We start from the raw sequence: 72,089 nt of genomic DNA on the forward strand, positions 1-72,089 counted from the left end.
CACAGATAATCGTCCGGCTGCCCTGTTTAGGGTGACTCGCTCCCTTCTTAACCAGGAGGTGAGGGAGGATCCCTTGCAGGGACGGGCCGAGGAGTTCAGTCATCATCTGACGGACAAAATCGCTCAGATCTGGGCCGGTTTGGACTTTGACTGGTCAGAGTCCGACGTGGAGGAATCGGACGGTCTTGAGCATGTTATCTTGACTGAGTTTGATCCTGTTTCCCCTGATGATGTGGACAGGATCATGGGGAGGCTGAGCTCCACCACCTGTTTGTTGGATCCGTGCCCCTCCTGGCTGGTTTATGCGGCTCAGGAGGGGACACGAGGCTGGCTCCAGGCAGTAATAACTGCTTCTTTGAAGGAAGGTGTCTTCCATGCCACCTTGAAGGAGGCGGTGGTGAGACCCCTCCTCAAAAAGCCTGCCCTGGACCCGGCTGTTTTAAATAACTATCGTCCAGTCTCCAACCTTCGCTTTCTGGCGAAGGTTGTTGAGAGCGTGGTGGCGCATCAGCTTCCTCTATTCCTGGAGGAAACTGATTATCTGGACCCGTACCAATTGGGTTTCAGGCCTGGGCACAGCACGGAGACGGCATTGGTCGCACTGGTGAATGATCTCTGGCGGGCTCGGGACAGGGGTTGCTCCTCTGTCCTAGTCCTATTAGATCTCTCAGCGGCTTTTGATACCATCGACCATGGTATCCTACTGCAGCGTTTCAGGGGGCTAGGAGTGGGAGGCACCATTTTACGGTGGTTCTTTTCCTATCTCCTGGGCCGCTCGCAGTCAGTGTTGATGGGAGGGCAGAGATCCACCCCGAGGCCTCTCATTTGTGGAGGTCCTCGGGGGTTGGTTCTCTCGCCCCTCCTGTTCAACATCTATATGAAGGTGCTGGGTGAGATCATTCGTGGTACACTGATGATACCCAACTTTTTTTTCTCCACCCTGAGATGCCATCGCCATGATGTCCCATTGCCTGGAGACTGTCCAGGTCTGGATGGGGAGAAACAGGCTTCGTCTCAATCCTGCCAAGACTGAATGGCTGTGCATATCGGCATCTCGGGCTAACCAAACTATTCCACCTTTAACAATGGGGGGGTGAGGTGTTACCCCCCATTGATAGGGCTCGCAACTTAGGCATCCTCCTGGACTCACGGCTCAATTTTGAAGATCATATAGGAGCCGTGACCAGGGGGGGTTTTTTCCCAGGTTCACCTGGTGTGCCAGTTGCGACCCTACCTGGACCGAGATGCCCTACGCACAGTCCCTCATGCACTCGTGACCCCTCGGATAGACTACTGCAACGCTCTCTAAATGGGGCTGCCGTTGAATACCACTCGAAGGCTCCAACTGGTGCAGAATGTGGCCGCGTGAGTTGTGATGGGGGTTTCCCAATACTCCCATGTAACACCTCTACTCTGCAAGCTTCATTGGCTTCCCATTGTCCTCCGGGTGAGATTCAAGGTGCTGGTGATGACCTATAAAGCCCTGAATGGCTTGGGTCCGGGATATTTGAGGGAACACCTGCTGCCAGCATCAAGTTCCCTTCATCCAGTGTGCTCACACAGGGAGGGTCTTCTCAGGGTGCCGCCGGTAAAAGATTGCCGCCGGATAACTCCCAGGGGGAGGGCCTTCTCTGACGGTGCGCCTGCCCTTTGGAACCAGCTGCCCATGGAGCTCAGGACTGCCTCTGACCTGCGTTCATTCCGCTGCGACCTGAAGACTTGGCTCTTTGAGCTCTCCGGCCCAGGCTGAGAATTTTTAACTGGGGTTTTTATTTTCAGGGATAATTTAATCTTTTTAATTGTTTTTTAACTTTTGTATTTTGTATTGGTGTGATTTTAAAATACCCTGTAAACTGCCCTGAGTCCTTCGGGAAAGGGCGGTATATAAATCTAATTAAATAATAAAATAAAATAAAATAATAAAATAAAATAAAATAAAAAAATTAAATTAAATAAAAAAATTAAATTAAATTAAATTAAATTAAATTAAATTAAATTAAATTAAATTAAATTAAATTAAATTAATTAAATTAAATTAAATTAAATTCCTTCTTCCAAAGCTACTTTTTAACTGGTTATTGAATTTATAAATAATATAAAGCACCATCTACTAATATCATCACAAATAGAAGTATTTTATTTTTAAAATGCAGGAATTATAAGAACTTGAGGTAGAAATATAAATAAACCTTTATTGTCAAAGTACAACATGTGTACATTGAGATTAGCTGAGCCTCCCCCTGTGCTCTATATAAAACATAAATTCAAATTCGAAAAGTCTACTTAAATTACAAAACTTTCTGTAATGATATCCTATCCCTTAAACATATTTTAGTAAATAAAAGGTGGTCCATAATGGATTGATGTGCAAATCAAACAATTTTGGGGACCACTCAGGGGTTGTCATCTAGTCACCATCTGCAAATGAATGGTGGGTCAGAACGTTCAAACAGAATATTGGAACAAATACTTAAGATGCTTTATAAATTACCAGCAAGACAACTGGACTGATCTGCTCCCCTTTGCAGAAGTTGTGTATAATAACATCATTCACTCCAGCACAGGGTATACTACGGTTAGTTGTTACACTACCAACTAATAAACCCACCATCCCATCTCTGAAGGTGGATCACACAACTCCAGACTACCTGGCTGGTTGTGAGAAAAACCTTAAATAAGGCTAGAGAAGCATACAAGATTCAGGCAGATAAAAAACAAATAGAACCCAAACCCTTCCAAGTGGGGAGAAAGTGTACTTGTCCACTAAATATTTAAAATCTCTACAACCATCAAAGTAGTTGGGACCAAAATTTGTGGGTCCTTTTCCCATTAAAAGGATAATTAATCTGGTAACGGTAGAATTGGAACTCCCCAAAACACTAAGTCAAATTCACCCTGTATTTCATTGTAGCCTACTGAAATGAGAATTAAGCTTGCCCTTAATGCCAGCTGTAGCCGCTTCTCTTCTGATTATGGTAGAAGAAGAGACATTTTGAAGTCAAAGAAACCCTAGACTCTAGAAAATATCATGGGTCTACACAATACCTAATAGCTTGGAAAGACCTACCTTCTTCCCAAAATGAGTGGGTCCATAAGTGACATGTCAGGGCCCCGAGGTTACTTAATAAATTTCACATTAAATACCCTGACGAACTGGACTAACCCATATGTGTTTCTCTCCCTTTTTTTATTCCCTCTACAGGTGAATCTCTCATTTTTAAGGGGGGGTGTATGGCATGTCAGAACCCAGTTGTTGGGAGAGGTGGTTTCTTTATTCTCTGTTTTTGTGGGTTCTGCCATACTCCTGGTGGGAAGGGGGAAGCTATGAGTGCTACAATGTATCCTCTCCACTTTGCTATATCTGCTTGCTCTTTGATCTATTTTCCTTGATGCCAGCCTGGGTTGAGAATGGAATGTGCCATCTGCCTTATCTCTAGCTGCAGAAGAAAAGGCACAAAGACCTAACAGCCTAACAGCCTTGGGAATTGCATCTTATCAACCCGATTCCCACAGGGGATTCACACCTGGACATTGGCTCGTTTGAACTGACCATATGGACTATTGGGGTGGGGTTGCTAGTTACTCTTTTAACCTATTGATACACGTGGGAACCTCTTAGATCCTGCCTTCTATGCCTGCTGTCAACTTCTCCTAATAAAAGTTTCTTTTGTAATGAAGCCATTCCAGGAGTTCTGCTTTCTTGGGAAGAGGGTTTTGAGGCAGGTCCTTTACAAAATTATTCAGAATTCTTCTCCCCAGGTTTGCAATAGAATAATAAAACATTATATAAAGTAGGCAAGTGGATAATAGAAAAAAAATACTCTAAATGTTCTTAACCATTAGTCTCAAATTACTTTTAGCCACTGTGAGTTAATTCTCACATTTGATAAATGACAATGAACAAAAAGGAAACAAATGCAGACTGCTCACAAAAGAGGAAAACTTCCAAGTTTCTGCATAGAAAAAGTAAAATAAACAGTTCTTTGCCCCTTTAAATTACCTACAGATAGATGTTCTTGTCTGGAAATAAGGTACTTAATAGAATTCTTATGTTGCAACTTTAATTTTCAATCTAATAAATACTGTTAATTTGATCTGCTAGGTTCTTGTTCATGAATTCAACTATTTCGATTTTAAACTACAAGAAAGGAATCCTGGCAACCATCAAATGACTCTTTTTTTAACCAACTATTCTATTTTGTCTATTTGTATCAGATTCAACAATAATTATTTTTTGTCCATGGGTCTATGATTTGGAACACTTGAAAATAAGAAGAATCAGTAAGTTGTAATTATTTTGTAACAAAACTCCCTCCCCCCTATCTCGCTGAGATTTCACTTTCAGTTCAATGTCATTTCTCACAATTTGATCAATAAGCAGAGGAAATGCAGGAAATTATTAGTATTTGCCTAATAACTTTATATTTGATTTAGATATTTGTTACAGGAAGCTAGCCATTCCATAAACTAGAAAAAAATGGTAAATCAAGGCATTCAGGTATTTTTCTTATGAAAAGAACAAATGGCTTTGTAAGTATTTCATATTTCTTTACAAATATAAAATCCAGTTAACCCCCCCTAAATTATACAAAGAAACATTTTTTCTGCTAATTGAATTTATTTTATCAAAATATACTATTCTCTGAACACGCTGTTATTGTTAGAGATAAGAAAGCAATTTTCCTACCATCCAGATTGCTAAACTAATACATACTGTATTTGGCTCTAATGTATATGATAAATTTTACTGGTAAGGGAAGTGGGTTTTTTTAAAATTATTGCTAAAGTAGTGATAAAAACCCTAATATGACAGTGCAGTAATCAGAGATGGGGCAATTTGAAGTGGAATTATACATTACAATTATTTTATCATAACTTCTTATTCCAGAAATAATTATCTTAATCATCAGTAATTTTTGTATGAATGTGTGAGAGACACGTTTGCAAAAGGAGATGGAGAATAGACAAATATATAGGTTACCTCATTATATATTGTTAGTAAACAGAGCAGAACTCTTTATCCACAATAAATAATTCAGCATTTAATGGGTTTGGTGCATAATTCTGTTTATGGGGTTTATTTAGAGAGGGTATGTATCTCTATCTTAAGGCAGTGAACATACTTAATACACCTTCCTCCTTCTATTTAATTAACTCTAAAATCTTATTGTAAAAGTTTATCTGAATCCTTATTCTGTTTATAACCTTCTAGGATAAAAATCTTATTTAGATATTTGCTATTTTTTCAGATTCTTTAAATCCTTAAGCTTATGATTTTTTTCTTTTGTTCAGAATTGAAGGCAAACTCATCTTTATTATAAAATTTATAATAAAGCCATTCTTGCTCATGTAAAATAATTCAGTGAGATAATGTAATAGTTGACGAGCTGATAGTTTAAAAAGCATAATAAATGCACAAAAGATTCCACATAGTCAAGGCTATGTTGGCTTAGATTGGAAATTGCCACATATTTTAGCACTGTTACAAAAGGAAAGCTAAAAGTAGCTGCTTTATTACATGACAGTTCTGCATGTCTGACACAAGCTGCTGCATATGTCTTTGTAATTTATATGCTGTTGTGCAGAAATGACAAGAACAGAGTTAGTCCCTTATTCAGCAATTGAGAATATAGGACACTTTACCTGTATAAGTGCAGAGAATTCATTCTCCTAATATATCTAATTTTAGACTAATTGGTACAAGATTTTTGTGCTAAGATTATTCTTTCTTTAATTGCATTTTTAATAATAAAAATTAATGGCATAATTTAACCCACAAGGAAAAGATAAAAATGTCATGTTTTGCCTGAATGGATGCCATGTAAAACATTTTGTTCAGATATGGAGTTTTCCAAAACATGTTTTTCCCCACTCATATTCTTGATTATTGTTTTCAGGGGAGGAAACACGTCCCCTTCCCCATATAAAATAAATTATTTTTTTATCACAGAAAATGACATAATAAATCTGTACTTTCAGAAACCAGATTTGGGGTGTGTGTGCTAGGAGAGAACAATAATCAATTTTGGGGAGTAAAAAAAATGATTGGAAGTGCCTTTTCTCCAAGTTTGTTTTGGAAATAACTGATACTGTGAAATAGTATACCATCTTAGAAGAAACTTTAGATAAAATGAAAAACTGAAAAGTAGATGCCAGCTCTGTAAAAGAGACCAGACTAAGAAACCAATGCCATATCAGTCTAAAACTACTTTTATTAAAACAGCTATAGTAACAAAATCTTGCAAGTCTGAATGCACCTATTTCCTCTTTCAATATATCTTCATGTAAATTAAATATGTTTCTTGGGCTGGGACTCTTGTCTGATAGTTGCATTGGCAACATATCTTCCCACTGTCCTTCAAGGCGTTCTCCATGCCCTCTACAGTACACAACAAAGCAAGAGTTTATAAGATTAAAAGTCATACAAATGAATTTGGAGAAATAATAACTGAAACTCCAAGAGTTTCAAAGGCCAGTGCTAAATTCTACCAAATGTGTGTGCACACACATCGTACCCCATGCATCTACATGAAAAGGTAGCTGAAACAGTTTTCAAAACTGCAGTACAAGCCTTCTTCTGAGCATAGTTGCTTGAACAATTTCGAAAGAGATGCTTTGTGGCATTTCCATGTTTTGTGAAAATCCTCTTTTAAATGCCTTGCACAGTCCTAATCTATTAGAATTCTACTTTATATTAATTAAGTTATTATCAAAGGGGAACAACTTGAATACTGATACATTTCAGGCCTATAAATAACATAAATATCTTAGGCAAGAATCCCAAACTGGAGTTTGTATCAACTGAGCATTATAAAATAAATATGGTAAGAGGGTGTTTCTGAAGGTTCTGAAATGATAATTTAAAAAAAGGATTGTGTTAGTCTTTCCTTAAATTATTTCTTTATAATCTTTATAAATGTGTTTTTGATGCCTGTGTGCATAATTATATACTACTTTAAACCATGCGAAGTTTTTGTTGTTTTGTTTCTGTTAATGCAAGTTTTAATAGTGTTTCAAGTAGTATAGGTAATTTACATGTTGGGGCTTCAGGAGAAGGATATCTTATTTCCCTGACTTATTATTTGTTTATTTTACTACGTGCTATAGAGCTTATATTTACATGCAGTGGAGCCTTGGAATAGTATTTATTGTTGTTTTGTATCAAAATATATAAATTTAAAAGGGGATTTTGCTTGAATCACTTAAAACCTTTGATGATCAAATAAGCCTATTTTTTGTCATAGAAGTGATGGAATGGAATAGAATTTTTGAATAAAACTTGCTTTTATCCGGTTAACTGATGCATAACTGTAACTGTGTCTGCAAAGAAAATGCTTAATTTGAATCTATTAAATCCAATATTTAGTGAGTGGTACTGAACCAATATTCTAAAAAGTAAGGGACACACTTGATCTTCTACCTCATTCCTAGTTCTAAATTTAATTCAATGCTACTGATGTTGCCAAGGTAAGTTATTTCTTAAATTGACCATGAATAAATTTTGTTGTTAGCTGCGAAGTCGTGTCCAACCCATCACGACCCTATGGACAACGTTCCTCCAGGCCTTCCTGTCGTCTACCATCTGCTGGAGTCCATTTAAGCTCACGCCTACTGCTTCAGCGACTTCATCCAGCCACCTCATTCTCTGTTGTCCTCTTCTTCTCTTGCCCTCAATCTTTCCCAGCATTAGGGTCTTTTCCAGTGAGTCCTTCCTTCTCATTAGGTAGCCAAAGTATTTGAGTTTTAGCTTCAGGATCTGGCCTTCTAAAGAGCAGTCAGGGTTAATCTCCTCTAAGACTGACCGGTTTGATTGCCTTGCAGTCCAAGGGACTCGCAGGAGTCTTCTCCAGCACCACAGTTCAAAGGCCTCAATACTTTGGCCCTTAGCCTTTTTTATGGTCCAACTTTCACTGCCATACATTGCAACTGGGAAGACCATAGCCTTGACTATATGCACTTTTGTTGACAGGGTGACGTCTCTGCTTTTTAGTATGCTGTCTAGATTTGCCATGGCTTTCCTCTCGAGGAGCAAGCATCTTTTAATTTCTTGGCTACAATCCCTATCTGCAGTGATCTTGGAGCCCAGGAAAATAAAATCTGTCACTACCTCCATTTCTTCCCCATCTATTTGCCAGGAATTGAGAGGGCCAGATGCCATGATCTTGGTTTTTTAATATTAAGTTTCAACCCAGGTTTTGCACTCTCCTTCACCCACAACAAGAGGCTCTTTAGTTCCTCTTCACTTTCTGCCATTATAATGGTATCATCTGCATATCTTAGATTGTTGATATTTCTTCCGGCAATCTTAATTCCAACTTTTGATTCATCTAGGCCTGACTTTCTCATGATGTGCTCTGCATATAAGTTAAATAGGCAGGGCGACAGTATACAGCCTTGCCGGACTCCTTTCCCAATTTTGAACCAATCAGTGGTTCCGTGTCCAGTTCTCACTGTTGCTTCTTGGCCCACATATAGGTTTCTCAAGAGACAAATAAGATGGTCTGGTATGCCCATCTCTTTAAGAACTTGCCACAGTTTGTAATGATCCACACAATCAAAGGCTTTAGCATAGTCAATGAAGCAGAAGTAGATGTTTTTCTGGAACTCTCTAGCTTTCTCCATGATCCAGTGTATGTTAGCAATTTGATCTCTAGTTCCTCTGCCTCTTTGAAATCCTGCCTGTACTTTTGGTAGTTCTCGATCCACATACTGCTGTAGTCTAGCTTGTAGGATTTTAAGCATAACTTTACTAGCATGAGAAATGAGTGCAATGGTGCGATAGTTTGAACATTCTTTGGCACTGCCTTTCTTTGGAATTGGAATGTAAACTGATCTTTTCCAATCCTGTGGCCACTGTTGAGTTTTCCAAATTTGCTGGCAAATTGAGTGTAGCACTTTTACTACATCGTCTTTTAAGATTTTGAATAGCTCATCTGGAATACTGTCACCTCCACTAGCTTTGTTGTTGCTCAGCTTTTCTAAGGCCCACTTCATTTCACCTTCTAGGATGTCTAGCTCGAGGTCAGTGACCACCTCATTGTGATTATCAGGGACGTTAATTTTAGAGTAAGGTAAATCAGTGTATTATAGAAATATGAGAACGATAACTAAATCTACATGTTTTCTTTGAAATACTTTAAGGCTTTGAATATCTTTTGATTGAAAAGTTCAATTACTTTGATTGGTGAGAATTGGGCATTTGGAAAATATAATGAAAAGCTTATATGCTACTCATGAATCCTTTTGGGTCGTATTGCAACAAGTACTTTTAGGTACTTGGGACTGGTGAATTAGGTTGATTTAATTGGTTGGAAAGATTTTTTTTTATGTTAAGCAGTTTCAATTAATGCATAATACTGAAAGATTTTTTCGGACTATATTTAGGCTAATCCATACAATTCTTCTCATCACTATCTACGTTTGTAGATTACTGTTTCATAGTGTGGTAGAATCATGCAAGATACTGTCCCATGTAATCTTCAGTATTTTGTTTTTGTGTAATCATTTAAAATATAACAATGACCAATTAATATAAAACTCAAGCATACCTATTGAACTAAATGTGAATTCAGCAGTACTGATTTCTCTGCACTTTGTGAAACTACTTAACACAATGCATTCTGTATACACCATTAGGAATTTAGTCAAAGGAATTTACTTCCTTTGTCATTCTGCCAATTCTTTGTCTAAGAGCTTGCTAGACTCAGGTCACTTTCTTCTGCCTTTGTTCCTTTGCACAAACATCCATTTGTGTGTGTGTGTGTGTGTGTCTGTGTGTGTATAAATTAAAATGTAACCTATTAAGTTTGTATGTAAACTGATATGTACCCACTTAAAGCTAATAGAGAAATAAATACTAATGAGTAGTCACAATTCCTGATTTTTCTGCGGGGCTTAATTTAAACAACAGAGGCAAAATAATTATAGTACACAAAGCATTTAAATTGTTTTCCTAACAATTGCTTTGTGTATATGCATAAGTTGAAGACAGGCCGCTTTTTAATCAAAGATAGGTAATATAAAACTATTTTACTCTAAATAAAATTTCAGTTGATATTATATAATTTTCAAAGATTTGATTTTTGGAAACTAATAATATAAAGAACAATTTCAGTCTTTCCATCTATAGGGACAGTTGTAGGCTTTTGTTCTGTTCTGTTTTGTTTTGCTCAGTTCTGTGTTCCTTTACTGTCTATGAAACCTGCAACTTCTTGCTTGTAGTGTTCTTACCTATTTCTTATAACAATTATTGTAGTGTATTGAGACTCTTGGCCTATTATTGGAGAAAATATATGTGAAAGCTCCCACTGCAAAGAAATTGCATTTGTACTTATGAAATCCAGATGTTGGTGACATGTGCAACATGCCTTTAACAGAAGGTTGAATTTAACATCTTCCTATAATAAAAATTATGCATGCCATACATAGGGTTGCTTTCCTTTCTTTTTTTGTTTAACCTTTTCAGCTGCAGTCTCAAAGTATTCTCTTTCCTCTTTTAAATTCCTTTTTCATATGGCTGTTTATATATCCTCTGTGCAGACGATTAAACATCCTTCTTATAGAAGGAACTAATGGGAATACATACAAACATTTAACCATGAAAATCAATCATATTTGTTGAGAAAAATAATCAGATTATGTAATGCTTATGAACAAAAAGGCATGTGGAAATTAATCAAATTTAACAGTTGTTCCTCTGCCATATAATCATTGACTTGAACATGTATTGGATAACTTTGTTACACATAAAAGTACTTTGATTGGAATTAAATGTCATATAATTGCATTATAATTCACTTTTCTCTTCACCTTTTCTCTCACTTTTATGATGGAAGATATTTCTTCTTCCTGTTTTTAAATAAACTTTGGAACCTATGTACATCTTAACAGACTCTCTGTATTAAAAACATTGGGTGTTAAAAAACCTGCATTTTTGCATTAAGTATTAAGAGCAAAATACAATTTGTTCATAATAACAAGATGGAATTAGATCCTTTGTCACTGAGACTGTTGTGGAACAATCATTCTGAGACTGTTACATGCTAAAAAGTGATGTTGACATCAATCCTAATTAATCAAAATTGCATGTGCTTCCCCAAATCTCCTGGGCACAGAATAACTGGCTTAAACTTAACTTTGAAATGATATATCTGAAAAGTAAACTCAAAACTTTACAGTTTCTTTCCATCTTCCAACCATTCTTTAAAAAAAACAACTAGGATTCATTTACATTTTAGTAAATATAATCCAGGAAATAGGAAAAAGGTGCAAAATGATAGTGAATTTGAAATGCTCATAGATAAACCATTTAATTAACTTATGCTTATTTTAGTGGAAAAACTTGTTTTGTATACAAAGTTCTAGATTCATCCTCCAGTATCAGGAAGCTCGAATAAAATTTTCCTACTTGAAAATTTGGACAAAATAATGCACAATGTGCCAAACATGATTTTGAACTTGGTCATCAAACTCTGGACTGATTTATTTTATAATCTATTTGCTTGGGGATTTTTGGCTGTTGATGCCATCTTTTCCAGCACCAAAGTTCAAAATCATGAGTACTCTTTCTATCCTGCTTCCTCAAAGTCCAACTTTCACATTCATAGAGTGCCACAAAGAAAATAATTGTTTGCAAGATTCTGTTCTTGGTTTACATGGAGCCAGTGGTGGGATTCAAATATGTGAAGAACCGGTTCTCTGTGTGGATGCTACTTTCAGAAGCCCATTCTGGGCCTGGGCAACAAAAAATTAGCTACCAGTTCTGCCGAAGTGATGTGAACCAGCTGAATCCCACCACTGCATGGACCCCTCAGTATGTGAATATCTTTCATTAGGCTTTCATTATCTTTCTACAAAGTGCCAGTTAGCAGCATATTTCTTAACAGCTGATTCCCTTATTGTTGATACTCAATTCTGAAAGGTAGAAATCATTCATCATTACAATGTCTTTTTTGCCATTTATAAGACTAGTTGCTATCATTAGTTTGATCATTATATTTAACTTTAATAACTCCCTTTTCCCCCCCACTATATTCCTTGACTTCCATTACTTGAATTTGCAGATCATTTGCACATTCATCTGTCATATTAATGTCATCAGCATAGCATAGATTGTTGACAGTTTCCCCCTCCAATTTTAAAACCACAACCTTTTCTACCCCAGCTTCCCTAAGTATATATTTAATATATTTGTTTTAAAAAATAGAGGGAATATACAGCCTTTTCTCACTCCTTGACTAATGCACGCCAATCTGTTTTACTGTGTTCAGTCTACAGTAGACATACGGTAGTTTTTTTCCCAGGAAGACAATTTCCTAAAGACATTCCATAGTTTGATATGGTTAATATAATGAAAGGCCTTTCTATAGTTAAGTGAACACATATTGATCTTTGGAAATTCACTCCTCAGTTATCCAGTGGTATATAAGCAATAATGTTTCTTGTTTTTTCGACGTTTCTGTAACTAGATTATTATTGAATCTATGTTGAATGACCATTATTCTGCTAGCATGTAAAACTGAAGATACTACATGAAAGTCTGTGTATTCCATTGCTTCTATTTTCTTTTTCTTTTTTTAGTAATGGTATATAGATTGATCTCTTCAAATTAATAATTTATGAAATCAGTGTATCCAGTCCCTTAATCATTTTAGGGTTTCTTTATCAAGTAAATAAATCGCAATTCTCATGTATTCTTCTCTTCTCATTCTCTTCTTTAAACTTTCTTTGTAAAATCTTTAAGAAGTCATCTCTGCAAGTAACATAATCGTGCAAATGAATTTAATTCCTGTAATATTTTAGCTAAATATTTTGTACTAATTTCTTTAAATATCAAATATGTCATTGCTTGAAATATAAGTTATATATGCTGGAGCTTGAAATTTCTCTTTAAATAAATTTAGGATAGAAAAAAGAGCTTAGAGTTCTTTTAACATTACCTCTGCAGAATTAGAAAAAAAGGAAATGCTTCAGTATCTATCCTGTGCCTGGTGGTTTCCAAAGCAACAAGGAACAATTTATGTATTAAACATTAGTTTATTCCCCAGTTTTGATGTTAGTTGTTGTTTCATAAGCTCTTCTTGATTACTGGAAATACTTTATATTAGATAACATAGATAAACAGAACTCTCTTTGTTTTGGTAATCCAGATTTATATTCTATAGACTAGACCAGGGGTAGGCAACCTTGGTTCTTTTATGACTCGTGGACTTCAACTCCCACTTATGGCACAAAGGGGAGGATTGTGGGAAGTCAGCTTCCCAGAGAAGGAAATATTAAAAGGGCAGAATATATTTCCTTAAAGGATTTTAAAAGCAGAAACCAACCCTGCCCCCAAGTCTCTCTGTCCCAAGCACAAACCAACTCTATAGAAATGCAGATGTGATAATCTTGTCAGGAAACTGGGAGTAGGAAGAAAGATCTCTAGAGTCAATATCAGCCACAGCCCCAGGGAAGCTGGGGACATAATAGGACATACCCACAACCATCAAGAATCCTAGAGGGGCACACCTAGGCTAAGGACAGAATATGTGACAAAGGAAATACGAAGCTTGAAACAGGAAATAACTCCAGACAATAGAGTCCAGGGGGTATAAAAACCCACTACCCACATGTGCTCAGCCCTTCTTTTTCTGCTGGATCCATCTTTCTGTCTGGCTTTCCTCTGCAATAAACTACAACCTTCTTCCCAAAGCAGTTGCCATGTTTATTCCCCGCTTGGAGGAGGAATTCTGGGAGTTGAAGTCCACAAGTCATAAAAGAGCCAAGATTGCCTACCCCTGGACTAGACTGTCAATTTGGTAGAGCAAGAGACTGAAAATATTACTACAGGCAAAGGAAAAAAAATCTTACAGACCACAGAAAAAAGAAATACATCAAGAAAGACCACATAGGAAGACATTTATCACCCTGCAGCAATTATCGTTCCTGCTGTGGATTTCTGTGAATGGGAAGCAATTATCTGTATTTCTCTAAATCTGAAATAATGATTAAAGCTAAGGGAGATACAGTGATGGGGTAGAACTGTTATCATCTCTCTAAAATTCTTGATTATATAATGTAAGGCAAGAATTCTTAAGAAATGGTGTGAAAATCTCCCTTATAAAATCAAAGGTTTCAGAGGAGTGCTTGAAAAGACTACCATTTAAATAATTTGAATTTAAAAAGTGGTAAAATATGTTTGGCCATATGTGTTTTTTTCCATTCATAAATATTGTATGTATATTTAGGCATATATGTATAGTTATTTTAAAAACACACAGTACGAGTAGTGAATAAATTATGAATAGGATTAAATTAGGTATGAGCAGTTACTAAGTAACTAAATCTAGACTTAGCTTCCTCATGGTGCACCCCGGGCAATATGTCTTTGTCACGGTTAAATAATCTACACATTCCAGCTGCTGGACCTCACAAAGATCTACCAGCATGAAGAAGCAGTATGAATACTGAAAAATAATAGGTGGTGAATACTGTGATTTATGGAAGAAATCATAATTGGGTTTAAAGAGAGTCCATGTATATATTGGAGATATATTTATGTGTGTGTGCATATCTATATCTATATCTTTGTACACATACACACATACACACACACAAACATACACCTACACCTACACATATAGTCTTCTGTATTCCTTGTTTTGAACTATAACTCTCCAAAATACTGTACAATACTGTATGTAACTGATTTCAGAATTAACCTGAAGTGGAACTTAAAACAAGCTATCTGTTTGTTTGTCATATTTATATAATGTCAGAATTGTATATAGGTTCTCTCAGCAGCTAGCTATCAGGATGTCAGTTTACGAGTCTCAAGTGTTTCAAACCAACAGTTTGTATTTCCAAACTGTTTTCAGCTGTTGGCTGGTAACATTCTCTATTTCTAGAAACAGCAGAAAAAGACGGTTCTTAGGCTAATATAACAAATTACAGACTTAAGCAGAAACAAAACAGTTTATATGAACAGATAAGCAGATAAACATTACTTTGAGAAGAAAGGTTTTGAAAATAAGAAACCATATGACATTCCAATTTTCTGATCTGCTTTGAACCAACCTTACTTATACATATTCCTTGTAAGCATTCAATTCCTGTATAGAGTTTATCAGATCAAATGGAATCATGGGTAATCCTCTGTTTTAATTACCTCAAGATTGTATTTACATTGTTGATAACATGAACTGATCACCAAAGAAAAATGGTAAATATTCAATATTTTTCAGTCAGTATCTTCTTTCAGTTTCAACTTGTGAGGTTTCAGATGTATGATGTCCATTTTGAAATATTCTACTATCCTTTTAATAGAAATTAAGCAAGCATCCTCTAGAATATTTTCACCTAAAAATAGTCAATCACTTTCAAATTTTCCTCTCTTCATTTTCTTTAATGCTGAATGATTATTTTTTTAAAAAAATGGTTTTCAGTTTTAGTTTTAATTAGAAATTAATTAGAAAAGGATACAAACTTGATTTTGTTTACTTATAAATAAATAAATGTACTATTCATTTTCCCATTTTACTATGTCCATTTTTTATATCAACAATTTCTAAGGGATGGATAAAAATAATAAAATAGAAATAGTTGATTTTTTTTTTAAAAAAGGTCAACTGAAAAGTAAAAAAAAGAATAAATCAGCAAAATACGGGGATGTGATTTTGCAATTACATAAGATTTTTCAGGGAAAGAAGGCAAGTAATGAATAATTAATCTGACAAGTAATCAAGCAATGTGCACAAATCTTATGGTTTTATAATACTCTTTTTAACATTAAATAAAAATTATTTCTTTTCTGTGGATAATGAAGTATCTTTGAGGATTGACACCAGAGTATTCACATATGAAAAACTATGGCAGACTCATTCCAAACTACATTTAGTTCAAGCTGTATAACAATGTTCTGATATAGGTTACTGTGGTTCTATTTCCTATTTCACTTTTGCCTTGATGGTTAGCTAAATTATTAAAAAGGCCAACTGGCACTATTTAGAGAGATAATACCATAAATGGTCAGGATTATTAATGTATTTTATTCTTTTGCTATTAGTTCTATCATCTTTTTTATTGAAAAGTTTTACAGTACATTTTATTTTTACCACAACAAAACAAAACCCCTCCCAACCCCCTCCCCTCTTCCCAACCCTCCCCAACACCTCCCTCCCTCCCCCTCCCCCCTCCCCGACTTCGCAGAGCTAAATACAAGGTATAAAAATACAAACAATCCTAGTCTACCATATGCAAACAACAATAAACTATTAAATCTATCACACTTTAACTCTTATAAAATAACTACAAGCCATATAAATATCACATCAGTACTTATTCAAATGCTAAGTGAAACTTTTTAGTCCCATATTTATTCTGAATATAATCAATCCATTTTTTCCACTCCACAATATATCTCTGTTGCGAATGGTCTTTCAAATACGCTGAGATCTTTGCCATTTCTGCCAGGTTGGAAACTTTTAAAGTCTATTCTTCTATAGTCGGCAGTTCTTCCTTCTTCCAATATTGCCCTACTAAAAGTCTTGCTGCCGTAATTAAGTTCAACATCAACTTAGTGTCCACAACAGTAGTATCAGTAATAATGCCCAGTAAAAACAATTGCGGACAAAACTTTATCCTTTTCTTAAATATCTTCTGCATATTCCACCAAATTTTAATCCAAAATGCTTTAACCTTTTTACAGGTCCACCATATATGAAAATACGTTGCATCTTCACCACCACACCTCCAACATTTAGGCTGGCAGTTCGGATACATACTTGCTAATTTTTTAGGATCTAAATGCCACCTATAAAACATTTTATAAAAGTTCTCTCTTAAATTTTGAGCTTGCGTAAATTTTACATTTCTCACCCAAATCTTTTCCCAAGTATCCATTGTAATGACTTCTTGAAAATTCTGAGCCCACTTTATCATACAGTCTTTAACAAGTTCTGTCTCTGAATCAATTTCTATCAGTGCATGATATATCCGTTTGATATGTGCTTGACCTTGAACTCTAATTTGCTTTACCAAATTTTCATCATCTTATTTTGGTCATCTAGTAAATAATTCGTACCCAGTTGGGTCACTGGTTCAAAGATATTTTCTTACCTTCACAGAGAAATAGAATGACCATGTCTGGGTAATAAAGCAATGAAAGCGGGGCCACCTTCCGACTTCTTGTTAACTTCCTCTTGAATTTGTATGTGAAAAGCTGGCAAGGAATATCACAACATTATTCCTGCCATCCTTCCTGCCTACCCTGCTTCTCTCCCTTCCATGAAATTCTGCCAGATTCCCCATTTATTTTGCTTGCAGAGAGAAAGTCAGTGAGGAGAGACCTCCCTGCCAAAACATTCAGTACAAGTTTTTTGTTTTGTTTTTTTACTTTATGGTGTCTCTGTTTGTGTGTGTGTGTGTGTGCGTGCGCGCGCATGTGTATGTGTATTTATATGTATATTTTGCATGTATATGTATAGTTTGCATCACATTACACTCTTATTGCCACAAGGTAATCTTTAATAGTGGAGGTTTCATTTAGTGGTTAAGGGCCTGGGCTAGAAACTCAGAGACTATTTATTCTAGTCTTAGGCACAAAGCCAGCTGGGTGATTTTGGACCACTCACTCTTTCTCACTCCTAGAAATGATGCAATAGTAAGCCACTCCTAAAGTCTTGCTAAGAACACTTCGGGGACTAGTCTAGACAGTCCCAAAAATCAACACTGAATTGAAAGGACCAAATAATAACATTAAAAGAATCTTTAACAAATGTTCTTGGTCGTGTTCAGTCAGATTTGTTCTTTGTTTTTCTCTAGACTCCCTAAGAATCTCTTTTGCTATTTCTCTTGGAAGCAAGAGGAAACCTTATATCTGGTCCAAGGTCATTTTCCACCACTCATTCAAATGCTGACTAAGCCTATGTCAAACTATGTACCAGAATTTCAGGGACAAAACCTAGCATCCTCTAAAACCTATTAAGTTCTATTAGATAGCAGAGGGGCACTTATCACATACGTTCTACACCCAAAGGCAGGGGGAAGCTATGAAGAACTGGAAAGAGTGATGTGAACACATTCAACCTCCAGCTCATGTACACATCACCTCCAACATACGAATCACATTGCCACGTTTATGAGACAGAAAGCCAGATTGTAACATGCAGTAAATGTTTTCATCATTTTATTTTGAGTCACCAAGTGGTTTATGAAATAAAATTGTTTTATAACAAAACAGTAACAGTGTTATTGCAAAACTATTTTATTTCATAAACTGCTTGATGAATTCAATTTTTAAAAACATGTTCAGAGATATTTTAATTATTAATTATAATTAATGCCCAGAATTTAAAATGATATGTAGTACATCAAATTTTTAGTGTTTTTTTAAAAAAAATAACTTGTTAATTTTCTGTGTGGAAAGTTATTTCCTGTAGATTTTGTTTATCTGTCATTGTTTATTAGATATAAATTTATATGTGTAGAAAAATGTAACATATAGAAGAATTTAACCCATAACAATGGACATGTACTTTGCTGACCTTGTAAAAGTCTTATAGTGAAAATATAATTTTCTGTTGTATGATATATTTAGTAAAGAAAAAAAAATGGATCCAAAATCCATTTACAAATGTTCTACCTTCAATTTTATAATCCCTTTTGAAAAAAAGCAAAAGCTTTTTTTTCAAGCTGCTTTGCATATTAGCTCGAAAAGCATATAATCTTCAAATCTAAAGTATGCTAGCAGCTTTAATATCAGCTTATTTTAAGCCTTGCAATAATTCCTTACAATATTTTATTCACATTATATAAAATTGTAAAGGCTTTCATAACGATAATGGTTTAACTGCTAAACAAAGGGGTGAGTAAGTTAAGGCAGAGACAGCAACAGCTATTTGCCAGTGGATCTCAACAGAATAGTTTAGGGGGAATTCTCAACAAATTTTCTCTCTGGGTGAACAGTGTACTTGCCTCGCCTGAGATACTCAGTAGGAAAAAAAAAGCCTCCAATTAATGGGACCTTCAGAAATGACAGTAAAGATGAAAAGATGTAATCCTGTAGTCATAACCTGAATGCTCATGGTTGCTGCTGTTATTTTTTCTTCCCCACCTGTGACAGTCTGACATATATTAGCAGGAAGTGCAAGAATACAGGGATATTTAAGGAAATCAGAGCAGCAAGTGGACCTACTTGATTAGATGTGAGAGAAGGAATGAATTTTTACCAAATCAAAAAAGAAAGAAAGAAAGAAAGAAAGAAAGAAAGAAAGAAAGAAAGAAAGAAAGAAAGAAAGAAAGAAAGAAAGAAAGAAAGAAAGCATTATAACAAGAGTTCACAAAAGAAACAAATCTCCATAAGGAAAAATAAATCAAACAAAAGAACCAATCTAATGTAAAAAAAGTGACTACAGGAGAAGCAAGAGACATGGAAGTTAATTTGCACTTCTGAAGCAACACAAAAGAAACAATCCCTTCAAGAAAAGAAAAGAAAAATATGAAGCAGAAGAAGGTACAGGACAATGCATCCAGGCGCTACAGAGCAGATGTAGTTACACCTTGCAAGAAGACTAAGAGAAGATGTATGGTGACTGGTTACTCACTTTTATATAGAACCAATGTGTGGAGCTGGGCACATTACTTGTGAAGTCTGATGTGATGATGATGATGAATAAGAAGAAGTTGGAAAGGACCTTGGAGGTCATCTAGTCCAACCCCCTGCTCAGGCAGGAAACCCTATACCATTTCAGACAAATGGCAGTCCAGTCTCTTCTTAAAAACTTCCAGTGTTGGAAGTTTTGGAGGCAGGTTGTTCCACTGGTTAATTGTTCTAACTGTCAGGAAGTTTCTCCTTAGTTCTAGGTTGCTTCTCTCCTTGATTAATTTCCATCCATTGCTTCTTGTCCTGCCTTCAGGTGCTTTGGAGAATAGCTTGACTCCTTCTTCCTTGTGGCAGCCCCTGAGATATTGAAACACTGTTATCATGTCACCCCTCGTCCTTCTCTTCATTAGACTAAACATACCCAGTTCCAGCAAATGTTTCTTATATGTTTTAGCCTCCAGGCCTCTAATCATCTTAGTTGCTCTTCTCTGCACTCTTTCTAGAGTGTTAACATCTTTTTTACATCATGGTGACCAAAACTGGATGCAGTATTCCAAGTGTGGCCTTACCAAGGCATTGTAAAGTGGTATTAATACTTCACATGATCTTGATTCTATCCCTCTGTTAATGCAACCTAGCACTGTGTTGGCTTTTTTGGCAGCTGCAGCACTGCTGGCTCATATTTAAGTGATAGTCCACTAGGACTCTGAGATCCATCTCACAGTTACTAATATCGAACAATATTTACCAGAGCTACAAATAAGGCTACAGAAAAAGATGACTTATCAATTCCTTTTAATCTATGAGGAGACAAAGAACAACTACCACCATATTACTATGGATTGAAGATATAGAAAGAAGGTTTAAGAACTGGAAGTTATGATTATCTTTTCCTTCCCATGATTAGAGTTTGGGAATTAAATAGTCTAAATTTCAACCAGGTGTGATGATTCTTGTTATTAAAATATAATAACAGAAACATAAAATCTGTTCAAAAAGAACAAAAGCAATAGAAGTAGAAAATGGGGTACATTGTCTGAAAAATGCAACCATACTTGTTTGGAAATCCAGATGAATGGACTAGATGGTACTGTAAAATGTTTCTGAATAGAAATAAAGAAGTAGCAAAATAAAAGCAAAAAATGTCATTGCGGTCTATTTATCCAACTAAGAACATAATACAGATAACATCTTTCAAAGTCAGTCTATGAAGTAAAGGAATAATTGTAAATAATTCCAATGAAGACATTTATTTATTTATTTAAAAAAATATGGCCACCTACTCATTCAATCATCTCTAGGTGGCTTACAAGCAATAAAAACACAGTGTAGAAATACACACACAGAGAGAGAGAGACCTACACACATAAATACACACACATACATACTGTGATGACATAAAATAGATATATAGGTAGCTCAAAATTGTACTCAAGGTGTTTTTTGATCTCTCTATCAGTGAGAAGATACCAAAAAGCTTTCTCCATGTTTTGCATCTTCAACATTTGTATTTTAGTAACTTGGAACAAGAGATGGAAAAAGCGCTTTCCAAATTTGCAAATGACATAATGTTAGGTGGAATAGCTATAATCCAGGTGATTGGAATAAAAATCCAAATGAACTTGATAAGTTAGAGAAATAGTCTGAGACTAATAATGCAATTTAAAAGAGCAAATGCAAGGCATGCCTGTTAGAAAATCAAAATCAAATGCACAAATTTGAAAAAGTAAGATTTAGTGAAAAAAGTTTTGATAAAGTAGTTGGTTGGACTCTGAGCGTGAGTTAGTTACATTGCAAACACAATCTTAAATTGCTTCAACATAATATAGTTTCCAAATTATGGGAGGTAAAGCATCCTCTTTATTACAGTAGACAATGGTAAAATTTCATTTTGAATGTTGAGGTATTTCAGAGCATCTATCCTGCTTCTCTCAAAAGAATCCTCAGACAAGCAGGAGGTACAAAACACAGGCATGGGTCTAAACCATAATACCAGACAGACAGAAATAGGAGCAAGGTTGGACTAATCAATTATATCAAAATGAAAATAATGGATGTTACTGGACTCCTTTTTTTTATTTTTCTGGTCCTGACTCCAAGCTTTATTGCTAGTGAATCAAACAAATACTCTGTCTTCCCTGTGGCATATTCAACTAAACACCAAAACACCAATGTACCTAAATTACTCTGGCATGATGTCATGGTCTCCCATCGGGTGTCCTCAATACAGGAAGATTCCTTACCTTGAAAGACAATGCCCCGTGACATTGGTCACACAAAACAACAGAACATGTGGTTCTCCAGTGCCTGTACTACAGAGATATTTATACTCACCTCATCTAGCCATTACTGTATAAATATCCAGGAGACACAGGATAATTTTACACCACCCTCCTGCTTTTAGATGCCAACCCTACTACAACATACAGCATTGTCAGGTTCTGTGCAGCAGCACTGAAACTTCATTGAGAAAGGACCTAGGCCATAAATGAGATGTAATGAGCAACTAGTTTAACATATTGTAATGATGCTTTTGTAACGATAGGTGGGGATGAACTTAAGAGAGAATGAAAAGAGCCACAGTCATGGGACTGGTAAAAGGCAGGATAGGGCAAATGTGCCAGAAGGGAGATTCCCTAGTTTCTTGGACTGTAAGGTGATGGGGGGGGGGAATGTACTTTAATGTAATTTTACAATAAAGTATATTTAGTTCATCTGGGCAAGTTTCCTGTCTGAATCATCTCATCTATGACAGTTCTTTAATTTGATAGGTATAGTCTTCCAGATAGTCACCTTACCCCAATTTAATGCATCTACCCTTCTTTTAGATTCTTGTTTTTTATATACTTTCTGGTTTTATTTCCTAGATTTTTATATATTCTAACTTTATATATCTATATCCATGTGTAGGCCTCTCTCTCTCTCTCTCTCTCTCTCTCTCTCTCTGTGTGTATGTGTGTGTGTGTTTATTTTACTTTGATGTATCCCTCTGTGCCCTTAATGACTGTACCCTACACCTTATGCTAGTATATGACTGTAATAAAGATTTGATTTTATTCTGGTCTTGAGATGAAGGTACAAAAACCTTTATGGAATGTTTGTTGAAGACTGTGATATACTAGAATGGGATATTTGAAAACCCTTTTCAAAGACTATCCCCAAATATCTAGATCAGTGGTGGCAAACCTATGGCATGTGTGCCAGAGGTGGCACTCAGAGCCCTCTCTGTGGGCACATGCGCCATTGTCCCAGCCCCACCTCCCCCCATGGCCCCTTCCTCACCAGCAGCCCCTCGAGAGAATCACCCCCTGGCCCGGCCCACACAGAACATCACAGCCAGTGACATGGCAGCCGGGCAGCAGGGACAAGACTCTGCCCTCATGCCCTGTCATGTGCAGATGATACTGCTGGGTGTGGCCGCCATGGTGCTGCAGGGCCGCCTGGGCGACCTGCTGTGATGGGCTGTGGAGCCAGTGGGTGACCCTGTGGGCAGGCGGGAAGCGGGCAGGGTGGGGGTAGAATGGGGTGGGGGCGGAGCAGGGGTGGAGCAGTTTTTGGGCACTCAGTTTCCAAAAGGTTCACCATCACTGATCTAGATCATGTCCCTGTGACCTTGAATTATTTCTGGATTATTTTTGTATATATTCTGGCATGGCAAACTGTTCTTATTGTTTTATGCCTTTAATCAATTTTTATTTGACCACCAGAACTTTAGTCTTAAATGTTATACTGCTGAATCAAGCAATAAACCAGTTAAAAGTATATTTTAAAAACTACATTGAAAGAGAGATGGAAATAATTGTTATTTTCCTGAAGAAATACTCTTGTAAAAAGAAAAGTGTGGAGAGATACAATGGCATTCTTTAAGTGCCTGAAATGATGCCAAAGAGAAGCAGGACAAGACTTGTTCTTCATTATTCAAAAATAAGGGTCATAAATAATGTATTTAAATTACAAGAAGGCAGATTCTGACTGAATGTTAGACTAAACCTTTATTAAACATAACATTCAGTCAATCAAGAATAAAAGCATGGACAGCTACTGCAAAAAACAAAGCAAAAAAGCCAAAAAACCTAACATTGTTATATTTAATGTAAAGCTGAGGCACTTGACAAAGTTTGAGCACAAGTGGTTTTTAAAGAGACATTGCTTTGAAAAGTTCCAAAGTGAAACCATTAATAATTAATAATTGATTAAATAATATTTGATACTAATGACGTGTGAGTTGGAAAGAAAGTTTCCAATTCCATCTCCTTGAGTACAGATTCCCTACAGAGCTGTGTCCCAAGTCTGCGGCTGTTCACCTTGATGACCCACAACTGCTGTGCCAAATCTGCTATGAATCATATTGTGAAGTATGCAGTCTTATCCAGGATGACAATGAAGATGCTTATAGGGCAGAGGTGAAGGCTCTGGTGGACTGGTGCAATAAAAGTATCCTGTTTCTAAATGCTGATAAAACAAAGGAGATCATTGTAGATTTTAGAAAGAGCCAGCATAGTCATACTCCATTCAGTATCAAGGATGCAGCTGTAGAGGTGGTCAACAGTATTAAGTACCTGGGAGCACACACAACTAACAGTCTGAATTGGTCTCTCCACACCTCATCCTTAGTGGAATGTGCAAACCAGCGTCTGCATTTCCTGCATCAGATGATAACAGCACATCTTTCTCCTTCTGCCCTGGCCACTTTTTACAGAGGCACGATTGAGAGCATTTTAACAAGCTGCACCACTGTCTGCTTTGGTGGCAGTAGTGCCTCAGATAGAAAGTCCATACAGAGAATGGTAAGTGTTGTGTAGCGGGTTCTTTGGCGCAGGAATGAAGACAAGGCAAGTGAGTTCAGGAAAACTCATGGTTTATTGCTTGCAAGATCTGAACTGAGAATTGTGCTGTTACTAGCCGCAATATGTAGTCTAGCCCCTAGGCGGCAGCCAATAGGTTTGAAGCAAGCATTGCCGCCTAGGGACAGCCAGTAGCAGCACTGGAGACTTGTAATATGGGTTGCTGGAGCAGCTAACGGCTCTCAATGGTATTACCATTGAGCCCAATACATAGCAGTAAGGACAGCCGAGAAGTTAATAGGAAGCTCACTTCCTGGTATTCAGGATGCTGCTTATAAGCGCTATGAGCTTAAAGCTCAAAGCATTGTTAGAGACTCCACACACCCTCTTTACGGTCTGTTTCTGTTGCTCCCCTCTAGGAGGAGGTTTTGAAGTATTTCTAGCAGGACTACCCAGTTCTGTAATAGCTTTGTTCCCAATGCCATCCGTCTGGTAAACTGGCAAGATTTGTTTTTCTCGCCATGCACATGTACACATAACCCAAACTAGACTGTTGTTTTTATATGTCATATAATATATGCGGGTATATACATAATTCTGTATTTATTTATTTATTTTTGTCATATTTATATAGTGTATATCAGAGGTGGTGACTCTTTGAGAACAGTATGCATTTTAATGTACGCTGATTAGTGTACATTCAAAGTGACAATAAAGTTATTATTCTATTCTATTCTATATAATGCATATGACTTAGTCAAATCTTAATTTGTATTTAGTGGTTATGCTTAACATTTCATAGGCTAAAAGGGAGGCCTTAAATAGTTAATAGTGTTAAGTCTAATACAGAGATTTTTAGCATAATGGCAGATGACTATAGGAAATCTTAAAATGACTACAGGAGAAATAAGAGGGCCAGTGAAAATAGCAATTTTAAGAGGAATAAAGAGAAAGTCGTCTTTGCAGAACTTAGTTCATGGGGAGAGAAAAAACCTGAGAAAAAGAAAATGCAAACCAGTTGCTTCATTCCTGGATCAATTAAAAAAGCAAAAAGAAAAGTTTTGTGTTTTTGTCTGCAGCCTTGAAGGTGGCTTAGCCAAAAACAAAAGAGATAAAAGAGGAATTCATTATAAAGGAATTGCTGCTTTCTATTTCCTGACAGACTGGACGGGTGATCAACATTTTTATTCTTCCCTTAGGGAATTTAGCAAATAAAGAGAAAACAAAGCAAAGTTCTTACTTCAGAATGTTGAACTATCGTTAATGTTGTCAGACATAAAGCAAATGAAAGAAAAATCTATTTTTCCCTTCTTTGCTAACGGGAGAAAGAAATAATGCTTTAATAAAACAACAGCAGGACATCATAACGTTTGATCACAGGAGTTCCGATATTTCAAGATTAGTCCCCTCCCCACCATGTTAATGTCTGCAATTTTACAGGCCTGAACTGAGGAAAGGCAGAAACTGTCAGTGGGGTTGCTTGCTGCAGCTTCAAATACATCACCGGGGAACATCTTGCCTAGTTTCAAAAATGAGGAAGCTTTTCCTATGTCATTTCCAAGCAGGAATGCAAGTTTCTTATTTCAGCCATAGGCTATCTTTAACAACATGTGTGAGAACACCTAATAATTCCCACTTATTTAGGATGGGGATTTTACTTGATGCTCCATCCGTCATGTCAAAGCTACTCCACCCTCTTCTATATTCACTTGCGTGGCCAATATTATCATGGTGAGATTAACCACAATAGAGAAAGCCAGTGGTTTATTAGATTTCAGGCAAGTAGTATCTCTCAGCCAAAAGGATCAGCAATGTTTCTATTTTAGCTAAAGTATGATTGATTAATGACTTAGTCAGTGCTGCTAAGTTAATACTGCCTCAATTCCTAATTCTTTTAGTTGTAGTACTTCTTTTGAGTTGGGAAAGAGCAAGAAAGAGATTGAAATCAAAAAGTATCAGATAGGAAGTGGTACTGAAAGCTTCTTCTTCATCTCCTCCTCCTCCTGCTGCTCCCCCCTTCTTCCACTTCAGAGCAATTATATCATAATTCTCAAAATAAAATTGTTCCAGAATATCTAGTTACTATACAAAGTCACTTGTAATAAGAGTCCACAGGCTGGACACTTCATTCCAAAATTCATAGCCACAATTGAAAGCCACAGTTTCAATTGGATCTTCTAATGCTAACATTTGTAACTAACGGGTATTTTAAAAAAACTGTGGTGCAATTCATGAAAGAGTATTTCATAGCTTATAAAATAGCAATAGATACTACCATTGGCCATGACAATTTTGAACCGAATTTGCCAAATGGAAAAACTCTCCCCAACTACTATTTTGGTATCTACAAAAAAAAATGACATAGAATTTCCATTTTCTTTTCACTATAGCAAATGGAATTCTTAAAAGTTGCCCATTTGTAATCCACTGTGGCCTTTTCTTCTGTATATATATTTGTCTGCCATTAATTAACTCTGTCAGTCCTCACTTTAATGCTGCTTTCTGACCATTTTCCTCTTTATTGTGTAAACTACATGCATACCAAATGGACTTGAGTTGATGTTTTAATCATATTGTTTGTTTATTATTATTATTCTTTCCTTTCTCTTAAAGCTTTGTAGGAAGAAAAGTCTTCATCATGGTTCCATCCTAGCCGGGGATAAACAACATGGAGACTGCTTTAGGAAGGTTACAGTTTATTGCAGAGGAAAGCCAGACAGAAAGATGGATCCAGCAGAAAAAGGACTGAACACATGTATGGAGTGGGTTTTATATCCCCTGGACTCTTTTGTTTGGAGTTATTTCCTGTTTCAGGCTTTGTATTTCCTGTGTCACATATTCTGACCTGAGTCTGGGTGTGCCTTTCTGGTATTCTTTTTTTTATTAAAAAGTTTTACAATACATTTTTTATAACAAAACAAAACCCCTCCTTGGACAAGCGCTGGGTCTTTGGCTTTGAAACGGAGATGAGCACCGGCCCCTAGAGTCGGAAACAACTAGCACGCATGTGCAGGGGAACATTTACCTTTACCTAAGCAAAGGAAATATAAATAACTAATAATATTAACATAGTTCTTGCTTGGTAACATTATATAACAGTTGATTAATTATATTTGGAGAGGATATTTATGATATCACTGCTCTGGTCTCTAGATATTAATCATACAGGTTTAGCTTCATACAGGTGTATATACTAGGTTTGATGCATACTCTGGGTAGATGGACTCATATGTTCAAACATATTCAGCTTATATGCAGCCAAGTTCTATCTGTGAAACATAAATTATGAATATAGATTGGGAGCAAAATATACAACTACAGTCTTATAGATGAAGGAAGCACAAAATATCAAATATTTCTGTGATGAAACATCCTCATTAGGCTTTATTATTTATTGTTTCTTACATGTTTGTAGTTAGCCTTTTATGCATGAAAACCTCAGTGCCATGTTCACTAAGAAATCTGAAATGAAACACGAACTACACATGACCTACTGTGTTATGACTATCACTCATAACAGAGTAGATCATGCATACTGTAGTCCATGTTTCATTAAATATTAACACAGATGCAAACTGCATAATTCACATTATATACTCTTCAATATCCTGGGATATTGACAAACAACTTGAATTTTATCATAATGCTATTTATATTTGAGTGGATTCAATTTTTACTTTATTTGGACTCTTCCATAAGGCTGATTTAAAACACTATGCATCAGTCCTTGAGCCAACAGAAAAAGTATTCTTGCATAAAATTTGCTGCCTCCACAGCTGATCCTTATTCTGCCAGAATAGCAAACTTAAAAATGGTGTTGTCCTTTGATACTGCAGCCACATAAAGAAATTGCTACATTACCCTGAGTTCATTTCTCCCAATATCAAATATTTGGTTGTAGGAATATAATCATTTCCTGATGATTGGAATACTTCCAGTGTTCTTTTTTCTTTTTTCTAATTTTGGGATAGTGGCTGATAATGTGTGGGATAATGTGAGCCAGTCCAGGAAGTAGAATGATGAGTCTCCCCACCTGTCATGTTGAATTTGCCAAATAAATAGATGAATAGATAGCACACATGGGAGTGGGCACTCCTGATACTCCTGCTTGATGCAATCCTTCTTCCATGCCTGTCATCTGCCAATCAAGCTGTTTTTAAAATGCAAATTTAGCAAGTTTGAAATACTTCCAAAATAGGCAGAACAGCTTTGGGAGATTTCTGGTAAATTGGAAAAGCTCATTCAAATTCAGAATGGACTGACATATTACATACAAAATATTTTTTCACATCACCAGTAAATATAGGGAGAGTCAATTTGGTCTAGTAGATAAAGAAATGGACTAATAGTGGAGAATTTAAAATTCTACTCTTGCTTTAGGCATAAAAATATTTGCACTTTATTTGGAACAACTGCATCTGTTTCTTCCTTTCCTTTCCTTTCCTTTCCTTTCCTTTCCTTTCCTTTCCTTTCCTTTCCTTTCCTTTCCTTTCCTTTCCTTTCCTTTCCTTTCCTTTCCTTTCCTTTCCTTTCCTTTCCTTTCCTTTCCTTTCCTTTCCTTTCCTTTCCTTTCCCTCCCTTCCCATCCCATCCCATTCTAGTTTTGAATGTGTCATTGCCTCTCAGGATAATTATGGTAGTGGGGAAACAAGTTGAAATTAGTTACACTCACATCAAACTAGTTTCAGGTCTAATACATTGTATGTAGATAATTTGGTCTCTCTGATAGACAATTTTTGAAATGGCAGGTGTTGTTTTTTTTTTCCTGGCATGATCCTGTATGCCACTGTGGCTTCTGATACCATTACTCTGACACTCTCCTACTTTGTCTTCAACACAGCTTCAGTGTGGTTCCACTCATAACTTTGAAAATAGGTTTCAAATGAAAATACTCTGTTCTGTGACACTTATGCTATGGTATGCCTTAAGGGTCTATTACAGGGGTCTCAAACTGCTGGCCCGCAGGTTGGATGCACCATAGTGAAACCGCACCCACCCCATTGTCGGCAATAGCAAAAAAGTTGTGATATGTTGTGACATGTCACGTGACATTGCACGTTTGACACCCTTGGTCTATTATGTTATACTGTTTGAGATGTATCTGAAGTTTCTATGAGCAATTTACAGGAATTATGGGAACCAGTGCTGTATTTATGCAGACAACATCCATATCTACTTTTTAATTCTATTTTTATCAAATGCTTTGACCAGATTGTGCACTGGATAACATATTAAAGGTAAAAAGCGAATGTGGGCCAGTTAGGGTAGTTAGAAGAGTTGATGATCAGTTTGAAATGACTCTTCCTGAACCGAAGAAGGGTACTTTTCCCTCTGGCAATCAGGTCTACTGGGTGGAGGAACCTTTTGACCATGTACTGCCCCAGAGTACTCAGAGAGTATTCATTTACAAATTTGCTTTCCTATTGTTAAATCAGTTTTTATCTGCCAAAAAGCTGCAGACATATTTATTCCAGCTCCAGGTTCTAAATTTTCAAAGGCAGTCCCAACAGAACTGCCTTATAGGACTCTAACCTCATGATGAAGACATGCAACACTGTCACTAGGGTTCAATGTTCCCCCAAAGGACTGCAATTGTTGTATCAGTCAAACCTGGACAAAGCCTCCCAACTGTTAATCAAGCAGGAGCTGTTTGTCCAGGACAGTTCCCAAGTCAAAAACCTGCTCCTTCAATCAGATGCAACCCAACCAGAACCAAGACAAAATGTAAAAAATATTTTCCTCTGGCTAGCATTCCATTTTAGTTTGATTTGTCCCACCCAGCAGCATCTGCAGGGGAATAATTTACCCTGCCAGATAGAGAATGATGTATATTATAATTCAACATATCTGGTATACACTGTACAGGTAGTTCTCAATGTATGACCACAATTAGAACAATACATTCTGTTACTAAATGATGTGGTTATTTAATGAGTTGCACTCAGTTTTACAACTATTTTTGCCATGGTTAACTAAAGCATGCAGTCATTAAAAAAAAAATCTGGCTTCCCAGAATTTGCTAGTTGCTTGTCTTGGATACTGTAACCTCATAAATACATGCCTAGTGCCAAGCACCCAAATTTTGATTACATGACCTCAAGGTTGCTGTGATGATCATTAAATGCAAGTACTGGTCATAAGTCACACTTTTCAGTGCCATCGTAACTTCAAACAGTCATTAAACAAATGGTTGTAAATCTACCTGTAATATAGAACAGTGAGATATTGGAAGTACTATAAAAATGGTAACTTGCACTACTACTTTCAGTGACTAGCAAAATACCCTTTACTAAAAATTCAGGGGCTGCAAGCCTATTCTGGATGTATTGCTGAATTTCACATGCATATGTATGATTTCAATAAAGTTAATGGTTGTAGGTAAGTTGTAAAATAAATAACAATGGCCTATTCACAGGAGGGTTACCTTACTGGCATATGCATAACAGAATGGCTGGTAAAGCATTTTTACCCTGTTGTAGGTACTACAGTTTTAGAGAGCTGATATATCAGACAACACGTTTCTGTAATAGTTTCTATTACACTCACATAGTAATTGAAATCCTTATCTCCTACAAACAGTGATTCCAGTTAATTTCACAGGAACTGTAATTAAACTAAATAGTCTATACAATATATAGTTTATAATTTTAATAAAATGGTTGCAATTAATAATCACTTGAATCAGCTGAAGTGAAGTTCAATTGGTTTAATTAATCAGGCAACCTATTTTTAAACACAATTTCAAATATATTGTTATTGTTATTTGCTTTAGAATCCTTGTTTTGAACATATATTACTTTATGCAGAAGGTGGCAGGTTCATTTTTATCTGTTTCATTGTTTGTGCTTGAATTCCTATTTGTCAGTCTTTATCATTGGTGACTTAATAAACAGGACCAAGCAGGTTTTCTTGCAACATTTTTGGAAGTAGGTTGTAGTTGGAATACATGTTAGAATGTATTTTGTATTGCAACAAAGCAGAATTATTCAGCCAGTAGATGGCAGTGTTTAGTTTGCATCTTTGGTTATAATCTATAGTTCCTTTATGTTCTGTGACAGTTAAAACCATTAAGTAGCAAAGCCCATAGTGATTGTACACTGTACACTTTATTTTGATCTGTATGGCTATGTAACCATCCTTTGCTATCAATCTGTACGGCTATATAATAATCATCTGCTACCATTTCTATATAATAAAGCAGAATTTTCTAACACTTGTACCATTACCTTGTTTTAGGATTTTATTTTTGCTTTTCACTTTCCAGCTTTGGCCTGGCCAAGTCAGCTAGATATCTTCTGTGTCTAAGAGGGACTAGTATTCAGGTCCAGTGTTTAAATCAGCCATGTCAAAATCATGACATCACGTGACATCATACAACATATCGGGATGGTTTTACCATTGCTGGCAATGGGTGGACATGGCTTCCGGATGACACATCCAGCCCGCAGACCAGCAGTTTGACACCCCCAGTTTAAATCATTGTACCAAACTGACTGTATGCAGATTATATCAGGTGAAGCAACCTAATACAATTAACCAATAGATGCAGAGTTCTAGTTCAGAAGTAAGTCTTTTGAGATCAGTGGCACTTACTCCCATGTAAGAAATACAGTTTTCTTTAAACATTAGTTCTGCTACAAAAGAGGCAGTAGGATAAAGTGATGGATAACTTTGATAAAATACTAGCTTTCTAGTATAATTCCTTCACTGAAACTTGCACAATTAATTTAGTTTTTTTTAAAAAAAAATAATGGATTTTATTTTAAATTAATACAGTAAAAATGGTTGACCTTTATGATATTACTCAGTATCTATTATTTTATAATCTATTCATAAAGTTTCATTCCATATAGTTCAGTGCACTAATTATCTGAAATATGTTGTTTAAGTGATTTAAACTCAGCTGCTAGGAAAGTTCAACCCTAATTGCATTATATTGTCAACATAAAGGAAAATATACTTTACATCTTTACTGAAATATGGAAAATAAAATTGAAAAGATAATTTTACTTTTTATACAGTTATAAAAGTTGCCATCCCTTCAATGTACTAATGTGGTTCAAGCAAATCTGAATTAATCAGTTAATGTATGCAAATAATAAAAATATATAAATGTATTAATAAATGTAATTATTATTTAAACTTAAAAACCAATAAAATGCAATAGAATAACAAAATATATGCTATTATAGTAGCTATAGTACAGATAGCAGTGGAAGCCATCAACATTTGCACTAAACATCAAACATAAGTAGGACACATACAGAAAATTGTTGCACAGAATTGGGCAACCTGGAAAATTTATTAGGATTCTAGTCAGATAGAAGCAGTGACAGATAGCTATTTCTATAAGTTCTGCCCTATTGCAGAAACATTCTTAGATCCATACAAATAGAGTCCTCTCACAAGCAGAATCATATACCACATCTCCACTCTCTGTGTAAAACATTCAATACAACAACATTGTTGTTGTTCATGAGTAAACAGAATGGATCAGCTTCATGAAGGTATTCATTGAGGGGAAATCTTTGTCATAAACAATGTAGCTAGACTATATTTAAGCTTTCAAACATTAGATATAAGCTCCTTCATGAGGCATCTTCAATTTTTATTCCTGTTGAGGTTTATTTACTTTATTTATTTATTGTAAACATGGAAAACAGCCTTCTTCACATTCTCAAGGGAATTTGTCTACTTTATATATATTGAATAGGTATTTTCTTCATCTAAAATATACGCTTTGTCTCACTACTTTGAAGCCTAACTGTTATCATGGCTTTACCTACATTTTGAGCTACTTTTATGGGTGGAGCATAGTGTATTCAGTTTCAAAGTCTTTTAAGATAATTTGCCTTTCAATATCAGGTAACAAAATTGTGAACATGTGTCACATATTACATTTAAATTATTTTACTTATGTTCTAATCATAGAAATTAACTTTCCCTTGTAGGTAGGACTCTAGAGGGAACAGAACTGCACTACCTAGTAAACCTAAAAATATGATCCTTTACTTTTTGAATAGTCTGAATAGATGCATTAACAAGAACAAAAGATATTTCACAAGATATTTAGCCCTTTCAGAAAAGTCAAGGGAGATAATTGTGTTCAGATGAATAACTGAAGCATCTGCAAATAATGTTATCATAAGCAACATGCCTAGAGCATTTCACGTTTCATGTTTCTAATAACAGTGTAATAATCTCTAGAATGCCATGATGATGCCCTTAATGTAGTTTTTAAATCACTATTTTATGAGTACTAATACAGGAATAGACTTAAAATGAATATTCTATACCAGTGTTTTTCAAACTTGGCAATTTAAAATATGTGGAGTTCAGTTCCCAGAATTCCTAAAACAACATACCGGTTCCCAGAATTTCCCAGCCAACATGCTTGCTGGGGAATTATGGGAATTGAAGTCCACATATCTTACAGTTGTCAAGTTTGGAAAACATTGGTCTAAACTAAAGTAAGGAAACTGATAGATAGACAAGGGCCAATAAACAGAGATTCAGCTTAGACAAAACAAAGGCAGCAGCAATTAGCGTTAAGCTTCTCGGGCTGAGAGAATGGAGTTTTCAGTGATTACAGTTGGCAGCTACAGTTGATGAAGTTGAACAGTTTGGAGATAATGGTTCTGGGGGGGAATGTTGGTGTGTGCGGTGAACTGAGTATTCTGTGAAAATATGTGATGTAGTTGGAGTGATTAGCTATGGGACAAGGACCACCTTCTGGGTATAGTATAGTAGGCAGCATATTCTGGCTGTAATTCAGATGTTTGCATCAAAGGAACTATTACAAGGGAAGGGAGATTGACAGCTTTATTTCCTAGTGGCTCCTGATGGTCAGAATGTTGTTGCCTCGGCTTAAAGAGATGTTTTGTAAGTGACAGCTCTATTAACAATAAATCCAGCCTCATCTATGTTCTGGACATTTATAAAGGAGTGGATCAGATATACAGATATATAGTATATATTATAAAGATTTGGCTAAGACAATATGGGCTAAAAGCTTTTTTATTTATTAAATTTCTACTACCTATCTCACCTAATTGACTCTGGATAGTTTACAACATAATAATAAAACCTTATAAATACATGAAAAAAGCAGAAATTAAAACAGGTTAAAATGTCCAAATAAAGATAAAAATCAAAGTACAAAATTCAAAAGACAGAGCAGTGGGAATGTCCTCAGGCCACCAGCCATCACCCAGACTGCATTATACTTTAGAGCTTCATGCTAATTGGCAATCCAGATCTTAACATTATTCCAGAAAACAAAAGAGTGGGGGTACACCTCACCTCTGGGGGTAAGATGTTCCATAGACCAGGGCAGCAGCTGGGAAAGCCCTCTTCCTAGATCATGACAATCAAAACTCCTTGACTGATAATATATACCGCATTTGATACCTAAATGTTTAATCAGGTAGGAAGATTGATGTAATTGAGATGAAATTGTTCCTCAGGTATCCTAGTCTAATGCCATGAAGGGCTTAAAAGGTAATGACCAACAGTTTGAATTGGACCCAGAAACAAACTGGCACCCAGTGCAGCTTGCATTGCAAAGGTGTTACATGTACCATCCCAGGGATACCCAAAACTTCTCATACTGTTGCATTCTGCATCAATTGCTGCTTCCAAACACTCTTCAAGGGTAGCCCTATATGTAGCACATTGCAGTAATCCATCTCAGAGATGACCAAGGAATGACTGTCTGAGAAGAGAGTTTTTCACTCCAAGAGGTGTAACTGATGCACTGCCCAAATGCTGTGCAAATCATAGCCACATAGCTGTTCCTCCAGCAAGAGTCAAGAGTCCAGGATGACCCCCAGATTACACACCAGGTTTCTCTGAAGCAGTGCTACCCCATACAAGATCAAAGATGATAAACTCCCAGATACAGAGGAACCACCTATTCACTGCACCAGCATTTATTTTACAGCTGATAGGAACAACCCTTCACTAAATTATGAATTAATTGTCACTAGAGCCTATCCATATGCCATTCCCAGGCAGCCTTGACTAGCTAGGAATAGTGTGGATCTAATTCACAGGTGGTCATGTTTACAGTCCCATGGATCCTTTCCAACCAGATGTGCTGAAGCAAAGAACTGTATGTTCCTTAATTCTTGGTATTTTAATTTTTGTATGTTGGGTTTAGTATATTGTCTAAGACTGGTGTGATTGATTCTTTTTTCATCTATGGGGGTACAGTGACATCAAGTGAAACCATGATTTTTATCTTTTTTTAGTTGATCGAATTTTAATTCTCTTGAGGAATTTTGATGCAACATTTAGTCATTCCATATGGTCACTGTGATTCTTTTTGAGTTTCCTTGCTAAACTGCATATACTGTAGTATACTTCAGCATCTAAATAACACAATTTTTTGTGAATATGTTTTTCCATTTCATCTTGAATAATATATTATATTAAGTAATTCAAATTAACATGATTTAGCTAATTTTCTCTTATGCTTTATAGATTCATTTGATCCTTGTATTCTATGTATAAATTAAACTACTCCATTCCATTACTTCATGGAGTGAAATATTTACCCAAAATGACCTGGGTTTTTTTGTGCTTCCAAGTCAGTGTTGAGTCCTGATGACCTGGGCAAGATTCCTTGACAAAATGTTGGAAGTGATTTGCCATTGGCTCTTTACTAGGGTTGTGACAGAGTGACTGGGCCAAAACCACCCAGCTAGCTTCATGCCTAAGGACGATTACCATTAACCATTACATCAAACTGGATGAATGTCTTTAGCTTTGCTAAAAGATGGTTCTTTCTCCAAATAAGTTGGAAAAAATGAATTCTTCTGGAAGCTTTCAAGCAGTGCAATTATATAGCCCTTCATATAGTGTGTTCTTCCTTGTCAAGCTTGAGAGCAGTTTCATAAAACGTAAAAGTGTTCATCTATAACTTGTTCTCTATATACATGTCATTTTCATTCTACTCTTAATAATTGTCTGGTTAAACACATATGCTGTCAATGGAGAAGAATGAACCAAAGTAACTAAACAGGCAGTTAATAGTTTTTTCCCCATTTTTTCTACTTTAAAGGTAAAGGTAAAGGTTCCCCCGCACATGCATGCTAGTCGTTTCCGACTCTAGGGGCCGGTGCTCATCTCCGTTTCAAAGCCGAAGAGCCAGCGCTTGTCCAAGGACGTCTCCGTGGTCATCTGGCCGGCATGACTAGATGCCAAAGGTGCACAGAACGCTGTTACCTTCCCACCGTAGTGTCCCTATTTTTCTACTTGCATTTTTACGTGCTTTCAAACTGCTAGGTTGGCAGAAGCTGGGACGAGTAACAGGCAGTCACTCTGTTACACGGCACTCGGGATTCGACCCGCCAAACTGCCGACCATCTGATCGACAAGCTCAGTGTCCTAACCCACTGAGCCACCGCGTCCCTTTTTCTACTTTGAACATACTTAAATAAGGTATTTTGTTGCATCCATCACAAACTAGCTCAGTTGGAGAGTTTCCATACAGTTTCTAATTACCAATGCACAATCTTTTTCTTGACCTATCTTTCTTTGCATTTTATGTGTCTTTTCTTTTCTTGCTTTGTTTTAAAACTTTCACTAAGCTTATCATATAACCATGTTCTCTTTTTTAGCATCCCCCACCTATATGGAGCTCTTTTTCTCCGATAAATTTTTATATTGTCTAAGATATGTGTTTGGCTATATTATTTATATTTTCCTTAAAATCCAAAGTCCAGTATTACTTATTCAGTTAGGGATATTGACATTTTTTTATTTTTTTTCCATTCTCTGAAGGATAAAATTTTTAGCATGTCAGGATGGCCTAAGAGTTTGAATGTGAGCTTTTTTTTCCCAGACTGTGCTGTAAATAATTTTATTACAGCAAAATGTGACCTTTCAATGTTAAACAGTCTTAGACTAATTACATATTTCTGGTTAATTTGCATCCCAGTTATACAGAATCCTATCTAGCCAAAGAAGGTTTTAAGAATCTTATTTAAAATGTATTATGAAATATTATCTTGTTGACCAGAACTATGTAGGTGCAGATTTTAGATCATTAAAATAGAAATAAGGATGAAGTTCTGCTTGTTATTAAAATAAATGATATGACTGATCAAGATTTATAATGATGAAGATTTAAGTAAAATATATTGACAAAATACATGAATAATCAAGAGAGCAATAGCATTACTAGCAATAGCATTAGGGTTATTAGTATTAATAACAATAGCATTGGGGTTAAATATAAACTACACATGTTAATCAATTATTTTATTTTATTTAACTATATAACAAACATTCTATAACCTTTTTGTTAACAGAAGAGATTTTTTGTTTTTGTGTCTTTTTTGTGGTTGTTGTTTTTTCATTTTATGAAGAGGCCACTAGCAATTCTATGCAGTCTACTTCCTTCCCAGTTAGTTGTGCCATGAGCAAAATTTATTTCAGGATATCAGTAAGTTAAAAAGTGTGATACAAGGAAGAATAAAGTCAGCAATTATCATAATATGTAAAATCATATTAGATGATAAATTTAGAATTAGGTTTCAAATAGTCTAATTCAGTCATTCTATTTGTGAATATTTCTCCATATCTGTGTATTATTGCATAAGTTTCTACTAGAAGCTCAGAATGACTTGGCAACTTTCTATCCAATTTTTGGCCATCTGACTAGATGCGTTCTGTCTAAAAATATTGAGATATAGCAGTGCAACAACAACTGTTTGTGATTAAACAGGACTAGGGCTAAGTACTATAAGTTATATTTTGTTAGGATACAGTACTATTCTTGGATAATGTGTGTTTTTTATTTTATCCATTTATAGTATATAACATATTAATTGTAATAAAATTATTGCCTAGATGGCTATGCATTTTGGTTGGACATGAAATGATGGATTCAAGTCCCTTCTAAATCTCTGGCAATATAGTTCTGCACTGCAGTCATTACTTATTTTTTACTCCATTCAGAATGTTGAGTTACAAATCAAGCTTCTTCTATTTTCATTTCTTTCTTGTAAGAAATAAATTGCATATTTAATACAGCAAATATAGCCATATAATCAGTGGTACATTATGCTACAGCATGAATTACAGATAAACCCTGGTACAAAACATTTTAACAGGTTCTATGGTTGTTGTTGTTGTTGTTGTTGTTGTTGTTGTTTTTGAGACTTTTAGCAAAAACAAAAACAAAATTTGCAGTACATCTGTGCATGTAGATATGCACAGAAAAAATGCAGTGTATCTGTGCATGTAAATATCTTGAGGCATTCAAAAGGAGTGAGTACTATTGGCAAACAAGGTTGCTTACATTTTGGACTGACCTTGGCATTAAGATAAAAACCTGAAACAGCTGCAGATGAATTTGGCTTAGACTTGTGGAGGTGGACTCTTACTGATTTTTGTTAGAAAAATAGCCTCCACCAAGGACTATTTATAATTATTACAAAATGGAGAAGGATCAGCCACAAACCTTGCTTGACTATAACCTTATACTTGAAACAATCTACAGAGTCACTGAGATGTCTATCTCCACATTTAATAATTTACATGTCAACCTTAAGTCATAAATTGAAACCCAGACTGCAACTAAACAATTTACACTTCAGAATATAACAAAATTGGAAGATATTACTATTGAGACAGAGGAATATAAGCAACAACTATCCAAAGAACCAACAACTTTAAAAGTACAAGGTGTCACTGCATGTTTTTTTTTAGTTCATCCAAAAAGCTCAATTCTAATTGTACATTTCCTTCTGTTCTGCACCTGTGTTGATAACCTATCTGGTAACCATAGTGAATGTCATGTGGTCTAGCTATGTTATGAGTTAGTTTTGCTGTGTGCGCAAGCGTAAAAAGTTTTTCTAGTTTTTGTCTTCACTTTTCTTTTACTGTTTGATGAGGGAGAATGTAGTCGGTTAGCTTTGTTTATATATATATTTCTTTTGTGATTAAAGGTTTTTAATAGAATATGCGTCGGGCTTTATTTTCCTTCACCCAGACACATTATGCATCATCTGAAGCACGGTCCATCACCCTCTGATAGGAAAAATTATTCCTTGACACAAGGAACTATCACTAAGGCAAATAACCTTAAGGACCAAGAACATACTATGGGAAAACGTAATGTGCAAGATAGTTATGTTAACATAGAGGATGTGGAAGATCAACAAAGAAAGTTTCCTGAAAGCCTGGATAGCCAAGCATTAATTACAAAATTGGATAAGACTCTCTATTTAAAGCAGATGAACCCAGATGGAAGATGAGTCCAGACCGAACTGAAGATAAAGTTTTTAGAGCAAATACAGAGACTAGAACTAAGAGGGCAACAACATAATGATTACAAATGGTTTGGTTTTTGTGGACCACTGATGGCTAGATGGCCTCCTTCGATTCAAATAATATGTATTGGAGCAAAGGGAGACCTATCTGGCAATTCAAAGGCCTTGGTCTGGAAACCTGATTGGCAAAAAAAGAAAGCCAGAGTTAGATTTAAAAAGTGAGTTCTTAGAGAACCATTAAAGGTTATCCTTTTAGTAATCAGTGATCTATCAGGATCTAAAATAGAAGATGTTTATGAGATAGGACTAGAATGTATTTATGTATTTATTAGGCTTATTTTAAACATTATAATTTGTGCACTGACATAATGGAAATTTGGTTTATAGATCCCACATTTATTGTTAAAAGACGTTTGATTATTCTATTCAAGAATTAAGATTAGCTAAAATTTAAAACAGAATCTGGTTGTGTATAAATAGTTGTAGATTGATAAACATAGGCTGTGGTCCTGTCAGTAACGTGTGATGTATTAGGATGTGAAACAGAAAATGTTTATTAGGTAGAACATAGCTACTCAGCCACTGTGTACATTTTAGATCAGGGGTGTCAAACTGCTGGCCTGTGGGCCGGACGCGTCACAATGAAACCGCACCCACCCCACTGCCGGCAATGGTGAAAAAGCTCCGATACATCGTGCAACGTCACATGACGTAGCGAGTTTGACATGCCTGTGTTAGATGCTATAGTTTTTGCTGTAATGAAATAAGGGAAATTTGGGTTGTATTATTTGGGATGTTAAAGGCTAAATTTGAATAATATAATTAAAATTAAAATTAGGTAAACTTTAATAACAGGACATAGATATATCTCAATGAAATTGAATTGACAAATTTTTCAACTGACCATGCTATCTCTAGAAATTTATTAGTTTAAACTGGTTGTATGAAATGTTAAGGGAAATTGAGAAGGATGTAACCTGAATTATGTACTGAAAACTCTGTTACTGAATCTCTGATTACCCAGTCATCATGATGCTTTCTAAATATGTAGATTTTAACTGAAAAACCAATAAAACTTGTTTTTTTTTAAAAAAAGGAGCAGATGTAAAGCTAAAGCAATATAGGTTTTAGCCTGCAATTTAAGTGAAAGACCAATAGCAAATGCCATAAAGAAATTAAGATCTGATATGCATATAGCATTTTGCAGATGGTTGGCATTGATACTAGAATCATAGCAGCCATAAAAAAGGGTAAATGAGTACAAAGAAATTATGTGTGTTTAAATTATTATTATTTTTATAAATAGAATGTCACTGTATTCATTCTTCAATTAAATATTATCAACCAGAGGGTTATAAGTGGTGACATTATGTACACTTCTGAAGAAAAAAAAATGCTCTGTTTCAGATTTTCAGAGTTTTTGCAATTTGCTGCCATATTTGAAGGGAGTGAAGAACTAATGTAATTTTAGTGTCATTTAATTATTTATTTTATTTATTTATAAATAAGTGAATTATTTATTTATTCATTTAATAAATTCATTTAATTGATGAACAAAATCAATGTGCATAAATAAAAGTTATTAAAGATATAGCTAAGACCAGTTGTATGAGTATTTCATTAAACTAACAGAGCTGGTTTGGGCCAAATCTATTCTCCACAAATTTTGCTTCTCCTCATCACAGAGAGATTTTCACCTCACAAAGTCTAAATGCCCATCATGCCTTCTTCAAAATAAATTTCTGAAGAGGGCTGCAAAAATGTTATTCAAAACAGTTTCTTATATTCTAGGACTCACCAATCCATACCGAGAGACACACTTCATCAACCATTATGAATGGTAAAGCCATAGTTTGGTAGAGTCATATTTAGGGTTAGGGTTAGGTTTTGTGTTAGGTTTTATTTACATACTTTAAGATCTTGTTGATTTGCACTGTTGAAGGAAGCATAAATTCTGCTTTTTATCAGGCTAGGTGAAGCTGAAGTAATGTGGACTATATAGTTTGGCAATGATGTCAAACAGACAAGTGTAAAAAAGAATGTATGTATAAAAAATCAGTGTTTTGGGAAAGCAAGACAAGGTCCAGATATAAGCCCAATAGAAATGCTATGGAGGAACTTGAAATGAGAATATCAAGCTAGAAAATCATCAAATGTTACTGAGCTGAAGCAATTTGTCATGGGCAAAATTCCAATACTATGATTTAAGAGACTGATAATCAATTACAGGCAGTGTGCAATGTTTGCAGTTAAAGGTGGTACAGTAAATTACTGATTCTTAAAAGGCAAATACTTTTCAACACTAGCATAGTACATGTTGGATTACTTAGTTTATGAAATAAACACTAATCTTTGTTGTTGATTGTTCATTGAATCACAGTTTCTCTCTCTCTCTCTCTCTCTCTCTCTCTATATATATATATATATATATATATATATGTATATATATATATATATATATATATATATATATATATATATATATATGTGTGTGTGTGTGTGTGTGTGTGTGTGTGTGTGTGTGTGTGTGTGTGTCTTGCTAACAAAGAATAAAGGGAGACAGATATGATCATTTCAAACTTATTTGTTCTCATCAGTCAGCCATACGCTTCTGAGATTCGAACCTGGGCCGACTGCGTCTTAAGCAATTGTTTTAACCCCTAGACCACAGGCTCTCTCTCTCTCTCTCTTTGTTAGCTGAGAAGCAAGGGAGATATGTGTTAAATGTTTTTGTTAAGTATTTAGAATACTTGTAAATGGCCTTGGGTTAGGCTGAAACAGGAAATAAGATTTGTCCTGTGTTTGGGGCCTAAGTAAGTGTATTCGACCAAATCACTCTATGGAGGATGCTATCTCTTCCATTCTCCTTCTGAATACTCATGTGTGTTTGTTGTTTGTTGACTTCAGTTCAGCGTTTAACACAATCATTCCCCAGCATCTAGTAGACAAACTGGGCCTTTGTGCAACTGGATTCTTGATTTTCTTACCAATAGGCCCAAATATGTGTGAGTTGGATCAAATTCCTCTAATACCATTTTCCTGAGCACAGGTTCTCCTCAGGGCTGTGTCCTAAGTCTGCTGTTGTTTATCCTGTTGACTCATGCTCTCTACATGGGGCTTCCCTTGAAGACTACTCGGAGGCTCCAACTGGTACAGAATGCGGCCGCGAGAGTTGTCTTGGGAGTTTCCCAGTACTCCCATGTTACACCTTTGCTCCGTGAGCTGCATTGGTTACCAGTTGTCTTCCGGGTAAGGTTCAAGGTTTTGGTTATGATCTTTAAGTCCCTACATGGCATGGGTCCGCGATACCTCGAGGACCACCTGCTGCCGGCGTCGACTCCCCTCCGCCCTGTGCGCGCCCACAGAGAGGGCCTCCTCAGGGTGCCTCCTGTCAAGGAATGTCGACTGGTGGCCCCCAGGGGGAGGGCCTTCTCTGTGGGTGCTCCGGCATTATGGAACCAACTGCCGGTTGAGCTCCGGACGGCATCAGACCTCCGATCCTTCCGTCGCGGGTTGAAGACCCATTTATTTGAACTAGCGGGTCTGCCCTGATGGGGGTACATGGGTTTTTTATACATTTGTTTTATTATTCTTGTTTTAACTTGGGCATTGATTTAATTGTCTTTTAATTTTTGTATTGTCATTTATATTTATGCCCTGTGAACCGCCCTGAGTCCCTTTGGGAGAAGGGCGGTATAGAAATCTCAATAAATTAAATTAAATTAAATTAATGACTGTTGTGCTAAGTTTGCCACCAACCATATTGTGAAGTTCACAGATGATACAATAGTAGTGGGCCTTATTCATGATGACAATGTGGAAACTTACCGCAAGGAGGTTGAGGAATTGGTGAATTTGTGTAAAGAAAACAGCCTAGTTTTAAATACTGGAAAAACCGGAGATCATTGTTAATTTCAAAAAAAGCAGGCACAGCCACTCTTCTCTGTGCATTAATGATTCACCTGTGGAGATGGTTACCAGCATCAAATTCCTGGGTGTGCAGCTAACGAGTAGGCTGGCTTGGTCGTGTTGTGATTCAGGGTCAGCCTGTGGGTTCGGCAGTTGGGTCGGATGACTCAGAGGAGGAGGAGGGGGGTGTTGAAGACCTTGCTGAGGGGGTTGAAGATCTTGCTGATGAGAGCCCTCAGCCAGGCCCCTCCCACTTGGTCACCACGGAGATCCAGCTGTGTGAGCCTGACAGCGTGGATGAAGATGACCCACAGCTGGCCCTGTTCAAGGACGCCCGACGCAGGAGGCAGTCAATTAGGAGTAAACAGAGGAAGGCAATGGGGCTTCTCGGAAGGAGGCAGAGAGAAGCCACGCCCTGAACTCTATATAAGGGGAATGTGTGGGGAGGGCTGGTTTGCTGAAGGCAACCGCTCGGATAGTTTGTGTTTCTTTAAGCTCCTGTTTCTTGGTTCGTGTCTTGCAGTGGCGTAGCGTGGGTTGTCAGCACCTGGGGCAAGGCAAGTAATTTGCGCCCCCTAACCTGTGGATTTTAGCACTCGAGTCTCTTCCACTAGCTCAGGAATTCTGGGAGTTGAAGTCCATGAGTCATAAAAGAGCCAAGGTTGCCTACCCCTGAGTTAGGTTCAAGGCAAAAAAGGGTCTCTGGAGAAGAGGGAAAATGCTAGTTTAAAACTGAAACAAGGCAACTTTAAGGTGCCTCAGCTGTGATTTAGGGTGAGACAAAGAGAGGACATGGCGTTGAAAATGGTTAATGGGGCATGTTTGTTCCACTCTTAGTGGACGTCAGGATAAACCCCACGAGAGAATGACCTTACAACAGATGTGAATAGGCTTGGACTACGTTTGTAGATTGAGTGCATACATCACATGGAGCGATGATGGGCTTCATCAAGATTTATGATCCCACAATTGGCTAGTTTTCTCCATCTTGTCCTAAACCCTGGATACCAACCACGGTTTATGGCCTAGCATGTGGCGTGGGGTTGACCCAACATGTTAGGCGACAAACAATGACTTCCAACTTACAATGCCTCAGCTTCCCAAGGTTATTCCAAAGCCGGAAAAGCCAACCAACCCACCCTGCAGCTTTGCCTGCTTAGGCTGAACCCCAGGAATTCATACTTGCTGTGGCGCCCGACCTATTTTCTGCCCAGACGCTGCTTATCCACGCTACGCCACTGGTCCTAACACACCAAGCAGACAAAGGAGGTCCGATTTACCCCTTCCCCGCGAGGTTAGAAAACTCCGCCACATTCCCTAGAGCAGTGTTTCCCAACCTTAGGAACTTGAAGATGCGTGGACTTCAACTCCCAGAATTCCCCAGCCAGCCGGCTGGGGAATTCTGGAAGTTGAAGTCCACGCATCTTCAAGTTCCTAAGGTTGGGAAACGCTGCCCTAGAGGAAGAAATGTCTGCTTGGGATTCTGCTGCAATTACCGCAGGAGAGCCACCAGCCACGCAAGGCAGGCTCAGGCTGGGGGGGGCGGGGGCGGGGCGGGGGCGGAACAGAAGCCTTGCCCTATATTCCACAATTAGAACAAGGCACATTCCGCCAGGCCGCCCCTCCCCCTCCCCGGTTCCCTTCGGAGATCTCTTTTTTTCTCTCTCTCTCTTTTGCGCGCGCCCGCGCGCAGCGAAAACCAGCTCAAGGAAGATTTAAGTTTGCCTTCGGGAGATGCAATTCCGAGCAGAAGATACACCCAGGAGCGACGCCCTTTTCAGCCTTCTCGCCGTCTGCGGGCCTCATTCTTTATTATTACCAGGGGTCTTCAAGCTTGGCCCTTTTATGACTTGTGGACTTCAGCTCCCAGGAGACTTGCGGACTTCAGCTCCTCTCAGCCTGGCTGAGGAATTCTGGGAGCTTAAGTCCACAAGTCATAAAAGGGCCAAGTTTGAAGACCCCTGTTTATTACAAACGGCGAGCAGCGCTGGACACTCCGCCAAACAGTTCCGAGGGCTGGTAAACGACGAGGTGTGCTGCAGCCCCCTGCCGCGAGTCTACTGCAAGCCACAATCGAGACCACGTGTCTCTCGGGACAAAGGGGCGGGGTGTAATTATTCCTGTTATTAAGAGAACAAAACGGCTGTTACAGATACGATTGCATGCTGGGCAGCGCGCGTGCTTTTAGTGTTAATATGGTGTTGCTGTCACGCCAAGCCAACTCTGTGCAGCCCTTGGGGCTCCCTGAGCAGCTCAGTGTGAGCGCGCCCCCCCAGATGTTGCGCCCGGTGCGGCCGGCCCCCCTGCACCCCCCACGCTACGCCACTGGTGTCTTGTTTGTTTTTGTAGTAATAAATTTGGCAGGTGTAATTCCAGCCTCTTGCCGTTTGTAAAGGGGTTGCCTTTTCTGCAGGGCCGGTAGCAGGCTGGTACAGAACAGGTCACTCAACAGTGAAAAACTGGTGAAGCAGGCACAGCAGCGCCTGCACTTTCTGCATTGCATGAGAAAAGCTCATCTTCCTTCCCCTGTTGTGACCACTTTCTACAGGGGGACAGTTGAGAGCATCCTGTCATACAGCATCACAGTCTGGTTTGGAAGCATCACTGCTTCAGACAGGAAGGCGGTGCAGAGAGAGGTAAGGATGTCCAAAAAGATCATTGGCAGTGCCCTCCCTCTCATCCAGGACATAGCACAGAAGTGTTGTTTGAACAGGGTCCGTAAGATTATCTGGGACACTACTCATCCTCTTCACAACCTGTTTTCCTTGTTACCTTCTGGGGGGAGGCTTTGTGGTATCCATAGCAGAACATCCAGATTCAACCATAGTTTCATTCCATACAGCATTAACCTTGTGAACTCTCAGACTTCAAGATGGACAGTATTTAATATTTTATTGTTATGTATATGTAGGGGTGTGGGTATATACATATGTTATTTATAGTACATTTTAGGTGTGTGTCATGTATGTGTTTCACTTTGAGAGCAGGCAACTAAATTTCATTTTTGATGTGTGCCGTTGTGCCCACAGTAAAAAAAATGACAATAAAGATTATCTTATCTTATCTTATATACACACACAAAACCCACTTAGAGTTCTGATAATTCTTATTAGAAAACTTGGGGGGTGGCTAATATTTTTTACCCAAGCTGCTGGTACAATATTGATGTTACTTTAAGAAGACACAAATAAATATATTAAATTAAGCACATAAAAACCTTAAGTGGTGTTAGTGACACTATAGTAGTATGACATTTTGAAAGAGGACACTGTGTAGTTGGAGTGAGCTGCCCAGAGTTGTTTAAGATGGATAACCATACAAATCTTTTAAATATATGAATAAACGCATGATGTTAGTCTGCTTGCTAAAATGTTTTCCTACACAGTTATATTTTACTATAGTACCCTTTGCTAACTTACCTTCCTTCGTTCCTTCCTCTGTACATTTATTCTTTCCTCTGACTTTATTGAAATATTAGTTTAGGGAAAAAACTGCTATCTTGGTAACCATATTATAAAATAACTAACCAGACTAACCATGCAACAAGTACAGTTCTACTGTGTTTATTTGTATGAGATATCCCTTAAAAGCTAGATAGTGCCATAACAGAAATGTCAATTATGTCAAAAATCAATTACCACCAAACAGTGGAAACTAGGCTTTCTCCAAGTGAGGGTTAAAATAACTCAAGATGATTGTAGTCTCAGGTAGACAGATGTCAGAATACAGTTAACTACTTACAGTAAGTGGCTTCATTCATTTTACTAAATTATAAAGATTCTAATCTAGTCATGTCATGCTGAGAACCCAGATAGTTGCTGTGGAATTTTTGCTGGAGACCCTGACAATAACTAGGGTGCTATTGGCTAGTAGTTATTATTTTTTACTAGCTCCAGTCATGAATTATAAATTCTACACACTGGAACACATGTCTCCAGTCTGCTAGCAATCACTTATTAGCCAACATATATTCCGATAATTGGCACACTCAGGCAGTTGAGAAGAATAACTTTCACTAGTAAAAGTATGGCTTAAGTATATCCTAAATGGAATAATATTGGCTGCTGCTTTGCCATTATAGCACCATTTTTTTCAGGTAGACATTAATATATATGATGAACAGCATGAAAAACTGGAATTGTTTTAAGCATCTCATGACCACAGCATCAAAAGAAACATTGTTCTGGTAGCCTGCTACTTTTATAAAGATGAATGAAGGAAAGTAGATTCTCAACTGAAAATTCTGATAAATCCTATAATTTTACTTAAAATATTAAAACTTCTTTTCATCCCAACCCATTTATTCTGAAAAGATTGCTGTATTTGCTGTATTTGATTTTGATTATAATTGCCCTGTCCTGTCTTGTCCTGTCCTGAGCTATCCTGTTTTGTCTTGTGCTGTCCTATTCTGTCCAGCTAAGACTTCTGTTTCCATTAAATACCATATACTCTTGGCTATTTTGGAAAAGACTTCCCCATAACTTAATAGTTTACATTGTTAAATCACACTTGCATGACCAACACTTATTATACCTACAGAGTTGTTCTATATGCAATTTGATATACACATTTAGCTGAATATGTAATAGAACTGAAGGATAAAACTAAGAAAGCACTTTTTGTATTTTCTTGCCTGGAAAAAGTTTCAGGCAACTTTTAATGGGCCTGCTAATCACTGAATATTTCACCAATCTAATACCTATATCAATTATTCCAAATGCTGGTTAGACGGGAATAATATAGTCATAAAGCATAATATATTGCAAAAACATCACCCAAATTATATTCCTTTGCACTCAGTTATAAATCTGTCCTCCAAATAAAAAAAAAGACTTGATGAAGAGTAATGGCAAAACAAGTTTTCTTTAATGGCTAATAAGTACTTTTTAAGAAAGTGTAAGAATAATCCTCTGGATGTTTTAATTGTCAGAGGTCCCAGCTATAGCTATGAGCCCAAGAGAAAACAGGACATTGGGTTCAAAGGAAAACTGGTTTATTGAGGTACGCTGTGGCTTGCGAGCTCAAAGCTATTGCAAAACAATGTCAGCACTGGGAGCAACTGCCTCCCAGCATGCTAAATAGATGGCTCCTGCCTGAGCCCGCTCCCTCCCACCTAACCAGCATCTGGAACAACAACCATGAGTGTTCAGTTCACAGCAGCAGCCCTCTGCTCTCAGCAAACAGCCCTGCATGGGCACCAGTCTGTATCAGCAAGTCAGCAAGACAGGTTAAGCGAGGGCTGGTTTTGAAATCCTCGTCATTTCTCCATGCCAATCAGCTGTTCAGCGGAGTGCCACCCAGCTGAGCCAGCAAACCCAGAAGTTCGTCTAGCAGCCATTTTCCTGCAGAACGGCCTGGCAGCAGCCGGCTCCCAGCCATCCGACCACATCGCCTCCTAGCTGCACTCCAAATGGCCCCCGGTCATCATGCAGTTACAGGGGGAAGGCTATCACTGCTGTCATTACTGCTGGTCCCAGCCGCTGCCTCCAGTGGCTGCTGTCCAGTTGCCCCTCCCCCTCCCATTAGCAGCAAGCCCGCAAGGGGCTTAACATTAATCATGTTTTAATACATACAAGGTAAAAATAGAACATATTTATCTGAAAAGAAAGGAGTGTTCTTCTTCCCAAATAACTGTTTTTGAAGTGGGAAAGTGATTTTACATTCATAGAACAGAGTAGAGTTTATTGGAAAAAAACTGATTTTGGCAGCCTGGAAAAGTGCTATTTTAACCTCTGGCAGCTGATGTTATATTGCAGCGGTTTATAAATAAGATTGGATGGATGGATGGATGGATGGATGGATGGATGGATGGATGTGTAGGAAGACACATCCCCCCCCCAGAGAAAGAAATATTTTGGGGAATATTAAAAAGGCAGAATATTATATTTCCCCAAAAGGAATAATGGAGAAAATCTTAAAAGAAACTCAGCAAGCCAAGTCTGTAGAAATGCAGATTTTATAATTCCATTCAGAAAGACTGAGGCCCCATTCATGAGCAAATACTAGCTGCAGAAACCCATTTAAGACAGGATCTTTCAGAAACCCTTGTGGCAAGATTTGATAGCTAACAACAGCAGAGAGAGGACCAGCTATCCCTTACCCCAAAATCCAGCACAGGACATAGCTATCAGCCCCAGCCCCAGAGAAGCAGGGCATGACCTTTAGGAGATAAGACAGTGTTGTTGGTATGGAGGGCTTACAAAATACTGCTAGTCAGCTTGACAAAAAAATGAACATTGACAAAAACCTAAGATATATGAAAATAACTAAAAGCATCCCTCAAAAAAAATCAAGTCACCCTAAGCCAAAAATCCTGAGTGCCGTGTAACAGAGTGAGCGCCTGTTACTTGTCCCAGCTTCTGCCAACCTAGCAGTTAGAAAGCACGTAAAAATGCAAGTAGAAAAATAGGGACCACTCCGGTGGGAAGGTAACAGCGTTCCGTGCGCCTTTGGCATCCAGCCATGCCGGCCACATGACCACGGAGACATCCTCGGACAAGCGCTGGCTCTTTGGCTTTGAAACAGAGATGAGCACTGGCCTCTAGAGTCGGAAACAACTAGCACGCATGTGTGGGGGAACCTTTACATTTTTAAGCCAAAATTAATGATATATAAAGAACAATATGACATAATATGAGTTTAAGTAGAACTAGAGTTATTTTGAACATTATTGTAACTTTTCCAGCTTTGATTATAGCCCTATAAATACTCTGCCTCTAATGGCACAGACTCAGCATTTTAGTATTTTACAACTATTTCACTGCATAATTCTGAATGAACAAGTAAAAGCTTTTCTATCAATTGATCGATTGATTGTCAATCTATATCTTAATTATACCCCCATGCAAACTCCAAATGAAACCAGTCATTTTTGCTTCAATAAATAGGCATAATACAGATATATCTGTATAACTACAAAACATTGCCAGGGCTCAAACTGGCAACAGAAGACTGATACTCTAGACAAACTCTGAACTGCATGGCATTTGTATATTGGGGTGTACTTAAGACAGGTAGATTTTTCTTTTCCATCATTCTCATTTTGTAAGAAAATCCTTGACCAAAAAAATATAGCATTTTATAAAATTAAGTTTAGACAATATATTGGAAGACAAGATGGCATCAATAGCATCTACTGGTCAACTAGGGCAAAGAACAGCAACAATTCTTAGCCACAGCAATTATTAAAAGACCATAACAGTTATGTTTTCTAAAAAAAACAATAATTAGACCACTAAATCATATATGGAAGGCCAAAATGAAGTCAGTCAAAACAGATAAAACATGTTCCTGAAGGTACTGACAGATACAGATTCTGGGTCAACATCAAGTGAAGTCACAAATCATTTTATTTTTTACACTGAAGGATGACTACAACAGGGAATTAGTGGATTGCATGGTTTTAATTAAGTAGTAATTAAGATGGGCTAATGTAAAAAAGTAAAAGATGGATGGCCTAAATTATCAGGAATATTTTCCCCTTTTACATAATTGCTTTAGTCTGTTGTGTATACCTACTTAGGATTAATTTCCATAAATTTTAATAAAACTTGCTCCCAGCTCAGAATAGCCACTTATATATGAAAGTTGAATTGAAGCTATTTTTTCCAGGCCTATAAAGAAATGTAGCCAATAGTTTCCCCTTAGAATTGCATCTCCAATGGAAGAATACCAAATATGAATTATTTCCAAGCTGAAGGGGAAAGAAATTCAGATGAAGGGAAAGGAATTCAGACGAAGGGAAAAGAATTCAGACCCGGGTCGATAGAGAGCTCTGAAGCAGCCAGGCAGCCTCGTCTCCCCAAAAACCCTCCTTGAGCACTGCCTGCTGAACTTTTATTCACCTCCAACATTACAAAAAACTCCATCAGTCTCAAACAACATAGGACACATAATTGGATACATAGATAATTGGATACATAGAGAGAATTTCTCAGGTGCCTATGAGATCATACAAAAACAAGGTACTAAAAGATATATGTGAAGGCTTTATCATAGCGTTTCCCAAACCTCCCACATGCCAGCCTGCCCGTGAGCCAGGAGAGTTTGCTTTCAACTGAAACAAACAGGGAGGCCAATTAACGGGGTCTGGAAAATCAGAAGGCTGAGAAACCAAATTCTTGGGAGGCCAAATTCTGGCCATTCCCACACCAAGCATAAATTTAATTATCAGCAATTGATTTTGTATTATATGCCCTACATTCTGATCACAAACAAAACAGATTTTTTTTTAAAAAAAATAGGCTAATGGTTTGAACTAATGAAGCTTATTAGCTTTATGAAGAAATATCTTCACCAACTTGAAAGTTACTCAGATCTTATATGCAGTAGTGTAAAGGTGTAAATCCTTATTATCTAGGCAACTCTTTCTAAAGTCATAAGTATTTATTCTTTTTTTATTAAAGAGTTTTACAAAAAAAAGATTTTACAATACACATCCTCAAAACCCACCCACCCCAAACCACCCGCCTTCCCCCCACTTCCCAGAGCTAAATACAGGGTTATAGATATAATAACAATATTCTAACTAAAAATTATCCATAATATAAAATTAACCAAATTCATAATGTGCTTTACCTCCCCTTTAACATAGATACATACAAAGTACTAACACTATAATTAATCCCTCTAAAATCTACTCATAAGCTAAATGGAACTTTTTAGTCCCATGTTTATTCTGAATATAATCTATCCATCTCCTCCAAACTGAAATATATCTTTCTTGTGAATGATCCTTCAAATAAGCAGAAATCTTAGACATTTCTGCAAGATTCGATACTTTAAACACCCATTCTTCTATAGTAGGCAAACTATCTTTCTTCCAGTATTGTCCCACCAGTAACTGTGCTGCTTTTATCAAATTCAACATCAAATTGGTTTCTTTAACATCACAATCTACAACAATGCCCAATAAAAACAATTGTGGAGAGAACTTTATCTTTCTCTTAAAAATCTTTTGAATGTTCCACCAAATTTTAACCCAAAAAGCTTTTATATTTCTGCAAGTCCACCACATATGAAAATAGGTGGCTTCTAAACTACCACATCTCCAGCATTTAGACTGTATTTATTCTTATGAACATGTCATCAGTCAATCTAGAATTGGTAAAGTCTAGCTAGATTCCTAGTTTGTAACTTAAGAAATCTAGGTACTGTAACACTTTCAACTATCTAAATCAGGGGTGTTCGACTGCCGGCCTGCAGGCTGGACACATCATCCGGAAGCTGCGCCTACCCCATTGCCGGCAATGGCAAAACCATCCCGATACATTGCTCAATGTCATGTGATGTTGCAAGTTTAACATGTCTGATCTAAATGGTACTCATAGAAGTCAAAGTTAATTTAAAAAAAATGGATAAAATCTCACAGAATTCTGAACAGTTATGAAATCTCACTGTTCTTGAAGGAAATATCCCCAAATATCAGTGATATATTAACATATCTTGAGATTTGGTATGTTTATTTATTTGTGCAATGTATACATTAGTTCAGGAGTATGCAATAGTATCCCCAATCTGGAAAAAATGTAAAAGAACCTGGTTTAGGTCAGAATCACATACTTTTATGCAGACAATATGCTGTTTATTTGGACTGTGCAGAGCATTCAAGAGAAATATACTGAAAAGCATTTTAGCACATAGAGAAATACTTTTTCTGAAAGAGATAAATATCTGTGATCTAGGGAAGATTCTATAGCTGCTTTGAAAACTTACTCCACTAATACGAGCATTCATACATGCAGACAATGCTTTGTTCCAATGAACTGCTGTGATTTTGTTTGCACACATAGAGATAGCAAGAAATAGCCTCTGAACCAACTATCAGAAGCAAAAGACACAATTGTTTTAGTGCTTTGAAGCAGGTGCTTCACTCAGGTTGCCATAATTTTTGATGCACCTATCCTGGATATACAGTTGTAGTATTTAGTCTAGATTCCCTTTTATAGTTGTATAGTTAGCTGTACAACTATACAGTAGTGGCCAAAATTGTGGAAACCATTTAGGAAAAGTATACAGTAGAAATGCTACCTTTAGATAAGTTTCCACCAATTTTTCTTCTAATTTCTTCATAACTGTAGCCCTGTTCACTTAGTAATACTATTTTACATCACTTTCTGGGCATCCAGTCAACTCTTTGCACCATTACTTTAATTTTATTACGTTTTACAAGCTCACTAAATGAAAGAACACAAAAAAACACCCAACCAACTTGATAGAGATCACATAACACACTGACAAATGTCCTCCTCTCAGCTTCAATATATGACATCAATAACTGAATCCTACCGACTTCCGGTGGCTCCGTGGCGACGGAGACAGCCTTCCCGGGCTGCCCGCGGCTCAGCTGTTGTTTTTTCGCCCGAAACAGCGCCGAGGGGGAAGGGGTTTTTTTTTTAAAGGAAAATTGTATTTTAAAACTTTTCAATAAAAAAAAAATAACTGAATCCTACTGTGATCTGATTGGCTCATTGCCAAAACAATATGACACCTGATTGGCTCTCTAAACACTCATGCTCATTGGCTACAATCAGATGAAGGAAAGGTACCTGGTATCAACCTAAGCAAGTTGTGCTTCCTTTTTCTGGTTATTTGGCTATAACTTTTCATAGAATACAGTACAGATAATTGAACAAACTTTGTTGCATTACATTCTTGATTAAATTAAATTAAATTATCTTTCCATTGATATATAATTTTATGGTACTACTCAAACCTCAAAAATACACTTTTCCCAAAAGGTTTCCACAATTTTGTCCACTACTGTAACAATTCTTATTTTTTTCTTTGCTCTTAAAACTAGGTGTCTCCTGCTTCACAGGAAAGAAAAAACAGAGGGGATTAAAATAACATTTAACTAGCTACAGATCTGAAACTCAGTTGTGGCCTGACCACATTAGAGATTCAGATCCACTTTTTCCGTCTAAGATTGGCTCAAGGTAATCTTTGCAAATCTTTTAGTTGCCTTGACTTTGCAAGATAACTTTAGTCCCTCCTGGCTAGTTGAAATAAAGTCTGATTTAAGGCTCTGTGGATTTCCACACAATACGTGGTCTAAATTAGTTATAAGAAATAAAAGAGTCATACATTTAAAATATCTGTATAAATAAACTATTGGAATTAAAAGAATGATTCTCAATCTAGGCTTACAAACTTTAATCCAAAAATCTGTAATTTAAATACAGTATGCCAGAGACTCCATTTGCAGTGGTTAAACACCTTATTGACATTTTTGTCAATCCAGGAAAGCCCTTTTATATTATCTAGGTTCAATTTCTTACTTTCAGCATTTCTGAAAAGGAGATTTAACTGATACCTATAAAAGATTGTTTAGCTCATCTATTTGAGAAGAAATTAAATCAATAGCAAATGTCCTTCTTTGGTGCTCCTTTTATTTAAATTAGTGTAAAGATTGAATTATATTTTTTTAAGAACTTGAGAAAGCTAAATAGATGCTGATCTTACTGTTCCTCTATTTCCTTATTCCAGATTTTGGAGATGGCTTCCAAAATAGTAGCTAAATTTTGTTTGAATACCCTTGCTATTTTTTAGAGTCCTCCCTCCCCCACATTTGCAAGGTCATGGTCTCTCTGGGTAGAATTGTAAAACTATTGTTTTGCCCAGTGCTTTTTTTGTAAAAGAAAAAGGTGCCAGAACTCACACATGTCATACAAACCACCTTGCCTACCCTACAAGGTTCCATCACAAAAAGGTGCCGGAACTCCGTTCTGGGCGTTCTATGAGAAAAAAAGCCCTGGTTTTGCCATATTAAATAACAGTCAATGATGGTTACAAAAGAATGTTAACTTATTCATGTCTCTCTTCTTAGAGATATTATTTAAGTAACCTAAAATTTTAGTCATTATTGAATTAGAATTAAAATATTTTGCTGCTGTTTTAGCAATTTGTGCAATATTTTTGTTAATTTAGCAAATTAGTTATATATTTTTATTTTTATTTTTTCAGTGAAGTTCTCTTTTATCTTTACAATATTCTATTATTATAGTTGATGGCCAAAACTGAGTACAATTTAAAGACATTTAAAATAAAAAAGAAACCAAGTAACTCAAAGAAATGAATGTTTTTTGATTCCTCCTTAGCTTGGCTAACAGGCTTCTACTTTCAAGGAAAGAGCAGAACTAAAGAATAGCAACCCATGATCTATGATCAAGTCCATGAAAAGATTTCCTTCAGTAAATCGCTGAGACTGGGCAAAAAAAGATTTTAGTTCAAAGGGAACTGAGGCAGAAGCAGCAGCTCTAGAGAAATGTGTACATTTTAGAGTTGATTTGATCACAGAACTTGGTTTCTCAGTTTTTAATAGGACTTTATTCTATGTGTGGCCTCCTTTTTTATTCAAATCACTTCATGTGGAAAACTCTTAAGAGAAAAGAGATAAAACAAAGTTAACTGCCAGGCAGAGATGAGAAAAAATGTTATTGATGGCTGTCTTCATTACCCCAGAATAATGATGAGTAGTGCAGATCATAAAATATATGAAAATAAAAGTGGGATCATGAGTATCATCTTGCATAGAGTAATACAATGCAAAGTTTGCCACAGACTTCACTGGAGCCAGTTTATCCAAAGATCATGTTTTTTGCCTTGTAGTTGATTGCATTGGCTCAGTTTACATCACCTGAACAACAGTGATACACTTTAAAATGCAAGACAACAATGTATAGAACATCTTGAGTTATTCTGTAGACTACTTCAAATATTCTTCATCCAAATACCACACATTATTGTGTGATGAATAGCAAGGATATTCAAACAAAATTTAGCTACTATTTTGGAGGTCATCTCAAATTTGGGGATAAGAAAACAGGGGAAGAATAAAATTAACTTGTGTTTTGCCACCTCAAATTCTTAAAAAAAATATGTAATTCGATCTTTACACCAATTTAAATAAAAGAAGCAGCTTTTACAGTAAAATATCAGTGGTGTTCAATTTTCTTTTTATTTCTCCAACTTTTTCAAAGTATTGGCCAAGCAAAGAATGCTGAACTGTCAGGCTCAAGGAACCAGATACAGGAGTTCAGTTCAAAGCATTAAAGATTTATTACATGGTATCTGTATACAAGAATCTGATTTATTAGCAGTCCAGTCAAACTGGCACTAGATAAGAGTCAAGAGAATTCACCGGGGACTGGATTTAGGACTCTTGTGGCTATGTAAGGTTTCCAAACTGATGATGCATTTGACCCCATCTCTGGGCTCTGTCTGGTCATCTACATGAACTTGTTGATAGACGTGTGGATTATTTGCAATTTGGGAATTCATGTACTAAAATAACAATTTATATTGTCTTAATTGCTTGTCAAGAATATATGTCCAGTATACTTCTTGATCTCTCTTCCAGTATTGGATTAGAAGATTGCTAATGTGTGTTGTTTGTTGACATCTGATTTACTTATTTACTTTTATGGAGGTGCAATTTGATCATTTTCTATTAAATATATAGTGTAAATATCCAGGTTTTTTATTTTTATTATTTTTAACTAAATTTAACAGTTGTGGTCACTAAGTTTCCTGAGTAATAAATCATAATATAGTTTATTTCTGATAGCTTCATTTGCTAGTTTTCATTGAAAAAACAACTGTTACTGCTACTTGTCTGAAATGCCTTTTTTTTGTCTTGTAACTGATCCATCCTAGATTTCATGTATCTCCTCTAGGATTTATAATTCATAGCCATTTGTTTTTCAGTGATAATTATACTCTTGCTTTGGTTCAGCTAAAATAAAATTTTCTACTCAATATATCTTTAAAGACTTAAAGATGTCTGGATATCTTTAAATTATAATAAAAGATATGAAATCAATATTATAAAATAATATTACTTGGCTTGAGGTAGAAAGCCTATTCTTAGGAAGAACTTTTGTAATGTTTGTATTTCCTTGATAATATTGATTTTGATAAGTTTGATTCCATTCCAAAATTCTTATCCTGGGTTAGACTGGATTAATTTTGGTTCTGCTTATTTTGGGGATAATTGTAGCTGCTATTGACCTTGGGTCAGAATAAACTTAGGTATGAATACATTTTATTTATTTATTTATTTAGTTACATTTATATACCGCCCTATTCCCTGAGGACTCAGGGGGGTTTACAGGGAATTAAAAAATCCACCATACAAAAGTTAAAAAACCAAATTAAAAAATATTAAATTGACCCTGTATACTTAAAACCCCAGTTAAAAATTTCTCCTCAGCCTGGGCCCGAGAGCTCAAAGAGCCAGGTCTTCAGGCCCCGGCGGAATGATCGGAGGTCGGGGGCAGTCCTCAGCTCCACCGGCAGCTGGTTCCAGAGGGCAGGCGCTCCCACTGAGAAGGCCCTATCCCTGGGTGTCACCCGCCGGCAATCTCTCACCGGCGGCACCCTGAGCAGACCCTCCCTGTGGGAGCGCACTGGGCGAAGGGCGTTTGATGCCGGCAGCAGGTGTTCCCTCAAATAGCCCGGACCCAGGCTCTTTTATATAAGTAAAAGAGAAAATTCTCTGATGATTCAATAAGTCTTTCTTTGTGTTGGTCTTTAATCCTTGATTTTTTTTCCAGTATAGAGTGGCTTATTGTTTCCTTCTATATTTCAGCTATTTAATTATCACAATGCTTGGTCAATATCTGCAAAAAAAATTAGTTAAACTGAGGCAGGTTTATAGAGATCACTCCAAATTTGTCATGGCTTCATGACAACAGAACTACAGCTACCTGTCTGTAACATTTTTTGTACGTCATTGGAAAGTTTTAGAAGTCTTTGCCAGAATGATACCTTACAATTATTAAGATTAATAGTTCTTTTATATATTCAGATTGACTGGATGGCATTGAGGATGTTTTAATTCTGATTCACTGACATTTGGTCAATAGGCTATTTGGGGCAGTTCACTTCAATACAAGTAGTTGACCAATTTATTTTTATTTTGTAATAAGAATATTGAAAAAAAATATTGTTTTACAAATCCCAGACCTGTAATTATTTTCACTATTTTTTACTGTTTCAATAAAAAAATAATACGGCCAGTCAAGATCTCCTCCCAAGTGGGGTGGTGGTATTTTCCTGTTTATCAGGATACTGTATCATACCTGATGTTACCAATGTGACAATATTTTGAATCTCATTACAATAGGCTCAGGTGTACTCATATATCTGAACAGCTCACTCCTGATATATAAGGAATATATATTTATCATTTATCAAGTGCAGGAAGGTATAAAGTGCATCTACATTTACCCAGTCACTGGGAAGAAATTTTCACCTGATCTATCATGCATCTTATCAAAAACACTTTTCTGATATGTGCCAGCTCAATTAGCACTGTCCAGTTCTTCTACAGTGAATGCAAAAAGTTCCACTCCAATTGTCTATTCTGCACTGTGGCAGATGTACTTATTCCCCTGGTCACTGGTCACTGCCATCTTTTGTTTTTTTTAAATAACTTCACTAGTGAGACACTGAGAAAGTAAATTTAAAAAGTATTCACTAATAGAATAGTGAAATAATGACCTGCATTTTTTAAAAAAAGTTGAAACTGATCCAAGTTCTGTTACTTTCCCCTCATAGCCCAAGTGACAGGAGAAATTATAAAACTGTAATGTAACCTCTCTCGCTCTCCCCATCTCTTTTTCATACTTTTCTCTCTTCATCAGTAACACTGAGTCATTCACAAAATGTGACAAGGTTGGACCATGTAATTGTCATAGGTACAAAGAATGTTGTCTGCAAGGTCTTGGAAAAGTATTGCATTTTTTTAAAAAAATATTTATTTGTTTATTTATTCACATAAATAAATTTACATATTTGGAGCTTCCCAACTCCAAAATAACTGGATAGATTTACATTTATTTATTCATTTATTTATAAATTACATTTAGGGGATCTAAAAGATTCCATTAAATCTCCCTCTAAAGCAGAATCTGAAATGGCCCAAACATGCCTTTTAGCATGAATATAAAATATGTGGAGCTGCTAATTCAATTCCTTTTAGTTCTTTCTTGTTCAGGCTGGTGAAGATCTCTTGGGAGGTAACAGAATGCTTGGATTCACGTTGGCCTCTTTCAAAGAGGTGGTAGTTCTGTCAGGCCTGAAGCAAGAAATGGTGCAATCCATTTTTAGCAGGTTAATGTCAGACTAACTATTCTAGGCAAGTTTTATTCAGTCTCCAATTTCCCTTTGGTAGAGATGGTTATGGAAAAGGGGATCAAGGGCAAGGCTTTCTCCTCACAAGTAATCTGGCTGGCCTTCTCTGCTCCTGCCTTTTCTCTGCCCTACATTCTTGGATCAGGTGCAGCAGGCACTTCCTGCTCTTCCTCATTACTGATTGACTCCAGCTGCATGCTTTCTCCACCTAAAGCCTTTGGGCTGTCCTGCTGCAGCTGTGTTTGAGCCAAATCCCTCTCAGATGGCTGCTTTGGAGCCATTAACCAACTCCGCTCCAGACGTGCCTGGAACTGGTTCATCTTTCTCCAAGCTGACCTCTGGAAAGATAACTCCAGGGGGAGTCAGCACACATGTGTACTTTTAAAATATTTATTATATTGGGTTTTTCCCCAAGTGAGATTGCTGAAATTGTGCACAATATTCCAGTTGCAGCCTTTTTCACTGGGTGACTCTATTTTTTCCTCAACTATTATCCAAAGTTAGGAATTTTTTTTTGTCAAAACTTTTAAGATATAAGATAAATGACCACCTGTTGGGCACTGTGTAATATTCTTGAACTGAAAAGGAAATTGAACAAAATGATGAATAAATTTCCTTCCATCTCACATCCTTTTGATTTCCAAAAGCTTGTCTCCCAGGGAACGGTTAAGTATTAATAGAAATACTATTTTATAATTTCTTATAGCCCTTCCCAAACTTGGTTCTGAGGAATTTAAATTTTCCCAAAGGAGATCTGAAGTATTCAGGCTGCAAGGAAAAGAAAGGAAAACAATTTAATTGAATAAATTAAATATGTTTGTTTTTATGTATTGTTAGGAATTGAGATCATTGTTTGAAAAGACTGGATGATTTTTATATATTATGGTAACTACATGAAGGCTTTCTTTTTTTTTTCTAGATCTACTTATTATTGACACTAGCTTTTAATGTTCTTGATGTTTTGTGTGTTTGCATGTTATTTTAAACCCAGAGCAGGATGGAGCCAATTAAATGGCTGATATGAGTGTGTGTTGTCGGCAGGATGAGGGGGGGTGGGTTTATTATTTTATTATTTTTTATTAGTAGTATTTCTTTTATATTGTGTTTTTATTTTCTGTAAGCTGCCTTACATTGCCGTGAGCGAGTAGGCAGCAATGTAAATTTTCTAAAATTTCAACAACAACAACAACAATAATAATAAATCAAGACATAAATTAAGTCAGATTAATGTTATTATACACAAAAATGTTAGGCCCTGACTGCCAATTCTTCAGTGTTAGCTTTCATATCATCAGCTTCTTTTCAAGAACCTAGCATGTTACAATGTATTGGCATATTATGATTCATTACACAGTCAGCAATGTTCAGCTTGGGTTTGGCATTTTATCCATCTATCAAGTCCTGGTAGGTTAATGTTGATGTATGATGGTATTAAAGGTATCATTGTGTTGTAAGCTGTTTCATGTAAAGCTGCCTTTTGTAATTAATGGCATATTATTATTGTAGTTGTTACTTCTTTAAAAACAAAACATTAATTTTCCAACTTGCATAAAACTTAACAAGATTTAAATAAACTTAAACACAAATCTTATAGAAAGTAATATCAGATATCATATGTATCTTGATAAGAACATGCTACAGAATTATTTCACTCATTTATAATGTTTACTACTCTTTAAATAAATAATGAAAAAAATCAGCATAAGCTGAAATTGCCTCAAATTATACATTGGCATGTCCTGCTAGTTAATTAGTGCATAAAATTATCTTGACCTACCCCTCCCTGTCTCATTTTGCAGCAATTGTTTTTAAAGTACATTATTTATAGCTTGTAGAAAGAGCCAGTTTCCAAAGCATATACAAACATTTCTAGAAATCAACAAACAAGTGAGAGTATTTAATTACTTTTCTGCTGGGAAATGTAGTTGAGAATATGTAAACATGGGCATGCAAAAGAAAAAAGAGAAGAGAAGAAAACCATTTTCTCTGAAAAGAAAGGAGAAAAATAGAAATTCAAGTGAAAATTATTCCCAGTAATAATACACCCACTTTATTATAGTCTAATGGGAGTGAGTGGGACATCATATCATCATGAAATACACAATTAAATGATAGCTTGATTGTATAAAATTATTATCAAACACAATAGATTAAGGAATTAGTCAGCTCAGCCATAATCAAATTTTAACTTAGGAAGTTCAGGCTTTCATTTAGGAATAAGTAATAAATACTGACAACTATTTTATATAATTCCTCCATACTTTTACTGTTCCAAATCTTTGTTTATAAATAATTCTAAACTGGGATACTGTCTCCATCAGTTTGCAGGAACATCATCAGAGCAGGGGTCTCCAACCTTGGCAACTTTAAGACTTGTGGATTTCAACTCCCAGAATTGCTGTTTGAGGAATTCTGGGAGTTGAAGTCCACAAGTCTTAAAGTTGCCAAGGTTGAGACCCCTGCAGAAGAGTGCAATGCTAGGAACAGCTAAGAGACACCAGAACTTTCAAACTTCCAGGACTCTGGTAAATGACCCAACACTGAAAAAGAAAGTTTGTAACTCTAAAACAGAGAGAGAGAGAGAGAGAGAGAGAGAGAGAGAGAGAGAGAGAGAGAGAGAGAGAGAGAGAGAGAGAGAGAGAGAGAGAGAGAAGGGAGGGAGGGAGGGAGGGAGGGAGAGAAAGAGGGAGAGAGAATCACTGCAGCATTTATTTTAAATGTCTGGTCATTTGGTATCAAGCAGTTGCAAGCTGTTGAGAGACAGAGGTATCTGTCACAGCACACAGTAGCCAGTTCTGGCATCATATGTGAAATCTGAAATGTGAATGTCATAGGACCTGTCCTACATTCTCTAAATTTGCATTCTGCCATATCTATACTTCACCAGTAGGGAAATAAAGTTTAATTTCTGTAAATGGAAGAATAATGCAAGCAATTCCAAATTTAGAACTGAAAAAATATATATATTTGGGAATTTATTCCAGATAATGCAACACAAAACTATGCCTGTTTGATTTGGAGATACATCCTACCATAGATAAAGGGACTTAATACCAGATATGTTTGTAAATACGCTATAGAACAGCACCTAGTTCACATATAGTCTATATTGTACAGAAGGCTTCTGATGAAATGTTATTATAAAATACAGTGTTTAAATTAAATCAATTATCTACAGATTAATCACTATTGACATTTTTATTTATGGGTGAAGTATTTCTGAGTCACCTTTTGGTCCAGAAAGCCCTAAAGTGACTTACCATTCAAAACTGGGAACAATGTATAAATCATTCCAAGATGTATTTAAGTCATACTTTGAAAGAACTGTGTAATGAAATACTCCTGGAGGCTAAAATACCAAATACATGGACTGAAGCCAACATTATTTTAATACCCAAAGAAGACTCTGATTTAGCGCAAATAAAAAACTATAGACCAATATCGCTATTAAATGTAAACTATAAAATTTTCACCTCAATAATAGCAGAAAGAGTAAAGAATTTTTTGATCGAATTTATACATATAGACCAAAATGGTTTTCTACCTAAAAGACAGATAAAAATAATTTAAGAATGATTCTTGATGTGTTAGAATACTATGAAATTCATCCAGGGAAATAGATGGCTTTAATATTTCTTTATGCGCAGAAAGCTTTTGACAACTGGCAATTTATGTTTCAGCAACTTACAAAAAAGGACTTTGGAGAAAACTTTATAAATGTAATTAAAACAATTTATTGTAAACAAATAGCCAAAAATAATTGTAAATGGAGATTTCATGGAAAACTTCAATATTAAAAAGGCATAAGACAGGGATGCCCACTATCTCCATTACTATTTATATTAACACTTTAGGTATTGAATAGAAACATCAGACAAGATATAAAAATTAAAGGACTGGAGATAAAAGATGAAAAATATAAACTACAAGCATTTGCAGATGACTTGGTTTTTATATTGGAAGATCCACTGGAAACAAGCACTAAACCTATGGAGAAAATAGAAAAATTTGGAGAAGTGGCAGGGTTGAAAATAAACAGAAAAGACCAAAGTGCTAACAAAGAATCTAACAGAAAAACAAAAAAAAATCATCTAACAAAAAATGAATCTTCAAATAGTTAAAAAAGTCAAATACTTCGGAATTTATCTAACAGCAAGATGTGTAACAATAAAAGAAGATAACTATGTAAGACTGCTAAAACAGATAAAAGTGGAAAAGTGGAAAAACCTACAACTTTCAATGCTACATATAGCAACAGTAAAAATGAATATCTTACCAAAAATACTCTTTTTATTTCAAATGATTCCTGAAAGGCTGGGGAAAGCCTTTTTTGATGAACTGAATAAAACAATACTGAAATTTATCTGGCAAGGAAAAAAAGCTAGAATTAGACTGAAAATGCTACAAGAAGCGAAAGAAAGTGGAGGATTTGGACTGCTGGACTGGATGTTATATAACCAAGCATCTATTTTAACATGGCTTAAAGAATGGATAATGCTTAGAGACAAAAGACTATTATACGTGGCATGCCTTTCTGTGGTATGGGAAGAATAAAACACATACAGGTGAAACTCGAAAAATTAGAATATTGTGCAAAAGTTCATTTATTTCAGTAATGCAACTTAAAAGGGGAAACTAATATATGAGATAGATTCATTACATGCAAAGCAAGATAGTTTAAGCTTTGATTTGTCATAATTGTGATGATTATGGTGTACAGCTCATGAAAACCCCAAATCCATAATCTCAGAAAATTAGAATATTACATGCAATCAATAAAACAAGGAGTCAATATCGGACCTCTGAAAAGTATAAGCATGCATATGTACTCAGTACTTGGTTTGGGCCCCTTTTGCAGCAATTACTGCCTCAATGCAGCATGGCATGGAAGCTATCAGCCTGTGGCACTGCTGAGGTGTTACGGAAGACCAGGATGCTTCCATAGCGGCCTTCAGCTCTTCTGCATTGTTCAGTCTCATGTCTCTCATCTTTCTCTTGGCAATGCCCCATAGATTCTCTTTGGGGTTCAGGTCAGGTGAGTTTGCTGGCCAGTCAAGCACAGTAATCCCACGGTCATTGAACCAGGTTTTGGTGCTTTTGGCAGTGTGGGCAGGTGCCAAGTCCTGCTGGAAAATGAAGTCAGCATCCCCATAAAGCTCGTCTGTAGAAGGAAGCATGAAGTGCTCCAAAATCTCCTGGTAGACGGCTGCCTTGACCCTGGACTTAATGAAGCACAGTGGACCAACACCAGCAGATGACATGGCTCCCCAAATCAACACAGACTGTGGAAACTTCACACTGGACTTCAAGCACCTTGCAGTGTGTGCCTCTCCATTTTTCCTCCAGACTCTGGGTCCTTGGTTTCCAAATGAGATGCAAAAGTTACTCTCATCAGTGAAGAGGACTTTGAACCACTGAGCAACAGACCAGGTCTGTTTTTCTTTAGCCCAGGTAAGACGCTTCTGACGTTGTTTGTTGTTCAGGAGCGGCTTGACAAGAGGAATACAACATTTGAAGCCCATGTCCAGGATCCATCTGTGTGTGGTGGCTCTTGATGCACTGACTCCAGCCTCAGTCCACTCCTTGTGAAAGTCCCCAACATTTTCGAATGGTCTTTTCCTGACAATCCTCTCCAGGCTGCAGTCATCACTGCTGCTTGTGCACCTTTATCTTCCACACTTTTCCCTTCCACATAACTTTCTATTAATGTGCTTTGATACAGCACTTTGGGAACATCCAACTTCTTTTGCAATTACCTTTTGAGACTTTCCTCCTTATGGAGGGTGTCAATGATGGTTTTCTGCATAACTGTCAGGTCAGCAGTCTTCCCCATGATTGTGATTCCTACTGAACCAGACTGAGAGACCATTTAAAGGCTCAGGAACCCTTTGCAGGTGTTATGGCTTAATTAGCTGATTAGAGTGGGACACTTTGAGCCTAGAATATTGCACCTTTTCACAATATTCTAATTTTCTGAGATTGTGGATTTGGGGTTTTCATGAGCTGTAAGCCATAATCATCACATATGACAATTCACGGCTGAACTATCTTGCTTTGCATGTAATGAGTCTATCTCATATATTAGTTTCCCCTTTTAAATTGCATTACTGAAATAAATGAACTTTTGCACGATATTCTAATTTTTCAAGTTTCACCTGCAGATACCTTCAAAATCACTTTATAAGAAATGCACTTCTTTCAGAATAGGAAAAAATAAAAGCAAAAATTTATATTAAGGTATCTTTATGGCTTTCAACAATGAAAGTTTCCACTTACCCAAATTTAATTAATTACAACAAAGTTGTGACTTATAAAGATATTTTGGACAATGAAGGAAAATTGAAAGACCGACAAGACCTACAAGAACAAGGTATTTGATCTGTCATGGTGGCCATATCTGCAAATTGAAACAAGATATGAAAAAGATGTTAAAACAATAGGATTCTATAAGGAACAGACAGAATTTGATTAGATACTGTTAAAAACAGATGAAAAGCTGACTAAGAAACTATAAATTTCTGTTAAAGATGGAGGAAGAACAAGTTAAAGAAATGATGATAATATGAGCAAAGAACTTTAGATATAATATAGAATTAGAAGACTGGCAAAAGTTATGGGAAAGAAATGTAAAATTAACTAAAGCAGTGGCATATAAAGAAAACTTATATAAAACGTTTTATACGTGGCATATGACACCAGTGAGATTAGCAAAAATGTTTAAAAATACTTTAAAGAAGAGTTAGAAATGCAAACAATGACCAGGTACTTACCACATATCTGGTGGACATGCCCAAAAGCAAAACGATTTTGGGTAAAAATACATTTATGGTTGGAGAAAATGACTAAAAAACAAATTTAAACCAGAATTATTTTTGTTAGGAATAATAGGAGCAAATTATGAGAAAGATTGTATATATTTACTTTTACATGTACTAACTGCAACAAGAATTGTATTTGCCCAGCATTGTAAAAATGAAAATTTACCAACTGAAGAAGAAAATTTTAGAGTGTGCAGAAATGGACAGGTAGACTTTAACGATAAAAGAGAAAGAAGACAGTGTATTTTAGAATATGGGATAATTTCTATCAATGACTAGAAAAATAAGTTAGAGACAAAGGAATGTGATATGTACCCTTCAATATATATTAATAAGAAGACTATTGAGTGATTAATTAATCTATTGTTTATGATAATTAATTATTATCTATTATTTCTTGTTAACCCCTTCATGGATTACTGCCTTGTTGTGGCGAAGGGGCTTGCGTAATTCAATGAAGCTATGAGCTATGCCGTGCAGGGCCACCAAGGTTGGAAAGGTCATAGCAGAGAGTTCTGACAAAACGTGATCCACTGGAGAAGGAAATGTCAACCCACTACGGTATCTTTGTCATTAAAACCCTATGGACAGTACCAAAAGGCAACACGATATGACGCTGGAAGATGAGCACCTCAGGTCAGAAGGCGTCCAATATGCTACTGGGGAAGAGCAGAGGGCTAGTACTAGTAGCGCCAGAAAGAATGAAGCAACTAGGCCAAAGCCAAAAGGACGTTCAGCTGTGGATGGGTCTGGTGGTGAAAGGAATGTTCGATGCTTAAAGATTTTTTCTCCATAGGAACCGGGAATGTAAGATCCATGAATCAAGGAAAGCTGGACGTGGTCAAACAAGAGATGACAAGACTGAACATCGACATCTTAGGTATCAGTGAACTAAAATGGACAGGAATGGGTGAATTTAATTCATATGACCATCAGGTATACTACTGCGGGCAAGAATCCCTCAGAAGAAATGGAGTAGCCTTCATAGTCAATAAAAGAGTAGGAAAAGCAATATTGGTATAAAATCCTCAAAATGACAGAATGATCTAAGTTTGAATCCAAGGCAAACCATTCAATATCACAGTAGTCCAAGTCTACGCCCCAACCACCAGTGCTGAAGAGGATGAAATTGACCGGTTCTATGAAGCCCTATAGCACCTTATAGAACTAACACCAAAAATGATGTCCTTATCATCATGGGGGATTGGAATGCAAAAGTAGGAAGCCAAAAGATAACCGGAATAACAGGCAAGTTTGGCCTTGGAGTGCAAAATGAAGCAGGGCACAGGCTGATAGAATTTTGTCAAGAGAATACGATGGTCATAGCAAACACTCTTTTCCAACAGCCCAAGAGACGGCTCTACACATGGACATCACCAGACAGTCAACACAGAAATCAGAGTGACTATATGTTCTGCAGCCAAAGATGGAGAAGCTCTATACAGTCAGTAAAAACAAGACCAGGAGCTGACTGTGGCTCAGACCATGAGCTTCTCATTTGAAAGTTTAGGCTTAAACTAAAGAAAGTAGGGAAAAGCACTAGGCCACTCAGGTATGAATTACATCATATCCCTGTTGAATATACAGTAGAGGTGACAAATAGATTTAAGGAATTAGATCTGATAGACAGGGTGCCTGAAGAACTATGGACAGAGGTTTGCAACATTGTAAAAGAGGTAGCAACCAAAACCATCCTAAAGAAAAAGAAATGCAAGAAAGCAAAATGGCTGTCTGAGGAAGCTTTGCAAACAGCTGAGAAAGGAGGGAAGTGAAAGGCAAGGGAGAAAAAGAAAGATATGCCCAATTGAATGTAGAATTCCAGAGAATAGCTAGAAGAGATAAGAATGCCTTCTTACATGAATAGTGCAAAGAAATAGAAGAAAACAATAGAATAGGGAGATCCAGAAATCTTTTCAAGAAAATTGGAGAGATGAAGGGAACGTTTAATGCAAAAAGGTACATAATAAAGGACCAAAATGGCAGGAACTTAACAGAGGCAGAAGAGATTAAGAAGAGGTGGCAAAATTACACAGAAGAACTATACAAGAATGAGTTTAACATCCCTGATAATCACAGTGAGGTGGTCACTGGCCTCGAGCCAGACATCGTAGAATGTGAAGTGAAGTGGGCCTTAGAAAAGCTGAGCAACAACAAAGCTAGTGGAGGTGACAGTATTCCAGCTGAGTTATTCAAAATCTTAAAAGACGATGCAGTAAAAGTGCTACACTCAATTTGCCAGCAAATTTGGAAAACTCAACAGTGGCCACAGGATTGGAAAAGATCAGTTTACATTCCAATTCCAAAGAAAGGCAGTGCCTTTCACTTTAATGACAGAAAGTGAATAAGAACTAAAGAGCCTCTTGTTGCGGGTGAAGAAGGAGAGTGCAAAACATGGGTTGAAACTTAACATTAAAAAAACCAAGATCATGCATCCGGCCCTCTCAATTCCTGGCAAATAGTTGGGGAACAAATGGAGGTAGTGACAGATTTCATTTTCCTGGGCTCCAAGGTCACTGCAGATGGGGATTGTAGCCAAGAAATTAAAAGACGCTTGCTCCTCGGGAGGAAAGCCGTGGCAAATCTAGACAGCACACTAAAAAGCAGAGACATCACCCTGTCAACAAAAGTGCGTATAGTCAAGGCTATGGTCTTCCCAGTTGCAATGTATGGCAGTGAAAGTTGGACCATAAAAAAGGCTGAGTGCCAAAGAATTGAGGCCTTTGAACTATGGTGCTGGAGAAGACTCCTGCAAGTCCCTTGGACTGTAAGGTGATCAAACCGGTCAGTCCTAGAGGAGATCAACCCTGACTGCTCTTTAGAAGGCCAGATCCTGAAGCTAAAACTCAAATACTTTGGCCACCCAATGAGAAGGAAGGACTCACTGGAGAAGAGCCTAATGCTGGGAAAGATTGAGGGCAATAGAAGAAGGGGACGACAGAGAATGAGGAGTCACTTAAGCAGTAGGTGTGAGCTTAAATGGACTCCAGAAAATGGTAGAGGACAGGAAGGCATGGAAGAACATTGTCCATAGGGTTGCGATGGGTCGGAGACGACTTCTCAGCTAACAACAAAAATTTCTTGTTAAATACATGAATCCAGAGTTATGCTGTTTGCTAAATATTGAGAATGTTATTTGGAAAAACCCTAATCCCAACCCCAATCCTAATCCCAACCCGAACCCAAATCCCAATCCCAACCCCAATCACTCCCCATTCCCTAACCCTGTAAAACTAATTATATATGCAATATAAAAAGGAGGGGAAAAGGAAAAAAAAATATTTTGAATTCACTTAAATGTATTGTGGAACAAGACTCTTATCACCTGGTTCACCTTCTAATTTCATAAAACGTATGGTTTCACCCCATCCATTTACCTTTCCTAATGAAGGACCTGAGAATTCCTACCTGTAATTTTATATTTGCTTGTCCTGAAATTTGTATAAATCTATCATTATGCATTATACTAATTGAAAACAGTCAAACAATTAGAAAAGGCTCAATGTCTGGTAGACTGTTGGGTTCTAGAATTATAACCACTCAGCTAAAGCTGACGATTCATTTTAAAATCTGTGAAAAATTCATCAGGGCAGAAATAGGGTGGGTGATGATTCATTAAGTCATTTACCATACCAAAATGCTCCACTGAGCAGCATTTTGAGATGCAGCTTTCAAATGATAAGATTGCCATATGCTGCATATTTAAAAATGCAGCTGCTCTTTCTGTTGTGTCACCAAGTGACTTTGGGCAGCTCTATCAGAATCAGGTTTTTCTTCATTCTTTTTTGCATACATGAATATTGAAATATTAATCTCTGCAGCAATAGGAACCTAATAATGTCCCTTCTATATTACTTTGCCTCCCTGCCTGCCTATATTATAATTATTTCTATTTTCTGTTACCCACAACATGTTATGAATGCTTTGGTTTCTTGACTGCTCATAATAATACATGTTATTTTGGCACATTTTTTAAAATGAACAATATTGTAAACACACACACACACATTATACAATGAACTTTAGCCCAAGTGTAATAAATTCATGGATAGATTAAAGGTACAGGATCCAATAAAGCTGTGCAAAGCATCCAAATGTGAAACACCTATTTGTGAAGGGTCATCTTACCTTTGTTGGTTGGAAACTTGTCTAACATTGTTAGACAATGTAATACAATAGCAAGGAAGAAGAAATTTTTTGTTGTTGTTACTTGTGAAGTCGTGTCTGACCCATCGTGACCCCATGTACAACGTCCAGGCCTTCCTGTCCTCTACCATCTTCTGGAGTCCATTTAAGCTCACGGCTACTGCTTCAGGGACTCCATCCAGCCACCTCATTCTCTGTCGTCCCCTTCTTCTCTTGCCCTCAATCTTTCCCAGCATTAGGCTCTTCTCCAGTGAGTCATTCGTTCTCATTAGGTGGCCAAAGTATTTGAGTTTCAACTTCAGGATCTGGACTTCTAAAGAGATCAGGGTTGATCTCTGCTAGGACTGACCAGTTTGAATGCCTTGCAGTCCAAGGGACTCACAGGAGTATTCTCCAGTTCAAAGGCCTCAATTCTTTGGCGCTCAGCCTTTCTTATGGTCCAACTTTCACAACCATACATTGCAACTGGGAAGACCATAGCCTTGACTATACACACTTTTGTTGACAGGGTGATATCTCTGCTTTTTAGTGTGCTTTTTAGATTTGCCATGGCTTTTCTCCCCAAGAGAAAATGTCTTTTAATTTCTTGGCTGCAGTCCTCATCTGCGGTGATCTTGGAGCCCAGGAAAATAAAATCTGTCACTACCTCCATTTCTTCCCCATCTATTTGCCAGGAATTGAAAGGGCTGGACATCATGATCTTGGTTTTCTTAATGTTACGTTTTAAGCCAACTTTTGCACTCTCCTTCTTCACCTGCAGCAAGAGGCTCTTTAGTTCTTATTCACTTTCTGCCATTAGAGTGGTATCATCTGCATATCTTAGGTTGTTGATATTTCTCCTGGCAATCTTAATTCCAACTTTTGATTCATCTAGCCCTGCCTTTCTCAAGATGTGCTCTGCATATAAGTTGAACAGGCAGGGCGACAGTACACAGCCTTGCTGGATTCCTTTCCCAATTTTGAACCAATCAGTGGTTCCATGTCGAGTTCTCACTGTCGCTTCTTGACCCGCATATAGGTTTCTCAAGATAAAAATAAGATTGTCTGGTACTCCCATCTCTTTAAGAACTTGCCACAGTTTGTTGTGATCCACACAATCAAAGGCTTTAGCATAGTCAATGAAGCAGAAGTAGATGTTTTTCTGGAACTCCCTAGCTTTCTCCATGATCCAGCATATGTTGGCAATTTGATCTCGAGTTCCTCTGCCTCTTTGAAATCCTGCCTGTACTTCTGGTACTTCTCGATCCACATACTGCTGGAGTCTAGCTTGTAGGATTTTAAGCATAACTTTGGTAGCATGTGAAATGAGTGCAACGGTGTGATACTTTGAACATTTTTTGGCACTGCCTTTCTTTGGAATTGGAATGTAAACTGTTAAGAAAAGTTAAGATAGGCAAGAAAATGGTAAGTGAGCACCTTTCCACCCTAGACGAGT

Source organism: Vipera ursinii (genome assembly GCF_947247035.1).
Source record: "Vipera ursinii genome assembly, chromosome: 4".
NCBI classification, from domain to species: Eukaryota; Metazoa; Chordata; class Lepidosauria; order Squamata; family Viperidae; genus Vipera; species Vipera ursinii.